This window comes from Hordeum vulgare, chromosome 2H (assembly GCF_904849725.1).
Source record: "Hordeum vulgare subsp. vulgare chromosome 2H, MorexV3_pseudomolecules_assembly, whole genome shotgun sequence".
NCBI classification, from domain to species: Eukaryota; Viridiplantae; Streptophyta; class Magnoliopsida; order Poales; family Poaceae; genus Hordeum; species Hordeum vulgare.
This window is the reverse complement of record NC_058519.1, coordinates 622,331,119-622,403,038: the sequence shown is the minus strand read 5'-3', so window position 1 is coordinate 622,403,038 and position 71,920 is coordinate 622,331,119. Positions and strand designations below refer to the sequence as shown.

At 45.8% G+C, this 71,920-nt stretch overlaps 4 protein-coding genes and 1 pseudogene across 4 annotated transcripts; 2 read left to right on the top strand and 3 right to left on the bottom strand.

Moving 5' to 3' along the window:
- Positions 1-3,371: 3,371 nt before the first annotated feature.
- On the bottom strand, positions 3,372-6,623 carry LOC123431088 (annotated as a pseudogene).
- A 28,095-nt stretch (positions 6,624-34,718) lies between these two features.
- Positions 34,719-39,865, bottom strand: LOC123430909 (organic cation/carnitine transporter 4-like). Its single transcript, XM_045114738.1, has 3 exons — positions 39,358-39,865; positions 35,384-36,236; positions 34,719-35,285 (listed from the first exon to the last, which is right to left on the bottom strand). Exons 1-3 carry the CDS (start codon positions 39,833-39,835, stop codon positions 34,967-34,969), a joined length of 1,650 nt encoding a protein of 549 aa, XP_044970673.1. The 5' UTR covers positions 39,836-39,865; the 3' UTR covers positions 34,719-34,966.
- An 8,960-nt stretch (positions 39,866-48,825) lies between these two features.
- LOC123430908 (cyanidin 3-O-rutinoside 5-O-glucosyltransferase-like) lies at positions 48,826-50,564 on the bottom strand. Its single transcript, XM_045114737.1, has one exon. The coding sequence runs from the start codon at positions 50,525-50,527 to the stop codon at positions 49,043-49,045; it is 1,485 nt and encodes a 494-aa protein (XP_044970672.1). The 5' UTR covers positions 50,528-50,564; the 3' UTR covers positions 48,826-49,042.
- Positions 50,565-52,845: 2,281 nt separating this feature from the next.
- On the top strand, positions 52,846-56,114 carry LOC123427973 (tRNA (guanine(10)-N2)-methyltransferase homolog). Its single transcript, XM_045112120.1, has 6 exons — positions 52,846-53,183; positions 53,273-53,484; positions 53,616-53,933; positions 54,011-54,085; positions 54,260-54,334; positions 55,376-56,114. Exons 1-6 carry the CDS (start codon positions 52,982-52,984, stop codon positions 55,919-55,921), a joined length of 1,428 nt encoding a protein of 475 aa, XP_044968055.1. The 5' UTR covers positions 52,846-52,981; the 3' UTR covers positions 55,922-56,114.
- Positions 56,115-68,532: 12,418 nt separating this feature from the next.
- On the top strand, positions 68,533-69,972 carry LOC123427972. The gene has a single exon (XM_045112119.1). The coding sequence runs from the start codon at positions 69,097-69,099 to the stop codon at positions 69,760-69,762; it is 666 nt and encodes a 221-aa protein (XP_044968054.1). The 5' UTR covers positions 68,533-69,096; the 3' UTR covers positions 69,763-69,972.
- Positions 69,973-71,920: the final 1,948 nt, after the last annotated feature.

The following is a 71,920-nucleotide window of genomic DNA, read 5'->3' as shown; positions in this document are numbered from 1 at the left end:
GGGTGACTATAAAGATGCTCTACAGGTATCTCCGAAGGTGTTCGTTGAGTTAGTATGGATCAAGACTGTGATTTGTCACTCCGTATGACGGAGAGGTATCTCGGGGCCCACTCGGTAATACAACATCACACACAAGCCTTGCAAGCAATGTAACTTAATGTAAGTTGCGGGATCTTGTATTACGGAACGAGTAAAGAGACTTGCCGGTAAACGAGATTGAAATAGGTATGCGGATACTAACGATCGAATCTCGGGCAAGTAACATACCGAAGGACAAAGGGAATGACATACGGGATTATATGAATCCTTGGCACTGAGGTTCAAACGATAAGATCTTCGTAGAATATGTAGGATCCAATATGGGCATCCAGGTCCCGCTATTGGATATTGACCGAGGAGTCTCTCGGGTCATGTCTACATAGTTCTCGAACCCGCAGGGTCTGCACACTTAAGGTTCGACGTTGTTTTATGCGTATTTGAGTTATATGGTTGGTTACCGAATGTTGTTCGGAGTCCCAGATGAGATCACGGACGTCACGAGGGTTTCCGGAATGGTCCGGAAACGAAGATTGATATATAGGATGACCTCATTTGGTTACCGGAAGGTTTTCGTGCATTACCGGAAAAGTTTCGGGCTCATCGGTAGTGTACCGGGAGTGCCGGGAGGGGTGCCGGGGACCATCGGGAGGGGTGTCACGCCCCAAGGGGTCTCATGGGCTATGGGAAGAGATAAACCAGCCCCTAGTGGGCTGGAATAAGTTCCCACTAAGGCCCATAAGGTTTGAGAAGGAAAAAACACAAGGTGGAAAGAGTTTCCAAGTGGGAAGGTGGAATCCTACTCCAAGTAGGATTGGAGTAGGACTCCTCCACCTCCAATTTCGGCCAAACCTTTAGGTTTTGAGGCTGCCTCCGCCCCTCCCTCCCACCTATATATACGGAGGTTTTAGGGCTGATTTGAGACGACTTTTCTCACGGCTGCCCGACCACATACCTCCATAGTTTTTCCTCTAGATCGCGTTTCTGCGGAGCTCGGGCGGAGCCCTGCTGAGACGAGATCATCACCAACCTCCGGAGCGCCGTCACGCTGCCGGAGAACTCTTCTACCTCTCCGTCTCTCTTGCTGGATCAAGAAGGCCGAGATCATCGTCGAGCTGTACGTGTGCTGAACGCGGAGGTGCCGTCCGTTCGGTACTAGATCGTGGGACTGATCGCGGGATTGTTCGCGGGGCGGATCGAGGGACGTGAGGACGTTCCACTACATCAACCGCGTTCTCTAACGCTTCTGCTGTGCGATCTACAAGGGTACGTAGATCACTCATCCCCTCTCGTAGATGGACATCACCATGATAGGTCTTCGTGCGCGTAGGAAAATTTTTGTTTCCCATGCGTCGTTCCCCAACAATACATTGGCAGAGTTTGTTCCGGAGGGCACTTCTGCATCTACTACATCTTCTATATTCTCAGCTCCGTCACCGGAGTCGTTCAAAAATTGATTGCTAAACGCATGCCCACCGTCGTCATCATGATATATGGCCGTTGCATCTTCAAAAATCATCTGGCACATGTATCTTTCCTTCTCCGCCTCACCCATTCCCGCGAGCTGATCGGCGTGCTGATCATGTGGTTCTTGGGGATCCATAGCTCAACACCTGCTAGTAACAAGAATTTAACTTAGCAAAATTATTTACGGAAAAGTTTTACGGAACCGGAAATTTTACGGAAAAGTTTTACGGAATCGTCGGAGTCGTAATCGTCGCAAAGTTTTACGAAATCGTCGGAAAGTTTTACGGAATCGTCGGAATCGTCGGAAACTTTCCCCGCAGTTATGGAATCGTCGGAATCGTAGGAAAGTTTTACGGAATTGTAATCGTCGGAAAGTTTTACGAAATCGTCGGAATCGTCGGTTTAGGGTTTTACGGAATCGTCAGAATCGTCGGAATCGTCGGTTTAGGGTTTTACGGAATCGTCGGAATCGTCGGAGTCACCTCACGTTGCACGAATGTTGACCGACTTCGTCTATAGGATTTGTACGTCGGAAAGTTTTGAATGTTGACTGAAAAAGTGAGTCTACTAGAATCGTCTTCCTCGCTTTAGCGACATAAATGATGAAGACGGCTTCAAATCGAGCCGTTATGATTACAAGCATACAACAATATGGATATACGAAATAGCAGCCAACAAAATATAAATCGAGCCGTTATGATTACAAGCATACAACAATATGGATATACGAAAATATGGACGATATACCGTACGTGAAGAAGACGAAGTAGGGAGGCGGCGAGGAGGCGACGAGGAGGCGACGGCGGCGAGGAGGCGCGCGAGGATCGGCCGGCGAGGAGGCGACGGCGCGGCGAGGAGGCGACGGCGAGGAGGCGGCGAGGATGCGGCGAGGAGGCGGCGAGGATCGGCCGGCGAGGCGGCGCGAGGAGGCGACGGCGAGGAGGCGGCGAGGAGGCGGCGAGGATCGGCCGGCGAGGCGGCGCGAGGAGGCGACGGCGAGTAGGCGGCGCAGAGGCGGCGAGGAGGCGACGGCGAGGAGGCGACAGCGAGGCGGCGACGGCGAGGAGGCGGCGTGGAGGAGGCGAGGAGGCGGCGAGGATCGGCCGGTGAGGCGGCGCGAGGAGGCGACGGCGGCGAGGAGGCGGCGAGGAGGTCGAGTCGGCGAGGAGAGAAGGCGAGGAGAGACGCGCGGGAAGGCGAGAAGTTGGCGACCCCGTAGAGGTATAGACCCTTTAGCACCGGTCTATGTTAACAACCGATGCTAAAGACCCTTTAGCACCGGTTGTTAACACAGACCGGTGCTAAAAGGTCCAAAATTCGGGCGCGAACCGAACCCACCTTTAGGACCGGTTGTTGTTACAGACCGGTCCTAAAGGTTTTTTTCCTTTTTCTTTTTTCCTTTTTTTCTGTTTCCTGTTTTCTTTTTCTTTTTGTTTCCTTTTTCTTTTTCCTGTTTCTTCTTTTATTTTTCTTTTTTCCTTTTTTCTGTTTCCTGTTTTCTTTTTCTTTTTGTTTCCTTTTTCTTTTTCCTGTTTCTTCTTTTATTTTTCTTTTTTCCTTTTTTCTGTTTCCTGTTTTCTTTTTCTTTTTCTTTCCTTTTTATTTTTCCTGTTTCTTCTTTTATTTTTCTTTTTTGTTTCCCTTTTTTGTTTTTCTTTTACATTTATTTACAAATTGTCAAAACGTCATTTTTACACTTAAAAAATAAAAATGATATTTATCAAAATGGTCAAATTTAGTGAAAACTGGTCAAATTTTTAATATTTATCAAAATGGTCAACACAATTACATAAAAGGTTTAATACATTATTACACATCACCAACAACACCCCCTATCTATTTTTCTTCTTGCCTTTCTTCTGATTGCGCCGTAACCATGGACTATCTTCATCATTTAACGGGATGCTTGGATCATCTTTGACTTTCAAGGGAGGAATTTCATCAAATTTATTGTAATCTTCTGACATGTTTGTCTTGTCCTCGACTCCCACGATGTTTCTTTTCCCTGAAAGAACTATGTGGCGCCTTGGCTCATCGTCTGATGTATTCGCTTCCTTATCTTTTCTTTTTCTCGGTCTGCTAGACATGTCCTTCACATAGAAAACCTGAGCCACATCATTGGCTAGGACGAATTGATCATTGCCGTACCCAAGATTCTTCTGATCCACTGTTGTCATTTCGTACTTCAGGTCTACCTTCACGCCTGACAGGTTGAACCATTTGCACCAGAACAAAGGGACCTTAAAGGAAGGTCCGTAGTCAAGTTCCCATATCTGCTCTATGTAACCATAGTATGTGACCCTTTGCCCATTGTCGTCTTTTGCATCAAACCGGACGCCACTGTTTTGGTTGGTGCTCTTTTTATCTTGGTCTGTCGTGTAAAATGTGTTACCATTTATCTCGTACCCTTTAAAGGTCAATACAGTCGAAGATGGTTGCTTGGCCAACAAGTATAGCTCATCTTCAACAATGTTGTCATTAATGAGACGTCTTTGCAACCAACCGCCGAAAGTCTTCGCGTGTTCTTTAGCAATGAAATCTTCAGGTTGCTCCGGTTATTCCGAGCGTAAAATATCCTTGTGTTCCTGGATATATGGAGCCGCCAAGCTGGAATTAACTAGAACTGTGTAGTGTGCTTGAGTGAAAGATTGCTCGTCCATACATGTTGTTGATTTCTTTCCTAGCGTGCCTTTTCCACGCAGTCTCCCCTCATGGCGCGACTGAGGAACACCGATCGGGTTCAGGTCAGGAATAAAGTCAACACAAAACTCAATGACCTCCTCTGTTCCATAGCCCTTGACCATGCTTCCTTCTGGCCTAGCACGGTTTTTAACATAATTCTTCAAGACTCCCGTGAACCTCTCAAAGGGGAACATATTGTGTAAGAATACAGGACCGAGAATGGAAATCTCTTGGACTAGGTGAACTATGAGGTGCGTCATAATATTGAAGAAGGTTGGTGGGAACACCAACTCGAAGCTAACAAGACATTGGACCACGTCCTTCTGTAAACTTGGTAGAGTTGCTGGATCGATTGCCTTCTGAGAAATTGCGTTGAGGAATGCACATAGCTTCACAATGGGTACTCGCACGTTTTCTGGCAGAAGCCCCCTCAATGCAATCGGAAGTAACTGGGTCATGATCACGTGGCAGTCATGAGACTTTAGGTTTTGGAACTTTTTCTCTTCCAGGTTTAGTATTCCTTTTATGTTCGACGAGTAGCCAGACGGGACCTTGATACTGCTCAGGACTTGGAAAAAGATCTCCTTCTCTTCCTTGGTAAGAGCGTAGCTGGCAGGACCTTTGAAATTCTCTCGATTCATCAGGTCGTCTCGTTCGTGCATACGTTGGTGGTGCAGCCGTGCTTTTGGTGTATCTCTCGACTTCTTCCCATGCACGCCCAATAAGTTTAGCAGGTTCACGCAAATATTTTTCGTCACGTGCATCACGTCGATCGCAGAGCGAACCTCTAGGAATTTTCAATAGGGTAGTTCCCAGAATATAGATTTCTTCTTCCACATGGCTACGTGGTTGTCGGCGTCATTCGGAACAGATTGTGCGCCAGGACCCTTACCAAAGATTACTTTTATATCTTTGACCATGTCATATATATCAGTACCTTTAGGGAGGGTTGGCTTCCTCCGTGTATCTGCCTCGCCTTTGAAATGCTTTCCTTTCTTTCTTACGGGATGCCTGTCTGGAAGAAATCGACGATGCCCCGCGTACACATTCTTGCCTATATGTATACTTTCAGTATCGCCTAAACAGTGTGTGCATGCGCTGTATCCCTTGTTTGACTGTCCTGAGATGTTACTAAGAGCGGGCCAATCATTGATGGTTACAAACAGCAACCCTCGTAGGTCAAATTCCTCCTGTTTGTACTCGTCCCACACACGTACACCTTCGTCAGCCCATAACTCTAAAAGTTCATCAACCAGTGGCCTCAGGTACACATCAATGTTGTTGCCGGGTTGCGACGGGCCTGGGATAAGCACTGGCATCATAATGAACTTACGCTTCATGCATAACCAAGGAGGAAGGTTATAGATACATAGAGTCACGGGCCAGGTGCTATGACTGCTACTCTGCTCCCCAAACGGATTCAGGCCATCTGTACTTAGACCAAACCTTAAGTTTCTTGGGTCACGTGCAAAGTCCTCGTACTTATCGTCGATGTTTCTCCACTGCGACCCATCAGCGGGTTGTCTCAGCATATCGTCTTCCCTCCGGTCTTCTTTGTGCCATCGCAGCAACTTGGCATGCTCTTTGTTTCGGAACAAACGTTTCAACCGTGGTATTATAGGAGCATGCCACATCACCTTGGCAGGAACCCTCTTCCTGGGGCGGTCGTCGCCCTCAACATCACCAGGGTCATCTCGCCTGATCTTATACCGAAATGCACCGCATACCGGGCAGGCATTTAAATTCTCGTGCTGACCGCGGTAGAGGATGCAGTCATTGATGCATGCATGTATCTTATGCACTTCCAATCCTAGAGGGCAGACAACCTTCTTTGCTTCGTACGTACTGCAGGGCAGCACGTTATCTCTTGGAAGCATCTTCTTCATTATTTTCAGCAGCTTTTCAAATCCCTTGTCAGATATTCCATTCTCTGCCTTCCATTGCAACAATTCCAGGGTGGTGCCCAGCTTTTTCTGGCCATCTTCGCAATTTGGGTACAACAATTTTTTGTGATCTTCTAACATGCGCTCCAACTTCAACCTCTCGTTTTCACTTCCGCAGTTTATCTGTTCTTCACGAATGACCTGACGAAGATCATCATCAGACTCATCAACAATGTCCTCAAGTTCAGGCTCGTCTTCCCCCATTTCAGTATCACCGTGTTCACCGAACATAGGATAGTTATCATTATCCTCTTCTTCTTCATTGTCTTCCATTACAACCCCTCTTTCTCCGTGCTTGGTCCAACAAAAATAACTTGGCATGAAGCCTTCTTGCAACAGGTGGGTGTGTATGGTTCTTGAGTTAGGGAAATTCCTCTTATTCTGGCATTTTTTACATGGACAAAAAATAAATCCATTCTGCCTGTTTTTCTCACCCACATTGAGAAAACTATGCATGCCATTAAGGAATTCGGGACGACGTCGATCACTGTACATCCATTGCCGGTTCATCTGCATTATATAAATTTATCAAAAACCATTATGCTAAATCATCATGACTAAATTAATTAATTAATACAAAAAGTTCATCACATGTTAAAACCAAAGTAGCGTAGTGACCATACATATATAGTTCTCATAAAAACAACACTGAAACCAACCATAAAAACTCTCTCTAATTAATGCATTTAAAAACAACAACAAATGCGATCAAAATCGCAACAAAGGTAACAATTGACCCGACGGCATAATGATACCAAGCCTCTTTACTAATTGCATATTTTCTAATCTTTCTAATCTTCAGACGCATTGCGTCCATCTCGCTCTTGTGACCATCGACGACACCGGCAAGAACCTTTTCCAAGGTCATCTTCTCTCTTTCAGTTTTTTCCAACCTTTCTTCAGTTTTTTTCAATCTTTCTTTCAGGCCAACATTTTCTTGTTCAACTAAGTGTAACTTCTCAATAATAGGGTCGATTGGCATTTCCGGTTCCACTACCTCCTAGATAAAAATATCTATGTCAACTTGGTCGGCGTAATTAATTGTCATATAATCAGGAAATGAAAATATGTAGTTATAAAAGATAATATACCACATCCGAATCATAGACTGGACGAGGGCCAACGGGGACGGATATCAAAACCATGGCGCTATACATATAAAAAAATCTTACACAATAAGAAAATTATATACAAGTAAATATGTAAATCATACAAATCAAAATTTGTTTTGGTAAATAAAAACAATAGGCTCACCAAGGTTGTGTCGGTGACGGGGCGATCGACGACGGTGAGGAAGGGGACAAGGCGCGCGACACTAAAAAAAACCACAAATCATAATTAAATTTGAGCTCAAATTGCATATGTATACATAACAAATGATGAACTCTCTCTAGCTTAGGCATTTCATCAAACACCTAGCTAGCACAACAAAAATGAAATGAGCAAGAAAACGAGCAAAACTTGCAATACCGGAAGAGGGAATGTTGATGCTAACCGTAGGACCGATGGGTGCCAACAATCTTGACAAATGGTGGAGAAAAATGGGGATGGATTAGAGCTCCCAAGAGGAAGGAGAGAGCAAAAATGGAGTTGAGCTCGAGCTAGAAAAAATGGGGTGGAATATAGGGGTGCTCGGGGAGGAAGGAGAGGAGGGTTTTAGGCCCGGTTTGTGTCAAAAACCGGTGCTAAAGGGTCTGACAGCGGGGCCCCGCAGTTGCTGTAAAAATGAGAAAACCTTTAGCACCGGTTTGTGATACAAACCGGTTCTAAAGGGTCTGTCCACTGGGCCCCCCTCCCTGCAGCAAACGGTCCAAAAACCTTTAGGACCGGTTTGTGTTACAAACCGGTCCTAAAGGCCTTGCGGCCATTTGCTGCAGGGAGGGGGCCCAGCGGACAGACCCTTTAGAACCGGTTTATATCCAATCCGGGTCCAATGTGGTTGGCTCAATGCCCTGTTTTCTACTAGTGTTAGAATAAAAGACATAACAACATACTATCTATAATTTTTTCAAACGTACAAGTTTAAAAAGGGCTGCACTCACTACAACCTATTTCTGCTCGCGCCTTATGTACTAGCCTTGGGTCCTCGGTTCGAAACCTGAGGCGCCGCACTATGTCATATTAACTTTCGGTTTATATCGAGTATTGACTAGCATTTCGCAAAAAGGAGAGTATTGACTTGTGGGACCCAGAATTGGTTGGCATATGTCAACACAAAGTATGAGGACCCTTTTTTTTGCAAAGACGCATCGTGTTGAGCGCCATCTATCGCTGACAGTGGGCCTGTCCTCGCTGGCATGCCCTGTAAGCACTGGATAGGCCTGCATACGGCATACATGATGGTATTTGCTTGGTCATTCAAATTTAATGACCACAGTCATATTTTTACTAATTTGTGCACGAAACTGATCATCCCCGGCATGTTCTAATACTTCTAGTGTATTGTAAACCGATCTGTGATTGAATTCTTAGGAGGACAATAAGTGAGTTTAAATTTCAGACTTGATGTTGATGTTTGTATTTTTTGGAATTTATTTCTGTCCTTCCGGCTATCTATGTTTAGTGCGAGGAGACGTTTTTGTCGATTACGAAGACATCTATGACAACTTCATTAATTTTAAAATAATGTGTCAACTTAGTTTTCGGAGATGCTCATAGATATAGGATGTGCGTGTGTGTTTTTATAGGATAAGTCTATAGTCGTGTACGTGAATGGCTTTGATTGTATTGTGTTTATATAAAAAATACTCCTAGTATATCTACCTTTAACTAAAAATACGAGAAATTTTAAAAAAAAATACGAGAAGCCACGATTCCTTTAAAGCGAACGGTCCCGTAGTGTTTGGGCCAAGACTGCGTGCACGTGTGTTCCCTCATTAAAAAAAAGTAGCATTGGCGAGCTAGAGACTCATCCAATACCTAGTATCTGCGGTGAACTTCTGCAGCCAGAGACGGCGCCGCTGCCGCAGCCAGCGCCACCCGAAGCCACCGCGGCTACCTCATCGATCTCCGGTAAGAAGTGTGGATCACTTTGGTCATCTCATGTGCTCGCACTAGTGGAAAACGGGCCTTTGGCCGGGACGGCCGGGACTAAAGGCCCGGCCACGTCGCCCCAATTCTCAATGCCTCTCTCGAGGCTTTAGTCCCGGCCCGTAAGGAGCCTTTAGTCCTGGTTCATGTCCCAAACCGGGACTAAAGGGCTACGCGGTGGGCAGTGGTGGTGGCAACCGTTCGTATCCCCCTTTAGTCCCGGTTGGTGGCTCAACCCGGGACTAAAGGCCTAACACGTGGCATGCCGTAGTGGTGGCAACCGTTGGTATACCTCTTTAGTCCCGGTTGGTGGCTCAACCCGGGACTAAAGGCCGGCAAACGGTTTGCATCCCATGTCGTTTCGGACGATGAAAAGCACGAACCGAAGCAGAGTCGCCATTTCTCTGTTTCTTCTTCTCTCTCGCTCTCGCTCTGTTCTTCTCCTCTCTTCTTCCCTTCTCTTCTTCCACCATGCCAACTCGCTTTGGAGAGGTGCTCGCACATGGCAAGACCAGGCTCGATGTCGTGTACACGAACGAGAGCAGGGAGATGTCGTATTTTCTTGAACAGTTGAAGGAACGATGGCTTGACGCCGCAATGGATCATGAGAAGTTCTTGGGGCTTGATCTGGAGTACACGGCCGATCAACGCGGTGTTGCCGCCATCCAACTATGCTTCGCACACCATGTCTTGATCTTCCAATGGGCGAGGTAAGTTTTGAGGCTTTCTTTGATCCAAGGTAATGACATTGTAAGTTTATTTGTTTCAATCATAGTTGGTTCCCTTCAAATAGTTGTAGTGAAACAATTTTGATTAGTTGAAGGGGAACACAATCTGATTGGAATAGTGTTCCATAATCTGAAAAATCGTATTAGAATCAACTAGTGTTTAATATGTTCCATTGGAATCATAGTTAGTTCGCTTCAAATAGTTGTAGTGAAACAATTTTGATTAGTTGAAGGGAACACAATCTGATTGGAATAGTGTTCCACAATCTGAAAAATCTAATTGGTTCAATATGTCCATTGAAATCATAGTTGTAGTGATACAATTTTATGCGGTGTTCTTTGATCCAAGGTTATGAAAATTGCATATAGCTAGTGATCTCTCTAGGTTCCATTGGATAGCAATATGATATGTCATAGTCATGAAAATTGCATATAGCTAGTGATCTCTCTAGGTTCCATTGGATAGCTATAGTGATCTCTCTAGGTTCCATTGCATATGTTCTATTTGAATCCTAAAGGTAATTTTCTCTTTAGTTGTAGTGAAACATGTTTCCTTATTGCAGCAGTATGTAACATTTGTTCCATTTTAATTTGTTTCTGTTGTAGTAGTGACAAGCATTGTCCAGAACTCATGGACTTCCTTCGCAGCGGCATCACTTTTGCTACCGTTGACATAATGAACGACAAGCTGAAGATGAGGTACAGCTTCGGTATTGAGATACCAACTGGTTGCCTCATTGATCTCCAAACGGTATTCAGGCTTCGACATGTCAGGACTTCGATGGCTCATATGGCAGTTGCCTTGATCGACGAGGAATATGGTGATATGAAGACCAATTTCCCAAAGTCTCAGCACAAACTTTGGTAGAAGGCCCCACTTGATCGTATCAACATTGAGTATGCAGCAAAAGATGCATACGATTCATACGAGTTGTACCGCAAGATTTGAGTCGTCAACTATGGCCAGCGTCACCTCAAATAAGGTGGACATTCTGATTCGAGTCGTCAACTATGGCCAGCGTCACCTCGAATATATATATCTATGATAACTATGTTGGGGAACGTCGCATGGGAAACAAAAAATTTCCTACGCGCACGAAGACCTATCATGGTGATGTCCATCTACGAGAGGGCATGTGTGATCTACGTACCCTTGTAGACCGTACAGCAGAAGCGTTAGTGAACGCGGTTGATGTAGTGGAACGTCCTCACGTCCCTCGATCCACCCCGCGAACCGTCCCACGATCCGCTCTGATCTAGTGTCGAACAGACGGCACCTCCGCGTTCAGCACACGTACAGCTCGACGATGATCTCGGCCTTCTTGATCCAGCAAGAGAGACGGAGAGGTAGATGAGTTCTCCGGCAGCGTGACGGCGCACCGGAGGTTGGTGGTGATCTAATCTCAGCAGGGCTCCGCCCGAGCTCCGCAGAAACGCGATCTAGAGGAAAAACCGTGGAGGTATGTGGTCGGGCTGCCGTGGCAAAAGTTGTCTCAAATCAGCCCTAAAACCAAAACCTCCGTATATATAGGGGGGGGGGAGGGGGAGCCTTGCCTTGGGGTCCAAGGACTCCCAAGGGGGTCGGCCGAGCCAAGGGGGGCAACCCTCCCCTTCCAAACCAAGTCCAACTAGGTTTGGAAGGAGGAGTCCTTCCCCCTTTTCCTACCTCCTCCTTTTTTTTCTTTTCTCTTTGATTTTCTTCCTATGGCGCATAGGGCCTTCTTGGGCTGTCCCACCAGCCCACTAAGGGCTGGTGCGCCACCCCCAAGGCCTATGGTCTTCCCCGGGGTGGGTTGCCCCCCCCCCCACCGGTGAACACCCAGATCCCATTCGTCATTCCCGGTACATTCCCGGTAACTCCGAAAACCTTCCCGTAATCAAATGAGGTCATCCTATATATCAATCTTCGTTTCTGGACCATTCCGGAAACCCTCGTGACGTCCGTGATCTCATCCGGGACTCCGAACAACATTCGGTAACCAACCATATAACTCAAATACGCATAAAACAACGTCGAACCTTAAGTGTGCAAACCCTGCGGGTTCGAGAACTATGTAGACATGACCCGAGTGACTCCTCGGTCAATATCCAATAGCGGGACCTGGATGCCCATATTGGATCCTACATATTCTCCGAAGATCTTATCGGTTGAACCTCAGTGTCAAGGATTCATATAATCCCGTATGTCATTCCCTTTGTCCTTCGGTATGTTACTTGCCCGAGATTCGATCGTCAGTATCCGCATACCTATTTCAATCTCGTTTACCGGCAAGTCTCTTTACTCGTTCCGTAATACAAGATCCCGCAACTTACACTAAGTCACATTGCTTGCAAGGCTTGTGTGTGATGTTGTATTACCGAGTGGGCCCCGAGATACCTCTCCGTCATACGGAGTGACAAATCCCAGTCTTGATCCATACTAACTCAACGAACACCTTCGGAGATACCTGTAGAGCATCTTTATAGTCACCCAGTTACGTTGCGACGTTTGATACACACAGAGCATTCCTCCGGTGTCAGTGAGTTATATGATCTCATGGTCATAGGAACAAATACTTGACACGCAGAAAACAGTAGCAACAAAATGACACGATCAACATGCTACGTCTATTAGTTTGGGTCTAGTCCATCACATGATTCTCCTAATGATGTGATCCCGTTATCAAGTGACAACACTTGCCTATGGTCAGGAAACCTTGACCATCTTTGATCAACGAGCTAGTCAACTCGAGGCTTACTAGGGACAGTGTTTTGTCAATGTATCCACACATGCACTATGTTTCCAATCAATACAATTATAGCATGGATAATAAACGATTATCATGAACAAAGAAATATAATAATAACTAATTTATTATTGCCTCTAGGGCATATTTCCTACAGTCTCCCACTTGCACTAGAGTCAATAATCTAGTTCACATCACCATGTGATTCCAACGAATCCAACACCCATATAGTTATGGGGTATGATCACGTCTTGCTCGTGAGAGAGGTTTTAGTCAACGGTTCTGAAACTTTCAGATCCGTGTGGTGTTTACAAATCTTTATGTCATCTTATAGATGCTGCTACTATGTGCTATTCGGAAATACTCCAAATATCTACTCTACTATACGAATCCGTTTCACTACTCATAGTTATTCGGATTAGTGTCAAAGCTTGCATCGACGTAACCCTTTACGACGAACTCTTTAACCACCTCCATAATCGAGAAAAATTCCTTAGTCCATCAGTTACTAAGGATAAATTTTGACCGCTGCTAGTGATTCAATCATGGTTCACTCCCTGTACCTCTCAACAGACTTTGAGTCAAGGCACACATCAGGTGCGGTACCCAGCATGGCATACTTGAGATTCTACGGCCAAGGCATAGAAGACGACCTTCGTCTATTCTCTTTATTCGGCTGGGGTCGGGTTTTGAGTCTTACTCAAATTCACACCTTACAACACAACCAAGAACTCCTTCTTTGCTGATCTATTTTGAAGTCCTTCAAAGATTTGTCAAGGCATGCATCTTGTTGAAACTTCTATCAAGCGTTTCGATCTATCTCCATAGATCTTGATGCTCAATGTTCAAGTAGCTCAATCCAGGTATTCCTTTGAAAAACTCTTTTCAAACAACCTTGTATGCTTTACAGAAATTCTACATTACTTCTGATCCACAATATGTCAACCACATATACTTAACAGAAATTCTATAGTGCTCCCACTCACTTCTTTGGAAATACAAGTTTCTCATAAACCTTGTACAAACCCAAAATCTTTGATCATCTCATCAAAGTGTATATTCCAACTCCGAGATGCTTGCACCAGTCCATTGAAGGATCGCTGGACCTTGCATACTTGCTAGTATATTTAGGATCGACAAAACCTCCTCGTTGTATCACATACAATGTTTGCTCAAGGAAACCGTCGAGGAAACAATGTTTTGACATCCTATGTGCAATATTTCATAAATAATGCAGCAACTACTAACATAATTCTAACAGACTTTCAGCATCGCTACGAGTGAGAAAGTCTCATCATAGTCAACTGTTTGATCTTGTCAGAAACATCTTTGCGACAAGTCGAGCTTTTCTTAATAGTGACTTATCACCATCATCGTCTGTCTTCCTTTTAAAGATCCATCTTTACACAATAGTCCTATGACCATCAAGTAGTTCTTCCAAAGTCTACACTTTGTTTTCATACATGGATCCTCTCTCGGATTTCATGGCTTCCAGCCATTTGTCGGAATCCGGGCCCACCATTGCTTTCTCCATAACTCGTAGGTTCACTATTGCTCAACAACATGACCTCCAAGACAGGGTTACCGTACCACTCTGCAGTAGTACGCGACCTTGTCAACCTACGAGGTTTGTAGTAACTTGATCCGATGCTCAATGATCACCATCATCAGCTTCCACTTCAATTGGTGTAGGCGCCACAGGAACAACTTCATGCGCCCTGCTACACACTGGTCGAAGTGATGGTTCAATAACCTCATCAAGTTCTACTACCCTCCCACTCAATTCTTTCGAGAGAAACCTTTCCTCGAGAAAGGATCCGTTTCTAGAAACAAACACTTTGCTTTCGGATCTGAGATAGGAGATGTACCCAACTGTTTTGCATATCCTATGAAGATGCATTTATCCGCTTTGGGTTCGAGCTTATCAGACTGAAACTTTTTCACATAAGTGTCGAAACCCCAAACTTTCAAGAAACGACAGTTTAGATTTCTCTAAACCTCAATCTATACTGTGTCATCTCAACGGATATACGTGGTGCCCTATTTAAAGTGAATGCGGTTCTCTCTAATGCATAACCCATAAACGATAGTGGTAATTCGATAAGAGACATCATAGCATGCACCATACCAAGTAGTGCGTGGCTATGACGTTCAGACACATCATCACACTATGATGTTCCAGGTGGCATGAACTGCGAAACAATTTCCACATTGTCTTAACTGTGTACCAAAACTCGTAACTCAGATATTCATTTCTATGATCATATCGTAGACAATTTATCCTCTTGTTACGACGAACTTCACTCCAAAACAGAATTGAATTTTTCAATATTTCAGACTTGTGATTCATTAAGTAAATACTCTTGTATCTACTCAAATTGTCATTGAAGTAAGAACATAATGACATCCACTGCGTGCCTCAGCACCCATTGGACTACATACCTCAAAATGTATCACTTCCAACAAGTTACTATCTTGTTTCATCTCAATGAAAACAAGGCCTTGCTCATGTGGTATGATTTGCATGTCACTAGTGATTCAAAATTAAGTGAGTATAAAGATCCATCAGCATGGAGCCTCTTCATGCAATTTATACCAACATGACTCAAGCGACAGTGCCACAAGTAAGTGGTACTATCATCATTACCTCGTATCTTTTGGTACCAATATCATGAACATGTGTAACACTACGATCGAGATTCAATAAATCATTGAAGGTGATTATTCAAGAAAATAAAGTAACCATTATTCTCTTTAAATGAATAATCGTATTGCAATAAACACGATCCAATCATGTTCATCCTTAACGCAAGCACCAAATAACAATTATTTAGGTTTAACACCAATCCCGATGGTAGAGGGAGTGTGCGACGTTTGATCATATCAATCTTGGAAACACTTCCAACACGTATCGTCACCTCGCCTTTAGCTAGTCTCCGTTTATGTCGTAGCTTTCATTTCGTGTTACTAATCACTTAGCAACCGAACCGGTATCCAATACCCTCTGGTTACTAGGAGTACTAGTAAAGTACACATCAACATCATGTATATCAAATATACTTCTTTCGACTTTTGCCAGCCTTCTTATCTACCAAGTATCTAGAGTTGCTCCGCCTCAGTGACCGTTCCCCTCATAACAAAAGCACTTAGTCCCGGGCTTTGGGTTTAATCTAGGGTATCTTCATTAGTGCAGCAACTGTTTTGCCGTTTCACGAAGTATCCCTTCTAGCCCTTGCCTTTCTTGAAACTTAGTGGTTTTACTAACCATCAACTATTGATGCTCCTTCTTGATTTCTACTTTCGCAGTGTCAAACATCGCGAATCGCTCAAGGATCATTGTATCTATCCTTGATATGTTATAGTTCATCAGAAAGCTCTCACAACTTGGTGGCAGTGACTTTGGAGAACCATCACTATCTCATCTGGAAGATTAACTCCCACTTGATTCAAGCGATTGTCGTACTCAGACAATCTGAGCACACGCTCAACGATTGAGCTTTTCTCCTTTACTTTGTGGACAAAGAATCTTGTCGGAGGTCTCGTACCTCTTAACAAGGGCACAAGCATGAAATCACAATTTCATCTCTTTAGAACATCACTTATGTTCCGTGATGTTTCAAAATGTCATCGGCGCCTTGCTTCTAAGCCATTAAGTATTTTGCACTGAACTATCGTGTAGTCATCAGAAACGTGTATGTCACATGTTCACAGCATCCACAGACGATGCTCGAGGTGCAGCACACCGAGTGGTGCATTAAGGACATAAGCCTTCTGCGCAGCAACGAGGACAATCCTCGGCTTTACAGACTCAGTCTGCAAAGTTTGCTACCATCAACTTTCAACTAAATTTTCTCTAGGAACATATAAAAACAGTAGAGCTATAGCGCAAGCTACATCGTAATTCGCAAAGACCATTAGACTATGTTCATGACAATTAGTTCAATTAATCATATTACTTAAGAACTCCCACTCAAAAAGTACATCTCTCTAGTCATTTGAGTGGTACATGATCCAAATCCACTATCTCAAGTCCGATCATCACGTGAGTCGAGAATAGTTTCAGTGGTAAGCATCTCTATGCTAATCATATCAACTATACGATTCATGCTCGACCTTTCGGTCTCATGTGTTCCGAGGCCATGTCTGCACATGCTAGGCTCGTCAAGCTTAACCCGAGTGTTCCGCGTGTGCAACTGTTTTGCACCCGTTGTATGTGAACGTTGAGTCTATCACACCTGATCATCACGTGGTGTCTCGAAACGAAGAACTGTCGCAACGGTGCACAGTCGGGGAGAACACAATTTCGTCTTGAAATTTTAGTGAGAGATCACCTCATAATTCTACCGTCGTTCTAAGCAAGATAAGGTGCATAAAGGATTAACATCACATGCAATTCATAAGTGACATGATATGGCCATCATCATGTGCTTCTTGATCTCCCTTACCAAAGCACCGGCACGATCTTCTTGTCACCGGCGTCACACCATGATCTCCAACATCATGATCTCCATCAACGTGTCGCCATCGGGGTTGTCGTGCTACTCAGGCTATTACTACTAAAGCTACGTCCTAGCAATATAGTAAACGCATCTGCAAGCACAAACGTTAGTTTAAATACAACCCTATGGCTCCTGTCGGTTGCCGTACCATCGACGTGCAAGTCGATATTAACTATTACAACATGATCATCTCATACATCCAATATATCACATCACATCGTTGGCCATATCACATCACAAGCATACCCTGCAAAAACAAGTTAGACGTCCTCTAATTGTTGTTGTTGCATGTTTTACGTGGTGACCATGGGTATCTAGTAGGATCGCATCTTACTTACGCAAACACCACAACGGAGATATATGAGTTGCTATTTAACCTCATCCAAGGACCTCCTCGGTCAAATACGATTCAACTAAAGTTGGAGAAACTCACACCCGCCAGTCATCTTTGAGCAACGGGGTTACTCATAGCAATGAAACCAATCTCTCGTAAGCGTACGACTAATGTCGGTCCGAGCTGCTTCGATCTAACAATACCGGGGAATCAAGAAAATACTAAGGAGGGCAGCAAAACGCACATCACCGCCCACAAAAACTTTTGTGTTCTACTCGAGAAAACATCTACGCATGAACCTAGCTCATGATGCCACTGTTGGGGAACGTCGCATGGGAAACAAAAAATTTCTTACGCGCACGAAGACCTATCATGGTGATGTCCATCTACGAGAGGGGATGAGTGATCTACGTACCCTTGTAGACCGTACAGCAGAAGCGTTAGAGAACGGGGTTGATGTAGTGGAACATCCTCACGTCCCTCGATCCGCCCCGCGAACAATCCCGCGATCAGTCCCACGATCTAGTACCGAACGGACGGCACCTCCGCGTTCAGCACACGTACAGCTCGACGATGATCTCGGCCTTCTTGATCCAGCAAGAGAGACGGAGAGGTAGAAGAGTTCTCCGGCAGCGTGACGGCGCTCCGGAGGTTGGTGATGACCTTGTCTCAGCAGGGCTCCGCCCGAGCTCCGCAGAAACGCGATCTAGAGGAAAAACCGTGGAGGTATGTGGTCGGGCTGCCGTGGAAAAGTCGTCTCAAATCAGCCCTAAAACCTCCGTATATATAGGTGGGACGAAGGGGACCTTGCCTTGGGGCTCAAGGAGCCCCAAGGGGGTCGGCCGAGTCCAAGGGGGAAGGCTCCCCCCCCCCCAAACCGAGTTAGACTTGGTTTGGTGGGTGGGAGTCCTTCCTTCCCTTCCCACCGCCTCTTTTTTTTCTTTTCTCTTTGATTTTCTTTCCTAGGCTCATAGGGCCCTTTTGGGCTGCCCCACCAGCCCACTAAGGGCTGGTGCGCCACCCTCATGGCCTATGGGCTTCCCCGGGGTGGGTTCCCCCCCCCCCCCCCCCCCGCCCCCCCGGTGAACTCCCGGAACCCATTCGTCATTCCCGGTAACTCCTAAAACCTTCCGGTAATCAAATGAGGTCATCCTATATATCAATCTTCGTTTCCGGACCATTCCGGAAAACCTCGTGACGTCTGTGATCTCATCCGGGACTCCGAACAATATTCGGTAACCAACCATATAACTCAAATACGCATAAAACAACGTCGAACCTTAAGTGTGCAGACCCTGCGGGTTCGAGAACTATGTAGACATGACCCGAGAGACTCCTCGGTCAATATCCAATAGCGGGACCTGGATGCCCATATTGGATCCTACATATTCTACGAAGATCTTATCGTCTGAACCTCAGTGCCAAGGATTCATATAATCCCGTATGTCATTCCCTTTGTCCTTCGGTATGTTACTTGCTCAAGATTCGATCGTCAATATCCGCATACCTATTTCAATCTCGTTCACCGGCAAGTCTCTTTACTCGTTCCGTAATACAAGATCCCGCAACTTTCACTAAGTCACATTGCTTGCAAGGCTTGTGTGTGATGTTGTATTACCGAGTGGGCCCCGAGATACCTCTCCGTCACACGGATTGACAAATCCCAGTCTTGATCCATACTAACTCAACTAACACCTTCGGAGATACCTTTAGAGCATCTTTATAGTCACCCAGTTACGTTGCGACGTTTGATACACACAAAGCATTCCTCCGGTGTCAGTGAGTTATATGATCTCATGGTCATAGGAATAAATACTTGACACGCAGAAAACAGTAGCAACAAAATGACACGATCAACATGCTACGTCTATTAGTTTGGGTCTAGTCCATCACGTGATTCTCCTAATGACGTGATCCAGTTATCAAGCAACAACACTCTGTTCATAATCAGAAGACACTGACTATCTTTGATCAACTGGCTAGCCAACTAGAGGCTTGCTAGGGACGGTGTTTTGTCTATGTATCCACACATGTAAATGAGTCTTCATTCAATACAATTATAGCATGGATAATAAACGATTATCTTGATACAGGAATTATAATAATAACTATATTTATTATTGCCTCTAGGGCATAATTCCAACAGTCTCCCACTTGCACTAGAGTCAATAATCTAGCCCTCACGTCATCATGTGAATTTCATTGTAATAAATCTAACACCCATACAGTTCTGGTGTTGATCATTCTTTGGCCGTGGAAGAGGTTTAGTCAGCGGGTCTGCTACATTCAGATCCGTGTGCACTTTGCATATATTTACGTCCTCTCCCTCGACGTAGTCGCGGATGAGGTTGAAGCGTCGTTTGATGTGTATGGTCTTCTTGTGAAACCGTGGTTCCTTTGCTAAGGCAATGGAACCCGTGTTGTCACAGAACAAGGTTATTGGATTCAATGCGCTTGGCACCACTCCAAGATCCGTCATGAACTGCTTCATCCAGACACCCTCCTTAGCCGCCTCCGAGGCAGCCATGTACTCCGCTTCACATGTAGAATCTGCTACGACGCTTTGCTTGGAACTGCACCAGCTTACCGCACCCCCATTAAGAATAAATATGTATCCGGTTTGCGACTTAGAGTCATCCGGATCTGTGTCAAAGCTTGCATCGACGTAACCTTTTACGGCGAGCTCTTCGTCACCTCCATACACGAGAAACATCTCCTTAGTCCTTTTCAGGTACTTTAGGATATTCTTGACCGATGTCCAGTGATCCACTCCTGGATTACTCTGGAACCTACCTGCCATACTTATGGCCAGGCTAACATCCGGTCTAGTGCACAGCATTGCATACATGATAGAACCTATGGCTCAAGCATAGGGGACGGAGCGCATATGCTCTCTATCTTCATCAGTTGTTGGGCACTGAGTCTTACTCAATCTCGTACCTTGTAAAACTGGCAAGAACCCTTTCTTGGACTGTTCCATTTTGAACCTCTTCAAAACTTTATCAAGGTATGTGCTTTTAAAAGTCCTATCAGGCGTTTTGATCTATCCCTATAGATCTTAATGCCTAGAATGTAAGCAGCTTCTCCTAGGTCCTTCATAGAGAAACTCTTATTCAAGTAATCCTTTATGCTCTCTAAAAACTCCACGTTGTTTCCAATCAGCAATATGTCATCCATATATAATATTAGAAACGCCACAGAGCTCCCACTCACTTTCTTGTAAATACAAGATTCTCCAACCACTTGTATAAACCCAAATGCCTTGATCACCTCATCAAAGCGTTTGTTCCAACTCCGAGATGCTTGCACCAGTCCATAAATGGATCGCTGGAGCTTCCACACCTTGTTAGCATTCTTAGGATCGACAAAACCTTCGGGTTGTATCATATACAGCTCTTCCTTAAGGAAACCGTTAAGGAACGCCATTTTGACATCCATCTGCCAGATTTCATAATCGAAAAATGCAGCTATTGCTAACATGATTCTGACGGACTTAAGCATCGCTACGGGTGAGAATGTCTCATCGTAGTCAACTCCTTGAACTTGTGAAAAACCCTTTGCCACAAGTTGAGCTTTATAAACGGTCACATTGCCGTCAGCGTCCATCTTCCTCTTAAAGATCCATTTGTTCTGAATAGCCTTGCGGCCCTCAGGTAGTACCTCCAAAGTCCACACTTTGTTCTCATACATGGATCCTATCTCGGACTTCATGGCTTCTAGCCATTTGTTGGAATCTGGGCCCACCATTGCTTCTTCATAATTTGCAGGTTCATTGTTGTCTAACAACATGATTGATAAGACGGGATTACCGTACCACTCTGGAGCAGCACGTGGTCTCGTCGACCTGCGTGGTTCGACAGAAACTTGAACTGGAGTTTCATGATCATCATCATTAACTTCCTCCTCAACCGGCGTTGCAACGACAGAGGTTCCCCCTTGCCCTGCGCCACCATCCAGAGGGATGAGAGGTTCGACAACCTCGTCAAGTTCTATCTTCCTCCCACTCAATTCTCTCAAGAGAAACTCCTTCTCGAGAAAAGCTCCGTTCTTAGCAACAAACACTTTGCCCTCGGACTTGAGATAGAAGGTGTACCCAACTGTCTCTTTTGGGTAAACTATGAAGACGCACTTTTCCGCTTTGGGTTCCAGCTTTTCAGGCTGAAGCTTTTTGACATAAGCATCACATCCCCAAACTTTAAGAAACGACAACTTTGGCCTTTTGCCATACCACAGTTCGTATGGTGTCGTCTCAACGGATTTTGATGGTGCCCTATTTAAAGTGAATGCAGCTATTTCTAATGCATAACCCCAAAACGATAACGGCAAATCAGTAAGAGACAACATAGATCGCACCATCTCTAATAGAGTACGATTACGACGTTCGGACACACCATTACGCTGTGGTGTTCCAGGTGGTGTTAACTGTGAAACAATTCCACATTGTCTTAAGTGAGTACCTAACTCGAAACTCAGATATTCACCCCCACGATCAGACCGTAGGAACTTGATCTTCTTGTTACGATGATTTTCCACTTCACTCTGAAATTGCTTGAACTTTTCAAATGTTTCAGACTTGTGCTTCATCAAGTAGACATAACCATATCTACTCAAATCGTCAGTGAAGGTGAGAAAATAACGATATCCGCCGCGTGCCTCCACGCTCATCGGACCACACACATCGGTATGTATGATTTCCAACAAGTCACTTGCACGCTCCATTGTTCCGGAGAACGGAGTCTTAGTCATCTTGCCCATGAGGCATGGTTCGCATGTGTCAAGTGAATCAAAGTCAAGTGACTCCAAAAGTCCATCAGCATGGAGTTTCTTCATGCGCTTTACACCAATATGACCTAAGCGGCAGTGCCACAAAAATATGGCGCTATCATTGTTAACTCTAACTCTTTTGGTCTCAATGTTATGTATATGTGTATCGCTATCAAGATTCAATATGAACAATCCTATCACATTAGGTGCATGACCATAAAAGATGTTACTCATAGAAATAGAACAACCATTATTCTCTGACTTAAAAGAGTAACCGTCTCGCAATAAACAAGATCCAGATATAATGTTCATGCTCAACGCAGGCACTAAATAACAATGATTTAAGTTCATCACTAATCCTGATGGTAACTGAAGTGAAACTGTGCCGACGGCGATTGCATCAACTTTGGAACCATTTCCTACGCGCATCGTCACTTCATCTTTCGCCAGCCTTCGTCTATTCCGCAGTTCCTGTTTCGAGTTGCAAATGTGAGCAACAGAACCGGTATCGAATACCCAGGCACTACTACGAGAGCCGGTTAAGTACACATCAATAACATGTATATCAAATATACCTGATTTTTCTTTGGCCGCCTTCTTATCTGCCAGATACTTGGGGCAATTGCGCTTCCAGTGACCCATACCCTTGCAATAGTAACACTCCGTTTCAGGCTTAGGTCCAGCTTTGGGTTTCTTCGTCGGATTGGCAACAGGCTTGCCGCTCTTCTTCGAATTACCCTTCTTGCCTTTGTCGTTTCTCTTGAAACTAGTGGTCTTATTCACCATCAACACTTGATGTTCTTTACGGAGTTCAGACTCTGCGACTTTCAGCATCGCAAACAACTCGCCGGGAGACTTGTTCATCCCTTGCATGTTGTAGTTCAACACAAAGCCTTTATAGCTTGGCGGCAGTGATTGAAGGATTCTGTCAGTGATAGCCTCTTGCGGGAGTTCAATCCCCAGCTCAGCTAGACGGTTTGAGTACCCAGACATTTTGAGCACATGTTCACTGACAGACGAGTTTTCCTCCATCTTGCAAGCATAGAATTTATCGGAGGTCTCATACCTCTCGATCCGGGCGTTCTTCTGAAAGATAAACTTCAACTCCTGGAACATCTCAAATGCTCCATGACGCTCAAAGCGACATTGAAGTCCCGGTTCTAAGCCATAGAAGACTGCACATTGAACTATTGAGTAGTCCTCCTTACGTGCTAACCAAGCGTTCTTAACATCCTGATCAGCCGTAGCGGGTGGTTCATCTCCTAGCGCAGCATTAAGGACATAATCCTTCTTCCCAGCTTGTAAGATTAGCTTAAGATTATGAGCCCAGTCTATAAAGTTGCTTCCATCATCTTTCAACTTAGCTTTCTCTAGGAACGTATTAAAATTCAGGATGACTGTAGCGTGAGCCATGATCTACAACACAAATATATTCAAAGTGGACTTTAGACTATGTTCAAGATAATTAGAGTTTAACTTAATCAAATTATTCGCTAAACTCCCACTCAAAAAGTACATCTCTCTAGTCATTTGAGTGGTTCATGATCCACTTATACTAGCTCAAGTCCGATCATCACGTGAGTTGAGTATAGTTTCAGTGGTAAGCATCCCTATGCTAATCATATCATCTATATGATTCATGATCGACCTTTCGGTCTCATGTGTTCCGAGGCCATGTCTGCACATGCTAGGCTCGTCAAGCTTAACCCGAGTGTTCCACGTGCGCAACTGTTTTGCACCCGTTGTATGTGAACGTTGAGTCTATCACACCCGATCATCACGTGGTGTCTCGAAACGACGAACTGTAGCAACGGTGCACAGTCGGGGAGAACACAATTTCGTCTTGAAATTTTAGTGAGAGATCACCTCATAATGCTACCGTTGTTCTAAGCAAAATAAGGTGCATAAAAGGATTAACATCACATGCAATTCATAAGTGACATGATATGGCCATCATCACGTGCTTCTTGATCTCCATCACCAAAGCACCGGCATACAATGGGTCAAAATAAATAATGAGGATCATCTCCATATCATTTTGCATTTCTCGCCTTTTTTCTACATTTTTAGAGAGAGAGAATTAATATATGATCTATTTGAAGCTGCTACAGGTATGCCTGAACCCAAGAATTCAAAATGACAAGTTCCTCTTTACCCAGAAAAAAGAACCTTTTTACTTTTCATAAAAGATTAACTAATCTAAAGAAAAACAAAAAAATTTCTTTCATTTTTTTTATTCTGTCCCTTATCTTTCTTTCATAAAAAGGAATGACGTATTCGTCTTCAAGAAAAACAGAAATTGCGTTTTCATTATGGTCTGACAGAACCATGATCTCCATCAACGTGTTGCCATCGGGGTTGTCGTGCTACCCATGCTATTACTACTAAAGCTACATCCTAGCAAAATAGTAAACGCATCTCTAAGCACAAACATTAGTATAAAGACAACCCTATGGCTCCTGCCGGTTGCCGTACCATCGACGTGCAAGTCGATATTTACTATTACAACATGATCATCTCATAAATCCAATATATCACATCACATCGTTGGCCATATCACATCACAAGCATACCCTGCAAAAACAAGTTAGACGTCCTCTAATTTTGTTGTTGCATGTTTTACGTGGTGACCATGGGTATCTAGTAGGATCGCATCTTACTTACGCAAACACCACAACGGAGATATATGAGTTGCTATTTAACCTCATCCAAGGACCTCCTCGGTCAAATCCGATTCAACTAAAGTTGGAGAAACCGACACTTGCCAGTCATCTTTGAGCAACGGGGTTACTCGTAGCGATGAAACCAGTCTCTCGTAAGCGTACGAGTAATGTCGGTCCAAGCCGCTTCAATCCAACAATACCGCGGAATCAAGAAAAGACTAAGGAGGGCAGCAAAACGCACATCACCGCCCACAAAAACTTTTGTGTTCTACTCGAGAAGACATCTACGCATCAACCTAGCTCATGATGCCACTGTTGGGGAACGTCGCATGGGAAACAAAAAATTTCCTACGCGCACGAAGACCTATCATGGTGATGTCCATCTATGAGAGGGGATGAGTGATCTACGTACCCTTGTAGACCGTACAGCAGAATCGTTAGTGAACGTGGTTGATGTAGTGGAACATCCTCACGTCCCTCGATCCGCCCCGCGAACAATCCCGCGATCAGTCCCACGATCTAGTACCGAACGGACGGCACCTCCGCGTTCAGCACACGTACAGTTCGACGATGATCTCGGCCTTCTTGATCCAGCAAGAGAGACGGAGAGGTAGAAAAGTTCTCCGGCAGCGTGACGGCGCTCTGGAGGTTGGTGATGACCTTGTCTCAGCAGGGCTCCGCCCGAGCTCCGCAGAAACGCGATCTAGAGGAAAAACCGTGGAGGTATGTGGTCGGGCTGCCGTGGAAAATTCGTCTCAAATCAGCCCTAAAACCTCCGTATATATAGGTGGGAGGGAGGGGACCTTGCCTTGGGGCTCAAGGAGCCCCAAGGGGGTCGGCCAAATCCAAGGGGGAAGGCTCCCCCCCCCCAAACCGAGTTGGACTTGGTTTGGTGGGTGGGAGTCCTTCCTTCCCTTCCCACCTCCTCTTTTTTTTCTCTTTGATTTTCTTTCCTAGGCGCATAGGGCCCTTTTGGGCTGCCCCACCAGCCAACTAAGGGCTGGTGCGCCACCCTCATGGCCTATGGGCTTCCTCGGGGTGGGTCCCCCCCCCCCCCCGGTGAACTCCCGGAACCCATTCGTCATTCCCGGTACATTCCCGGTAACTAGGAAAACCTTCCGGTAATCAAATGAGGTCATCCTATATATCAATCTTTGTTTTCGGACCATTCCGGAAACCCTCGTGACGTCCGTGATCTCACCCGGGACTCCGAACAATATTCGGTAACCAACCATATAACTCAAATACGCATAAAACAACGTCGAACCTTAAGTGTGCAGACCCTGCGGGTTCGAGAACTATGTAGACATGACCCGAGAGACTCCTCGGTCAATATCCAATAGCGGGACCTGGATGCCCATATTGGATCCTACATATTCTACGAAGATCTTATCGTTTGAACCTCAGTGCCAAGGATTCATATAATCCCGTATGTCATTCCCTTTGTCCTTCGGTATGTTACTTGCCCGAGATTGGATCGTCACTATCCGCATACCTATTTCAATCTCGTTCACCGGCAAGTCTCTTTACTCGTTCCGTAATACAAGATCCCGCAACTTTCACTAAGTCACAGTGCTTGCAAGGCTTGTGTGTGATGTTGTATTACCGAGTGGGCCCCGAGATACCTCTCCGTCACACGGAGTGACAAATCCCAGTCTTGATCCATACTAACTCAACTAACACCTTCGGAGATACCTGTAGAGCATCTTTATAGTCACCCAGTTATGTTGCGACGTTTGATAAACACAAAGCATTCCTCCGGTGTCAGTGAGTTATATGATCTCATGGTCATAGGAATAAATACTTGACACGCAGAAAACAGTAGCAACAAAATGAAACGATCAACATGCTACGTCTATTAGTTTGGGTCTAGTCCATCACGTGATTCTCCTAATGACGTGATCCAGTTATCAAGCAACAACACTCTGTTCATAATCAGAAGACACTGACTATCTTTGATCAACTGGCTAGCCAACTAGAGGCTTGCTAGGGACGGTGTTTTGTCTATGTATCCACACATGTAAATGAGTCTTCATTCAATACAATTATAGCATGGATAATAAACGATTATCTTGATACAGGAATTATAATAATAACTATATTTATTATTGCCTCTAGGGCATAATTCCAACATAAGCCCCCCGCCCCCTCCTCCCCAACACTCTGTCCAGTAGAAGAAAAGAAGAAAAAGGAGAAGAAAATAAGAAAAAGGAGAAGAAAGGAAGAAAAAGGAGAAGAAAGGAAGAAAAAGGAGAAGGAGAAGAAAAGAAGAAAAAGGAGAAGAAAAGAAGAAAAAGGGAAGAAAGGAAGAAAAAGGAGAAGAAAGGAAGAAAAAGGAGAAGAAAGGAAGAAAAAGGGAAGAAAGAAAGAAAAAGATTTTTTTTTCATTTAATTCCTATTGTTATTGGGTTTGTGCTAGATTATTAGGGTTAGTAATATTTAGAATTAGGAAAAAGTAAAATAAGAAGAGGAGGAGAAGAAAAGAAGAAAAAGGAGAATAAGAAGAGGAGGAGAGGAGAAGAAGAGGAAAAATAGAAGAAGAGGAGAAGTAGAAGAAGAGAAAAAATTAGAAGAGGAGGAGAGGAGAAGTAGAAGAAGAGAAGAGGAGAAGTAGTAGAAGAAGAGGAGAAGTAGAAGTAGAAGAAGAAGTAGAAGAAGAGGAGAAATAGAAGAAGAGGAAAAATTAGTTTAGGGTTACAAAAAGAAGAAATATTTTTTTTGTCATTTAATTTTGCTATTGTATAGTATATATGCTTAAGTGTTAATAGTGTTTCTTAGATTATTGCTTAATTTTGCTATTATATATGCTTAAGTGTTAATAGTTTAATTTTGCTATTGTATATGCTTAAGTGTTAATAGTTTATTTTTAGCAAGAAAATTAATAGAACTAGTTTATTTTTAGTTCATTTTACGATGCCTATCCTGCATCCTCGTCGTCGACTCGGCGGAGGACACGTGCTTGATCAGAGGGGCCCTGTCCGGGACTGGGCTCCGCCCGGCTGGTATTGGGAGGTGTTACCTTCTGGGGGCGTAGGTTGGTGAGGAGCCAGCCCGTTGTTGACCCGATCCTTGTTTGGTGGCGGTCGCGTGGGCCAGTGAGGGTGCCGAGGCTTCCGGACACCGCGGAGGTGGTACGTCACCGTGTCAGCGAGGAGGATGAGCACGTCCGTCACTACATGGTTGCGTTGGAGGGCAGGTTCGAGCATACCTGGCAGGTTCTTCGGGGATCTCACTGGAGCTATGATCCTGTGATGGTTCCTTCTCTTTGGGTGTCCACCGCCCGCGCCGATACCCGTCGGGCGCTACGGTTCTAGATGTATCAGTGATGCTATATGTATGATAGTATTCGAGGAGTATTAGTGATAATATTCGACGATGTACGGACAAAAGAGATGATGTATTTGCTTATAATTGAATGCATGCTAATTTGAATACTACTTTATTTTACGATTTGGTTTTGCTTATTGAATGCTCAAATTGGAAAAGTACTCCTACTTTGAATACTATGCAGAAATCTCGGAGTCCCGGGTGGAGCCACGACCCGGGACTAAAGTTGTTTTGGAACGGAGTTCCTGATAGAATAATTCTTTTTTGGTACAAAGGTTAAGAGAATCCGTTTTTTGCAGAACTATGGATCCACATATCAGGAACCTCGAAGAGGAAGAACTTCTCGAAGATATAATCAAAGACGGCCCCGACATTGAACCAGCTGAATCTCCGTCGTTATATCTAAACCCCTCCGGATATGTAATGGAGGTCGACCGACACGAAGATGAAGCCGATGGGGCAGGAGATAGGTCCAATGACGGAGAAGGTGATAGCTTCACTGATGGAGAAGCCGGTGGAGAAGCCGGTGAAGAAATAATAAAGTCTGGCGAGGTATACATATGAAGTTCGACAATCACTTGTAATATGTGAAAAATATTGGAGATAGCTCTATATTGTATACATATACATTCATTTGACGAATGTTTCTCCCTCTTAGGCCTCCACATCGAGCAAAGCTATGAAACGAGGCCTGACTAGAAAGTTGGATGCACGGACGCATTACACCTTTGAGGTGATATTGCCTACGGGCGAACCCAAGCTTCCTAAGAATGCTGCTGACACATTCAAGAAGCAATGCGGAGTTCTCGTTAGGGATCACGTCCCGATCAGCGTTCGGGAGTGGAACAAGCGCAAAGGGGCAGTCGATAGTGACTATGTCGCCGAAAGGTATAAAGATAATCTTTGGAATGATCTCATGTCACATTTCAACCTGCCAGAATGTGAGAATGAAGACGCCGCAGACAAACTGAGGGCCAAAGTCAAGCAGTGGACTGTAAAGAAGATGGCCGAATTGTTCCATAGCTGGAAGAAGAAGCTATGGAAAAACTATCTGAAGACAAAGAAAGTGCCAGTATTCGAGGGGTATCTAGCCAAGCAGGCGAATCACTGGAAGGCATTTCAAGAGTACAAGGAGTCAGAAGATGCCCAGGCATTATCAGAAAAGAACAAGATAAATGCCGACAAGAAGAAATATCACCACAAGCTGGGGCCAGGGGGCTATGAGACTGCCATCCCAAAGTGGGATAAGAAAGAGCAAGATCTGCTAGATAAAGGCATCGTACCTGAACCACTCCGTGATGAGTGGGAATTGAGAGCAAGAAATTGGTTCCTTGCGCATGGTGGTTCGTACGACGAAGAAACAGGGGACCTCATCTGCAGTGACGGTCTTAGGATACCCAGGGAGAATTGGAAAAGGATAGTGAAAGAAATTAAGGAGGGAAAAAGAAAGTCCACTGCAGATAGAGAGAAAGATTTGCTCACACTGGTCCTCGGCAATGACGAACATGGAGGACGAACGCGAGGCTTCGGTCCTTCTTACCCGTGGTGGCTTGGGTTTGCCAGAGACCAAGACACTTACAGAAGCCGAGAAAGAGCAAAGAAGCGGTAGCAGGATGAGAAGAATGACAAGTTCAACCAGTTGCTTGCCAGGATTAACGAGCAACAGAAGCAGATTGATGAGCTTAGAGGAGTAGCGCGCCAGGAAGATCCTGCACTTGATATTACCGGTGCCCCATCTAAGCGGAAAAGCAGCGTGGCTGAATCTGAGGCCCCGCCCGATGATGCACGAAGAATGATAGAGAGCGGTCCCGGCTACCCCGTGGATGGAATCAAGGAGTCAACATCATGTGAAGTCCATCAGAAATTCAAGAACATATCCATGAAGGTGGCCGTCGGACAAGCTTTACCTTCTGGCCCTGATGCACGCTGGCATGGCCGTGAGATTCCAGCTGGCTTTGCTAAAGTCGGGGTGGATGAAATCATGACGGGGTTTCATGATATGGAGCTCGACATAGCTGGACCCGAAGATGAGAGGACACTCGGAGAAGTACTGGGTGGAGTCATCCTATGGGACAAGAACTACATCAAGCTTCCAGGCTCGGCCCCAAGGACAACACCGCCTCCGAGTCGTCGCAGGTCACCTACACCTCCATTACCTCCAAGCCCTCCACATGACGTCGGCCAGCACAACACGAGTCCATCTCGATCACCGCCGCCGGACTTGGGTCGTCCGTATCCGTCGTCGCCCGCTTCGGATACTAAGCGGGAGCGTGCCACGAAGAACGCTCCGCCGACGATTTCTAAGCGACGGAGCCCCCCAAAACGCAAACGGTCGCCCCTCCCAAAGGTACCTCATGCTAATCTTCCTATCAGACCTTATGATCGTACCCCCGAGGAAAACGCCAGGATAGCAAAGGAACATCATGATGTGCAGATGAAAAAGAAGGAACCCGAGCCCCGCCCGGAATACACCGAGAAGCAAATAGCATATGCAAAATACTTCACGACCCTTCCATCACAGTATGATTTACACCATAAGCCTGATGACTATACACGCACATTGCAGAAGGAAGTGAAAAAGAGCAGATCACGTGCAAGTGCAAGTGGGAGCAAATCAAGTTCAACTACAAGCAAGAAAAAATCAGACGTTCCTCAGCTTGGACAACACGCCAAACAGTCGATCCCACCCCTCAAGGTGTTAACCGAGAATGTTCCCCCTCCGGTGCAGGGGCAAGCTTTTGAAATAGCAAAGGAGTGGGCGGCTGAATGGGGTGTCTCGGTTGAAGATGTTCTGGCTTCCCAAGACGACAGGTTACCCAAGGCTGTGGTAGCCCCTAAGCCATAGTTTGTCATGGGAGAGCCTTTGGTCAGCAAAGATGATCTCCCAACAAATATGCGTTACTTGCATACATGGTACTTAAGTGAATCAAAGAATGAGAGAACGATGATCGTGGTGAGTGTCCCACGGGAGTACTACGGCCGCCCCGGAGAAATCCATATCGACTTTGATGAACTCTTCCAGATGTACAATGGCGACGCCCTCGACAAATCGCTTATGAGTTGCTATTGTCTGTAAGTTTTTCAATTCGTTGTCTACATATAACTTGTTTAGTTATTTCAATTCATTGTCTATATATAACTTGTACTCTATTATGCAGAATGAAGATTCTGGATTGTAAAAGTAAGAACATCCTAAATATTGGGTTTATTGACCCAAATAAAATACATATAGTGACGCTAACTGATAAACCCAAGGAGACGGAGGAAAACCTTCTAAGGTTTCTAACAGATCAAAATTTCTGTGACCACATACTGTTTCCATACAACTTCAGGTGAGGGTCTTTACTCTGTTGTGTCCATTCACTTATAAGTGTAATTGATAAGTTACTGACACACACACATATATATATACATGTGCAGCTTCCATTGGATTCTGTTGGACATTCAAATTGAGAAGGGAAGAGTTGATGCCTTCGACCCATTATCGAGACCCTTGGAACAGTTCCAAAGCCTGCAGGACATGCTCCAAGGGTAATTTCAATCATTCTTGCGCTCTATCGGTCTCTTTTGATGATTTTCTGATATATCAATTAATGAAAAACTTAGCAAATCATTATCCTTATCGGGCAGGGTTTGGAAGCGGTTCAAGTGCGTGACTCCCGGTAACTTTCCTGAGAAGCTGACCTTTAGAGCGACCCAGGTAAGTAGTAGTATGATATACTTCTATTTTCAATACATTTATGATGCTAGATTATTATTTTGATTATATATATTCTATTCTCGTAAAGTGCGACCAGCAGCCACGGGGGACGCATCTATGCGGATACTATGTTTGCCAGACCATTCGCACGTTTACCTCTGAGCACAAGGATCACAGATTCGACGTAAGCAATGAACATTCACACCTCTATTTTTACCCGTCATTCTTTGTTATCATGATTGATATTCATATTCATCTCCTCTTCTTATATAGTACACGGCCATGAGGACGAAGGTCCTACCAGAGCAACGCGCGATTGCTGTTGCAGAGGAGCTTGCGACCTTTCTGAGGACGGAAGCTATAGATGACAAAGGACGATTTAGTGTAGCTAGGGGTCATTACTGATGTTCGTCCATGTAATCGAATAGACGGGCTCTAGTCCCGATAATTCAGATCTCCATATAATTGTATATATATATGCTCGCTTGTAAGATAAGTTAATCTTATATATATATATGCATAATTATTTCTATTTAAATTATATGAAAACTAATTTCCAAACACCAAACGAGGCATCACGTTAATCTCCCGAACACCTAAACCCTAAAACCCTAAAACCCAAAAATAATTTCATTCAAAAAAAACCTAAAAATAAGCAAAATCTGAAACTCTTTAGTCCCGGCCCGTGTAACGAACCAGGACTAAAGGTCCTGCGCCTGGGACGCTACGAGGCGCCCACGTGGAGCACCTTTAGTCCCGGCTTGTAACAGGGCCGGGACTAAAGGTTAAGCCTTTAGTCCCGCCCCTTTAGTCCCGGTTGGTGAACCGGGACTAAAGCCCCTTACGGACCGGGGCTAAAGGCCCAGTCCCCACTAGTGTCGTGTCCTATCTAGGTATCTTGGAGTTGGTATAGATACGTTTCCCGTCAAAGCTGTTCCTCGAGGTTGCGGGCGCTGATTTTGTAAGGATTTCGTCCTTTGTTGGCTGCGGTTCTCGATCATCTCGGTTGTTTGTTTCATCGCCCAACGATATTTTATAGGGTTTCACGTACACACTTCATCTTGGCCCTATCGCATAGTGCGCTAATACTGTCCAGATTATCTTTATGTACCAGTATATCTATCATCTATCAATACACTGATGCACAATATATGATTAATGTTTTTATTTTAGTTCGTTGCTTTCTTTCAGGGTACAACATGGGAAAAGAGAAGAGACACATCAACGTCTTTTTTGTTGGTCATATGAACTTTGCCACGAATAACTCTCTCATAAGAGAGCTGGGTGCTATCAGCAGGAGTGTCATAGCGGAACTTGAGAAAAATCTCCATGGCCCACTTAAGTATCTCCTTGAGGTTGCCAAGAAGGAGCTTAGAGATTAATCTCTCGTGTGGAAATTCGAGACCAGCAACTATATTTTTGGTGTGATCGATAACGCAGAGAAAGCTGACTGCATTGTTGTGATGATGACTGAATCCACAACTAGTGGTTTTGAGGCTAATATAGAAGAACATGGCTTTCTGAATGGTGGTAAGCAGATCATCTGCTGCTGCAAGGTATGTATACATCTGCCTACCATATATAGAGTTTTAAGTACTGCAGCTGTTTAGTCTTTATCAGTTTATATGACACAATAATCTAGTGTTGTTATCCGTGTAGCTGGATGAGCAGATTTACCATGCAATCGAGGGACAACTCTCTTCGCATTTTGTGAAATCTGGGTGCAATGCCATGATTGTGCCGATAAGTTGTGATGAAGAAGGAAACAATATCTCTAAGAGAGGCTCTCATCTGGACTGGTACAATGGCCCTACTCTTTTGGAGGCTTTCAATCAATTAAGTGAACCAATCAGCACTCAAGGTGTGAATGCCCCTCTAGTTTGCATTGCTTATATTATTGCGCGTGTCCTTTTTATGTTATGTTTTCACATATCAACTATTAATAATTTTCTATGTAGGTTATTATTACAGAAACAAGTTAGAGACGTATTGTTTAAGAATGTACCAGATGTTTCCTGTCTATCTCACAAAAGTTGAAGGAGAACTGCATAATGTGAAATTTAGGTCTGAGGTCAAAGTGAATGATGATACTTTCTCTTCATTGGAGGCCCATCTACACCGCAAAGAGGCAGAATTAGATGCTGCTCAAGTTGCTTGCACAAGCCTGTTGAGTAAATGTGACGATGTTACCTTGAGGATCGAGAAGGTATGGGGATTTCGTTTTGTACTTGCATGTCTTACAATGCTCGATAGCTGCAATGGTTTGCATGATTACATCTGATTAATCTTACAATGCTCGATACCGACGAGCTGCTCCGGCAAGCGCCGATGAGCTGCTCCGGCAAGCGGCAATGGCGAGTGACGACGGCGAGCCAACGGGCGGAACTGCAAGCAGGAGGCCAGGGGAGGAAGGGGCGACGAGGCGCTACATGATATTTGCGGTAGGAGGAAGAAGGAACGCCTCGGGAGGCTCGATCGAACGGCTAAGACAAGAAAGATTGGAAGGCTGGGGGCCGACCGACCGAAATTTTGGACCGACGCGCACGCCGAGTACTCACTAATTATATAGTGTTGAATCTACGTGAAGATTGTGTGGATATTCTTTTTCTTTTTTTCTTTTTTTATGTTGATTGAGTCACTTAGATGTACGATACTTAGGACACATCTAAACAAAACCTATTATAATTATATAAACTGTTCGACTAATACATCATGATTCATGAGTGGTTCTTGCATTTTCAAAACTAATGGTGCACATAATTTTGAAGTGCGTAACTATCTAATTTTCATTGGGCGAAGAATCCACGGTCGAAGTCAACTTGGAGAAAAACATTCCTTTGATTTACCAACATGTGAAATAATCTACAGTAATACAGTATGTTCCCAAAGAAAAACCTACAAACCCCTTAGAACAAGAAAATAAACGAAGCGACTTGCGATTCACTCCATCGACAAGCATTTTCTACCCTTTCAAAAAAAAAACATTTTCTACCGGCAACGTCTTTCAGTACAAAGATACACGCGAAAACTGATATAATTCAGAGTTACCCCTGCACCTTACCTACTCTTACTTCAAGGGGGTCTTCTCTCCTTCCTCCAGGCCGGCCATGGTGTCATACAAGGGTTTGTTCATCGTCTCCGGGAGGTAGAACACCAACAGCCCGCCGATGATCCCCGACACGCCAAACACTGCAAACGGCACCCGTTCCCCGAGCACGACCACCATTGGCGCCAGTATGGCACCCATCTGCGATGCCTGCGACGTGCACCCTAGTGCCGCATTCCGCACCACCGTGGGGAACAGCTCCGCCGTGTATATGAACAACAAGTTGTACGTCGCCGCCATCCCAAAGATGCCCACCACACCGCATACCATCCTCACCACCCTACAATGTCACATGCTCAAATGTAGGAGTATTAGTAGGAAATAACATGACGCACACACGTAAGTTTGACCGCTGAATTGAGCTCTCGATTAATTTACCTCATGGCGCCGACGCCGGCGATGAGGCTGCCGGCGATGCAGAAGACGCCGCTGAGAAGCATGGTGCCGATGCCGAGTGGCTTGCGGCCAAAGTGGTCGAGGAGCAGTGCGGTGAGCAGGTAGGCCGGCATCTCGGCGATCGAGTTCACGGCGACGCTGACGTAAAGGTTGGTCTTGAGGTTGACGACGTTGAGGCTGAGCCCGTAGTACACCACCGAGCAGAGAAGGTTGATGAGCACGGACAGCACTAGCCTGGCCCGCGTCGTCCTCGATCGGAACACGTCCAATATCGATCCCGACGACGACGGCGACGGCGGCGACTCCTCGATCTGCTTGCCGCCGGTGACATCATCTCCCTCATCATCAAGCTTTAGCGTGACGCCGTCCGGGATGCGCCGGCCGTTGGTAGCCGCAATGTCGCGCAAGACGCGCATGGCATCGTCAGTGCGCCGTCGCACGAGGTACCAGCGCGGCGACTCGGACACGAACGGCATGACGGCGAGCACGAAGACGAGGGAGGGGAGGGAGGTGACGACGTAGAGGAGGCGCCAGGAGGACTGGAACATCGCGGCGACGCCGGCGAGGGCCGCGATGCCGCCGGAGAAGAAGTAGAAGCTGGACATGCCGGCGGTGCCACGGCGGGAGGGCCCGATGGGCTCCGTGGCGAGGACGAAGGCGCACAGGCCGATGCTGCCGGTGCTGAAGCCCGTGAGGAGGCGGAGGACGACGTAGACCCTGTAGCTGGGGGAGAGCGCGGTGAGCAGGCCGAAGAGTGCGTTGAGGAAGCAGACCACCTGGAGGGAGCCCTTCCGCCCCAGGAACGAGTCTGACAGGTGCCCGAACACGCCGGCGCCTGCAATTGCAGAGAACAACAGCACGATCGATCACATGGTGATTACAGTACAAAAAAAACATGAACCAACAGAAAAATCACCATAAATATAGGACCCCAGACCGTATCCGGGGTCGCCGGCGATGCGACGACTATGACCTGATCTGATCCGACCGGCAGCCTAGAAGAATTGGCACGTAGGCATGCTAATAATTCTACGGCACATGTGCGAGCGCACGTCACCTCGCACCGTACGCCGTCTTCCGGGACCAATCGCTTCGCAGGAGCTCCGGGGTATCATCCATATGGAGTGTTTATTGAGATCCTGATGAAGAAGCATATGCCGGATCCCGGTAACTGTCAACGTCCTATAATTTTCATTCTTCCCTTCTAATAAACCGGCCGGTCGGCCGGATACTACACAAACACAGCCGCATAATCCCGCGTCAACACCAATATATTTACTAGTACAATCGCACACCTTGTAGCCGTCTTAAACGTTCGTACAAACGAAACTCGATCCAATCGAACGCATCCAACTGACCTCGAATGTCCGGTCTGACCGGCACGACGCCTTCATATCCAGTCTAAATATTAGGCGGATATGGTCGTTCGAACACACTTGCCACGTCAGCCTGTCCTGCCACCCCCTCATATATTCGTCCTCATCTATTCATCGGATTAAATGCTAGCCACTTAACTTCACTCCCCTTCACTCTCATCCGTCGTCCAAGTTCGCCTTTTTCCGGCATGGGGTGCAACGGATCTAACTCCGACCAGTATGGATCCGTCGACTGGGGTGTCATCCCTTATGAATTGGTGGAGGCAATGACGGTTTGCATTGCACTCCGTCACTCCCACGAGGACAGCGCTCGGCCGACGGTAAGATCTTTCCGGCGTGACACCATAGCGTCGGCTCAATGGGCGCTCAGGTCCTTTAGGACTGGAACATGACGGTCCCGGCGATCGAAAATCTCTCCTACCCCATCACCGGTCCGGCAGATTCCAAGTTCGACCAAGAACGGGTTGTTTGACATGGGAAGGAGAGGATAAAGGTCTTCGAGGCCCATATCGCGGGGGAAATGGCGGCGGCGGATGCAGCGGCCGCGGAGGAGGAAGCCATCCGCACCCACATTTTGAAGAAAAAGTGACGGAGGAACACGCGCGCCCTCGCTCGAGAGCATAATTGAACGGTCCGTTAAATGGTCGGACTGCCATCAAAGAAGGAGAAGGAGGTCAGCGGCGACGACAATAGCTTCGGAGACGAGCGGATCCCGCTCCATCCCTATTGTATCTTCGGCTGGTACTTCCACGAGAAGGACAACAAGGGCTCCGGAAAGGACAAAGGCAGCCATGGATGATCTTCATCATAGCCAAACATACCAAATGATAGTCCGATGGCATGTTAATAGTGATGAAATAGCAGGACGATGTGTGTAATGCATCAACGTAGTAGTTGAATGAGTTTGTATGGATTTAAGATATGGCATTTGAGTTGTTCGGTTGTGACTTGTGAGAAGGCAAATGTAAAACTTGACTGGTCAGTTTGAGGAGCCGGATTTGTCCGCAAATATTTGAGGAGCCGGATTTGTAAAATTCGGCTATAAAAACATCTACAACCGAATACAACAAATCCAGACTCTCAAACAGTCCGCATACCCAACAATGTCTCGTAGTACAGGAGGTTTAGGGAGTGCGGTTGTAAGATGCTCTAAGAGACATTTAGCAGATTAAGCAACCTTAACGACATGTCAGTGACTAGAACAAGAGATTATCAATTCGAATACTCAGTTAGTCCTCGTACATTCATTATTATTTTTTTGCTGGAGAACATATATCTACTAACAGAGGCTGGGTGAGTGGGGGAGCACCACTTTCCGTGTTGTTGTGTTGCTGCAGAAACTGTAATAATTGAGGGGACGAGGGATACATCCTTGAATGTAAAGATGTACTGTAGTACTAGTCACTGTTGGTTTTTATACGTACCATCCAAAGGATCTACTATAGAGCACAGGCGCGCAGTTCAGCCACATGCACTGGATCAGTCCCGGGAGCCGGTATACTTGGATGGATCCGGCAAGAGATCCCAAGCATATCTGATTCCCAAAACACATAAGACAAAAGGGCTTGGAAAGAATACTCCCTGGTAGAAGAATGCGACACGGATGAGTGAGACTAATCTAAAAGGAGTTTGTCGTACTAACTCTGTTCCTAAGAGTACGTATTGCATTGGCAGTTTAAATTAAACTGTCAAAAAGGGGTTATATTTAAAAACGGAGGCTAAGATCACATCCATTAGGCGATGTGAGATAAATAAATTAGCGCAATTTGCTACGTAGGTGATTCGTGTTTTGCTTCATGGTGGCTGATCGGCAGTGCTGTCAGACCGGCGACATGCATGCATGAGATCGCGCACGTACCATTCAGAAGTAAAAAAACGCACTAGAATACGAAATAAGGCTTAGCCATAACAGAAGTCTAGATGCAGTTTAGCACAAAAAGATGGAGCAGGAGTCAAAACAAGGCTGAAGTAAACTACAACTATCCTTCCTACTCAGCCAGTGACACTGCATGCGTCCAGATGCGCAGCCAGACCTCAGTTTTCCCAAGAAAAAGATTGCACGGCTATTCGGCAGGCAGGCAGGCATGTATACGGCGCTTGGGATGTGGCGGCCGGCGATAAAGACGGATCTGAAGAGGAATTCGATTTGGCTGGTTGGTGTGGTGGCGGTGCCACGGCAAAGTTGCTCCCCTCAAGACGCGATCTGGGCATGCCATCCGCGTGACAGACAGAGCACGAGGCTCTCTACTTGTGTGATGCGTATGCTGGAACCCATCCACCGTACGTGTTGTTTGTGTGTAAGAGGAAATATCAGCTCTACTTGAGAGAGCGCGCGCGATGCCAACCGACAGGATTACTTAGGAACACGAAGGAGATGATGCAGATTTGTTAGGCTGACGGCGAAGCAAACCATATGGTAGGCAGATGTTAGGCCGACCGAAATAGGCAGAATTACGATACCAAACCGATGGTAGAACAGAGGCTGCAGAGAGGCCAAGAAAACAGCAGTACAGCAACGCCACAGAAACAGATAAGCCGGCGATCGGCGGGAGCAGACAGAGGGAGCGGCGGCGTACGTACCGATCATGCAACCGGCGAAGAAGATGGCCTGGACGAGCCCGACCTTGTACCGCTCGCCGCAGACCAGGCCCCACTCGGCCACCGTCGACGACGCGCTCCCCTGCGCCCACTCCCACCCGGCCGCCGCGCCGGCGCACCGGTCGCCGCACCGCCCGTCCCCCGCGGGGCACCGCATGGCCGGCTCCCGGTCCGCGAAGATGATGACCATGGTGTGCAGCGCCTCCAGCGCCCACGCCGCCGACACCAGCACGAAGTGCCGCAGCTGCCACCGCCCCAACTCCCCCGCGTGCTCCGCCAGCGCGTTGTCGATGCTCAGGCGCCGGCTCGCCGCTCCCCCTCCGCCGCCGCCGCCGGAAGCGGCCAGCAGCGCCTCCGTGGACATGGCCGGCCGGCTGTCGCACGCACGTACGTCGCGGACCCGCGTCGTTCCCTTGGCGCGGGGTGTGTGCGCGCACGCGTGTACTGGGGCAAGTGCCATTAACCGGGCGCTATTTGTAGGCGGAAGGAGCCCGTCGAGGCGTCGAGGCATGTGCGCATGCTTGCGCAGGTACTCTCACGAGTCACGGCTGAGGAAGACATTTACGGCGAATATGACGATTCCCGGTCGTTCAGAACAAATAAGGAAGCCATTTACGGCATCATTTTCACCACCTTGCTGGTAACAGTTTGAAAGACTAATGTGCGTTTTATGTCGATGATGTGTGCCCATATTACTCTACATTCTTCAAACGACACGTGACGATCAAATGGCAAATATAAACAGCATGAGGAGCTCTTTTGGACAAGATATTATAGACAACTGAGGTGGGCATCAAAATTCAAGAGGCGAGATGGAATTTTTTAACTACATTTCAAATAAATACTTCCTCCCTCCCTAAATATAAATCTTTTTAGAGGTTTCATTAAGGGATTACATACGGATGTATATAGACAAATTTTAGAGCGTATATTCACTCATTTTTCTTCGTATGTAGTCTTTCAGTGAAATTTCTAAGAAGACTTATATTTAGAAACGAAGGGAGTATGTTATAGTACTTTAATATGTATATCGCGCAGCAGAAGTACCCTAAAAAGTGCAAGAGATTCCAAGTTCGCGTCAAAAAAAATGTTGAAAATTCAAAAGAAAATGTTGAAGGTTGAATGAAGGTCATCATTTGTGCCCTTGTCACTACTCATCACCTGCTGGGAATAACTCTGAGAAACGAATCATAGGGTACAATTTAAACTAAACATGATCATATATACCCCGGGCCGGGTTAGGTTCCAGGCCGGGCATTGACAAAAGGCCGAAGTAAAAAAAAAAATCGCAAGCTTGAGCATGGCCCGACTCAACCCAAAACATATGGACAGTGCATTTTTCATTTGAAATGCTTACTTTGGGCATTTCAATACACTATTGTACCTTTTTTTGGTTCTAAATGTCTGGCATGTAACAAAATCCGTCATACTTGTATGAAATTTGTCGTGTTTGCATGAAACACGGTCGTGTTTATACGATTTCGTTTGATTGATCTGAGTTGTTGTCAAAATATATGCGGATGACATTAGATGCTGTCTTCCTGCATTGATGTTTACGGATTAGTCCTTTCCTATTCATAGACGAATGCGGGAGAAAATTTACGTGTTACTGTCCTAACCGGTCTCGCAAGCAAATCGTCCAGCTTGGCGGCCGCTAGCTGACACTCATGCAGTGTCGTGGTGGAGGCAAATCCGGCAGGGCCGTGGGCAGACCGCCCATGAGAAGCGAGCTAGGTTGATACTCTCATTTTGGCTCCGCCAGTGAAATTAACACATGACATGCGCCGACGACGTGCCTTGTTTCATTTCCCTCGTCCACGAGAGTACCATGTGGCCATGGAGTAGACAACATCCATGTGTAGCGTTTCTCGCATGGTTTGGCATGCACCGTCGGCTGGTCGCGCGTCAGGGCGGATTCACAACCGTACACGTACGACCGCGGCGCCGGGTCGATCGGACTGGACGCTGCGCCGCTTGCTCTCAACTTGGAGAGGTGCCCGTCCATGCACGGCATTGGCTGGCGCACGGCGCCATGGAAGGGATTCCCGATTTGTATCCGCGTGCGTGCGTCGTGTTCTACGTGTCTCGATTGGGTGAGGATAGGGCCATACGGGAGGCTGCGATTGGGCTCCAAGGGCGGCTCGGCCGGCGTCTTGTGCACTGGTGTCTGCTCTGGGGCGCATCCGGATTCGCACGTCGCCGCCGAGGAAGGAAGAGGCAGATTGGCTGCACGCCGCGTGGCTCTACAGCAGTACCCCAATGTGATTGTGGTTGTGGTTGTGGTTGTGGTGTGGGGGTGACTACCGCCGTTCCACCGATCGATCGGTGGGCAAAGGAGCCGGGTGCCGCTCGGCGGGCATGGGCGGTCGCGCTAGCACGTACGCGAGCGAATTGCGGGCCGCATGGCAGAGCGCCAACCATGCATGCATGCATGCATGCCTATCGGCGCAGCTAGCGAGCTGGTCATTTGGTGGATGCACCACGGCTGTTAAGGGCATGCATCTCCAGCGCTGATCGGTACATGAACGCCATCAAATGTTCACAGGCATATTCCAACATGTTTTATCCCCTTTATTAAAAGTTGAAAGTTGGATACCCAACAAGTTTTTACATCAATCGAACCCAAAAGCTCCCGGTCCTGCTACCCCTGCCAAATACCTCATTTTTCATCCTACAATAAAAAACAAAGTTTGGCCATTGTCATTTATGTATTTGTTTTTTGTCTACGTCACCTACGAAAATACTCCCTTTGTCCTAAAATAACTGTATCAACTTTGTACTATTTCTAATACAAACTTGTATTAAACTTAAGACACTTATTTTAAAACGGAGGGAGCATATTGTTATGAAAAATTTATTGAACACGTTATATGTGTATTTGTGTGTGTACAATTTATTTCTTTTGACTTCTTTTGCATTGTGGAAATATGTCCAAAGCGTTTAAATATGCTAGACAGTAGTCTTCAAATACTTCGTCCTCTTTTGGGGCATCTTGAGGGTGGACCCGTAAACTGGCCGCATCTGTTCGAACCGTATTATTCAGACCACAAAAGCCATCCAACGTCGTTTTGTAACAGTCAACGGAGCGTTTGGATGCGTTTTCTCTTGTAAATTGGAGACAAATATAGGGACCTTTGCACGAGTCTGGACACCCAAAACATAGGACTCCGACACCCCCAGCCCACCAAATCCCCCCTTTTGGTCCCATTTATTATCACTCCACCTTCTTCTCCCCCTTACTTTGCATCTGCACCCTTCACCTCCATCGGCACTGTTGTACCTCTCCGGCCGTCACAGAGGCATTGCCGAATGTCCGCAACCATCACTAACACGCCTGCTCGCCTTTACGACGAATTTGTCCACGTTGAAGTTGTTTGTACCCAGGTACGCTATGTCCCCTGTTGACGACCTCCATGGCGGACATCACGCCCGTCAGGTCTTCGGTCAAATGCCATTGAACTTACTTTCAAACGCTATGCCGTTTTTAGGGTACGAATGATGGTGAGCTATTCGATCATGGACGATGAGTTGGTGTGCGATGCGTGGTTGGCGTATCCACGTATTTCATATGCAGGAGAAAAGGGGAGGCCTTCTGGCAGCAAGTGCATGAAACGTTTTATGCATGAAAGCACATTGCGTCATACGACATGTACATCATTCAACCACATAGCGTGAGGTCGTTGTCCTATCGCTAGCACACTTTCCAGATCAGCGTCACCAAGTTTCGCGACGTGGTTCATCAGCTCGAGGCAAGGTGGACACTGCACGCGGTAGAGAACGAGATCGTAAGTTTTGCTTCCTTTTGCTCAACTTCTTCATTGAGTTATTCGCTTAATGTTGGTCTACACACTATATGTAGCCCGCACGCGTTGACATGATTTACCACAGACAGAGGATGGTCATTTACATGCATACACTATTGGATGGAGCTGAAGTGAGAGTATGTGTGGAACTACATGATGTGTTGATGAAAAATTTGTTGGACACCTAGGATCTAGTTAAATTTGAGACATTGTTCTACTAGACTTAATTTGCACCCTATGCATGGATGATTGATGCTATTTTCTATCCGAACTTCGATGAATATCAGATGGTTTGCATGAATTTCATTTGATTTGTTTAAATACAGTTTAAAATGTATGCGGTTATGGTTGATTGATGGCCTTCCGCATTCATGTCTGTGGACTGATTATCTCTGTCCGTGGACAGATGTGGGAGGTAATTTACGGGTTATCATTGAAGATACCCTTAAACTTGTACTCCCTCCGTTCCTAAATATAAGTCTTTTTAAAGGTTTCATTAGGGGACTACATACGAATGTATATAGACATACTTTAGATTATAGATTCACTCATTTTGCTCCGTATGTAGTCCCTTAACGAAATCTCTTAAAAAACTTATATTTAGGAACAGAGGGAGTAACTACCATCTCTTGGCGGCATCCCCTCACCACAAAAATGGTGAAAATGCTCAATGGAGCTCTGCCCCTATAGAGGCCAAATTTCAAATGATCAAAACTCAAATTTGCACGTTAATTTTTTTCTAATTAGTGTGTAAACTTTGAGAACGAAATATGTTAAAAATGAGTGCTACACAAAAAAAAAACGCCCCACCCATTCACCAAGCATATATACCATGTCTATTAATCTTCCCAACTATAAGTATTGCGTAGAGAGAGTACTTCTCTGTCCATCTCTTTTAACAATGTGTTGGGCTAACTAATGATGATTTGGTGGTGGGCTGTGGCAAGGTGTGGCCCATGAGCCGTTGTGTGCGCGAACAGCGTCAGTATAAAACGCTGGCTTCTTCTGAATCATCAGACAACTAAGTTCAGAACTACAGAATCACTTCTTCCCCTGCTTGCTTCCCCGAAAATTCTCCGCTGTTCACCCAAAAAACTACTCCCTCCGTCCCAAAATTCTTGTCTTAGGTTTATCTAGAAATGGATGTATCTAAATACTAAAACATGACTAGATACATTCATATATAAACAAATCTAAGACAAGAATTTTGGGACGGAGGGAGTACCTCCAATGCTTGAGAGACTGTGAAATGTTCTGGTCTTGATTTAGTTGATGGGTTCTGAATTTTTTATAGAGTGGCTGAGCAGAGTTTCCAATTAGTAGTGTACTTCCCACTACCACTGCCAGTATCTCGTTGAATTGATCTCGTCAAGGAACTGGAACTGATTAATCTAACCATGCTAGTGATAATTCGCAGCAACATCTATTGTATTGTCGTGCAAGCCTTAAACGTTAAAACTGCAAACACAAGAACAAAACTGCATCCTCATGCTAAACAGATCTACTACTATACTCCCTCTGTCCCAAAATAAGTGTCTTAAGCTTAGTACAATTTTGTACTAGAGCTAATACAAAGTTAAGACGACAATTATTTTGAGACGGAGGGAGTATAACACAGTGAATCATTATGCAAGGCGTTCATCAACGCTTAGCTTAGCACAGTTTGACATGGACCATAGTAATAATATCAATGGATCATAAGAATATAGAAGAAGAAACACATAGCTAAGCTTAAAATCGAGACGGCAGATTGCTCTTTACAAATCACTATTTGTTAACAAATCTCTTCAGATCCTCGTCATCTTCAGAGAAGTCGATTGATTTGAGTATATCCTCCCGTGCTCTGTCGCTCCTTGCTCGGACTGCGGCCCTCTTAGCAAGAAAGTCGTCACACTGCGTACCCATGCCTGGAATTTGGCGAAGTGCTGACCACTTTTATAGTAGGCACGCACAGCGGCATAATATTCCACCATGTCCTCATGCATCGCCTCTTCCGGCGAAGGAATCAAGTCAGGGTTCCGGAGCTTCAGGGCCATGAAGTCAGACGGGGCATGATGGACATCGATCACACGGCCAAGGATCCGAGCGACGTCCGCCTGCGGCAGGCGCGTCATTTTCTTCCCTGGACCAGATTTCACCCAACCAGCCTGCTGCACCGTGGGACAAGAACCAATCGCCGGCGCTTTCCTTTTGGTGGTGCGCAGCTTCTCATCGTCTGTCGTCGCCTTCCTTTTGGTGGCGCACGGCTTCAGCGCGCACTTGTCCATCCAAGCATGTTGGCATCGCTTCAGCCGGCGGCCACCGCATGCTTGGCCACCCTCTCGCCCGTGGGCATGCGTCTGGTGATGCGGGAACCCTCCTCGCCGGCCATTGGACAGTTGATCTGATGTCCTTCGCCTCGCCTCACTCACCAGCCGCGAGGTTTTGGGGATAATTAACCCTGGCTCTCGAATTAGACGCACTCTTAATATTTAGACGCGCTAAAAACAGGTTTCGCGGATAATTAACCCTGGCTCTCGGAGTTGAACTCGGTTACAACGAAAGGTGGATGCAGCTTTTTAGTGAACAATTATAATAAATTTGAACGTCGGTTGTAGCAAATTTGAACGCGGTTGTAGTAAAACTCGATGGTAATTATGGTGACCACGCAACTTCCACCGATCGCCGTTTGCAGCCCTGCTAGTGCCGCGGTTGCAGCACGGAACAAAAATTTGGACGCACGATTGTAGCAAAACGCGGCCATTAGATCGCGCGGATCGCACGTGCGCCAGCGCGCTGGCGTGAAGGTTTTCCCTTTTTTTGGATAAAGCAAAGCTTAATCATAGACCACAAACTGTGGGATACAAGACTGATTGTGGGGTTGGCTCAACCAAAAGTGGCGCCCCGGACCAAGAGAAAGAGAGTGTTTGGCTAACCTATGTGCGTCCGTGTTGGCAGCACGACCTTCAAAAATGAAGTTACAATAAAAAAAAACTCGATGTAAACTTGATCTCATTGACTATGGCCCGAGGCTGCAATGTCTAATATTGTTTGCTTGGAGTTAGATGAGACCAATAGGTGCTGCACGTGCAAGTCTTCTGCCAGAGTCAGAGCTTCTCTGCAAGCGATCATCTTCAGGATGACGGGATCCTTGACACCGGTTTTGGTTACACAACAGTGCACGTGGTGGGATAGCGCAACAAGGATGACCACTGGCAGCGCGCGCCGACCCGCTTGGCCCGAGGTTGGCTAACTGGGCGGAGGCTGCGGTGGCAGCTGGTCGGCGACCGGCTGTGCGCCGCTTCGGTGACCGGCTAACGGAGGTCGTAGCCGCGGAGCTCGTCGGGTTTTCTTCCTCCCACGACCCCTTCGTGAGTCCCCAATCCCTCCCGCTTCCTCCTTCCTTCGGCAAGTCGGGGCTCCTGCAAGTTGAGGCGGTAGGGGATAACGGCCATGGACCTGGGGTGTGGCTGGCCGGGCGGATCTCGAGGCGGTGGCCAGGTCGTGGCGCCGTTCGACAATCCTTCCTGGCCGGAGCGGTGTCGCAAGGGCGAGTCAAGGCGCAGCCTTGAAGCCCCTGGTGTTGGCTCTTCCCCTCGTCGACCACCCGCTGGTTCCTCGTAAAGCGTGATACGTTGGAGTGATACGTCTCCAACGTATCTATAATTTTTGATTGTTTCATGCTGTTATATTATCAGTTTTGGATGTTTTACAATTATTTTATAGTTATTTTATATTATTTTTTGGTACTAACCTATTGACATAGTGCCTAGTATCAGTTGTTGTTTTCTGCATGTTTTTTACATCGCGGGAAATAATACCAAACGAAGTCCAAACGCAGCGAAAAAATAATGTACACAACTTAGCCCTATAATTGCATTTTTTTTGTAATTGGTTGGTGCAATTGGTTTTACTCTTTGAAAAACAACATAATCTAAATAAAAAACTTGCACACAACTTAGCCCTATGATTGCATATTTTTTGTAGTATGCAAAAACAATCATATACCCCCTCCGTTACTAAAATACTAAATATAAGTTTTTTAAAGATTATGTATATAAACATACTTTTTAGTATATATTCATTCATTTTGTTCTGCATGTAGTCTCTAGTAGAATCTTTAAAAAAAATAGAAATGGAGGAGGAAGTAGAGAATGGCGTTTTGGAGGCCGAGCTCCATGAAGGCCTTTATTTTTGAAAAAATCAAATTCAAATTTTTATGGTTCAAAAAATTCTGAAAAAAATATGCATATATGTAAGGATGTAACCGACATGTGTGTAAAATTTCAGGTCAAAATACTTTAAAACGTGATCTTACAAAAAAGACAAAGTTACGGTTTGAAATGATGAATAGTAACATGTGTTAAACAGCCCCAGATTTGTCTTTTTTGCACAGCCCTCGTATCAACGTATTTTGTTCTGAAAATTTACACACTTGTGTATTATACCTTCATTTATCTATGTATTTTTTTCAGAATTTTTTGACACATTAAAATACAAATTTTCACTGAATTTAAAGTTTGAATTTAAAAGCCTCCAGTGAGCTCGGGAGCCAAAAGCAATATTCGGAGGAAGTAATAGTGTACTTTTCGCACATGTTACATAGCATTTGTATGTATAAAAAGAAAAACAAACTTATAGAAAAACAAACTACAAAATGAGAAACACATAAAACAGAAAACAAAAATGAACACAAAAGAGACAGAGGAGAGGGGTTTCGCGCGAGTTAATGGGCTAATATGTGGCCGGCCGAATAGAAATAGCCCAAACCCATTTTTGAAAACAGTCTAAAAGAAATAAAGGGAAAACACTAATCGCAAAGCAGGAATCAACGGTCAAAAGAATTGACCGACATAAAATAATTTTAAAGCGACTCATATATAGGTATAAGGTTGAATTTTGTATTTCCTCCATTTATAAATATAATTTTTTTATATATTCCATTACAAACTACTTACGACTGTATGTAGATATATATTTTAAAGTATATATTTATTTATTTTGATATGCGTGTAGTTTATAGTGTAAATTTTCAAAAAAAATATATTTAATAACGAAGGGAGTAAGTATTAATGTAGGAAAAAATAACGCCCATACGTATGAGCATTTTGTAAGTCGTCCATACACGTGGATCGTCGCCCATGCGTATTTGCATAAATCTAGGCAATTTTTGACGAATTTTTTATGTCACGTAAGAAGGGGCTGATGTCTGGGCGTTTATACGCCTGTTTCACGCACGCAGACCTCGCGGCTCCAACCCGACGTATGGTGGAATTGGCGTCGCGCCCACACGCCCCGCCAGCCTGTTAGTTGCCACGTCTTTCCAGTGTCACATGACAACTGAATGGAACTACCGTCACGCGTCCACACACTTGTCAGTTGCCATTTTTCATTATTACATGGCAACTGGATGGAACTGCCGTCCTGTGTCCACATGTCTGTCAGTTGTCATGTATTTCTAGTGTTACATGGCAATGCAGTTGTTCAGATATAACGACTCCAGTTGAATAACCATGACAAATGTAGCTGTTCTGACATGACAACTGTAATTAAACAAACAGTTACCACTGTTCAGCAACCATGACAACTGTCACGCGGGGGCACGTGGAACCGCGATGTGGCAGGCCGAACGTGCGGGCCGCGAGGCAGGAGGCCGGACGTGTGGGCGTTAACTGTTTTACCCACGCATGTTCTTCGTACACATCATCCAAAATGTATGACAAGACTTCCTTAAGGCCCACACGTATGGACACTATCAAGTCCTTAATGTATGTGTCAGCCTTGATCTGAAAAACAAAAGTTTTCTAAGAACACCTGATGTATAGGGTGTCCCGTACGTACTTAATCGACTTGGACATGTTTGGTGGTGTACATTCGTGCAAACTTCATCCGGCGTTTGAACCGACCTCCTGGACGAAGCTTCGGAGGATCCGCTCCGCCGGCCCGCCCAAAGCCACCACCTCTTGCGCCACCCCTTTCAGAGCCTCTACTCTTTCCCTGACCTCAATGGCCGTCGGGCCATAACCCATGAGCAGCTCGACGCACCTCGCGAGCTCCTCCCCGGTGAAGACGCCCTCGCTGTTGCGCTCCCCTCTGACGCCGGCAGCCCACTCTTCCTCTATCAAGAACGCGTTCGTCGGCTGGTCGAACAAGCCTGGCACGGCGACGACGGGCACGGCGAGCGCCATGGCCTCCAGCGCCGAGTTCCAGCCGCAGTGCGTGACAAAGCATCCCACGGACGGGTGCGACAGGACCTTTGGTTGGTCGCACCACTCCACCACCATGCCCTGCCCCTGTAGCACGGCGTCGTCCAGGCTCCGGCTCACGTCCTCCTGCCGCCCGTCGTTGCGCAGGACGAGCAGGTACGGCCGCCCGCACCGCCGCAGCCCGTCGGCAATCTCCTCCATCTGCTTCTCGCTGTACGTCCATACGCTCCCGAACGAAACGTACACCACCGACCTTGCCGCCTGCGCGCCGAGCCACTCCATGTACCTCTTCTCGTCGGCGCCGGCGTGGTTGAACAGGTGGATGCGCGCCTCGGCCGAGGAGGAGGACCCTATCACCGGCCCGACGGCGAACACATCGAGGTGCTCCTTCATGGCTGCCAGCGCTGCCGGCTCCAGCTCGTCGAGAGTGTTCACAAGAACCTTCGTCTTTGTGCGGCCATGATCGCCCAAGTGCTCGAACAGCTCTCGGGCCGCTTCGTTGAAGATCTTGGCCAGCATGCTGCCCGTGGTGTCGACGAGGAAGGACGGGAAGTCGCGGATCCGGAGCGGGCGGTGCAGCCCGGGCAGGGACACCTCGTACGCGGGGTCGGCGGCGCGGGACGCGACGAGGTCGCCGTGGCCGTGGAAGTAGTGGTAGTACGCGGCGAGCACGGTGGCCGGCTGGAGCCAGAACACGGCCAGCGGGATGGCGTGCTCACGCGCGACGTCCAGCGCTGCGGGGAGAACCATGCTGCAAACGACACACGTGACGGGCCGGCCACGTGCGGCGAGGGTGGCGACGACGGCGGACAGGCTCTCAAAGGTGGCGTGGCGGCTGCGCGCCCTCGCCTCGCCGTCCCTGGCCATGGAGCCGTCGTCGAGGCCGTCGGAGTATGGAGCGTAAGAGACGACGCCGTCGGTGGCGGTATCCTCATCGTTGTCGACGGCTCGGGACGAAGGGAACATGCGGCGGTGAGCGGACACCGGGAGGGAGACGGTGGCGAGGACGGGCCCGGAGCCGTCGTGGAGCCGCGCGAGGCGGTGCGCGAGGACGCGGCACGGGTTGAGGTGGCTCTGGATGCCGTAGGCCACGATGAGGAAGTGGTGGCCGGTGTGCACGCCGCCGTTGCGGCTGTGTCGCTGGTCTTGTGCGTCCTTGGCCATGGATACAAAGAGGAGAAATGAAGGAAGTATTTGCTTGTAATGTGGAATCTCCGATGCACCCTATCCTATATATATCAGTGGCACTGTACCTCTAGCCATGTGACGGCCTCGAAGCCCCCGAATGGCGAAGACCACCAGCTTGCAACCACATGGGTAGCGACAGGTGACATCGGCACTGACGGTATGCTGTTCCATTTGGCAGTCAGCCGTACAGTTTTTTTTTTCGAAATCAAGGAGTTTTATGCCCCTATTTATTTTTTGAAATGAAGGGATATCTCTACTCCTAATTGCTTACTTGATAGAATGACATCCAGATTTTTATTCAATCGGTTTAATTTCATCTTCCACCGCCCACACCTTTGTCCACCGGTTTTTTTCATCATGTTTTCCCTCGGAGGCAGCCCACGCAAACAAAAGGTCAATAGCTCCTGTGCGACACCTTTAAGGTAAATTAGAAGGAGTGAGACATCTTTCGTCTGAAGGTCAATAGCTTCTAGAATAAGTTGCCCCTACCCAGCTTATTCTATAAGCCCAATCAATTTTTTTTTAAAAGCCTACTAATCAAAAATTAGTAGACTTTTAAAAAAATGTATTTGATTGGGCTTTTAGAACAAGCTGGCTATGGGGCAGCTTATTCTAAAAGCCTTAAAAAGCTATAAAAAACTGGTCCTTATCTTGCTACCTCTTTGCTTCTGCAGTCAGTTAGTTGCTCCTTTGTATGCACACACACGTTTTGGAATTGAGAGACAGTTACGTGAAGGGCTTTGGTTTGAATTCTACTGCTCTGAATTTCATACCTTCATCAATTAAGTAATAAAAATTTGGCAAAGTTTTATCTATCCGTTTAAGTTATTTACACTATATTCAGAAAGTGTCTGCTATGTAAACTAAGCAACTATATATTAAAAGATTCACCATTGCTGTAGCATGACACTTGTTCGATGTGGTATCTATCTTATGATTATCTTATTTTTACGACTATCCTTTCTTTGATTTTTTCTTATTTCATATTTGTTTGCAGGATATAACATGGTGCCCGGTACATATCGATGCAACTTAAGAAAAGACCAGTCGGTCTGTAGCAAGACTTGGTAGCATGTTGTAATTTTTAAGATGCTCTGAAGAAATCATGTAAGATAGCAACAGGGATTTTACATTAATATGTTGGTATAATTATTATGGTAAATGTACAAGAAGGGAAATCTGTTTCCAAAATGTCGAATAGCTAGGCCTTAGACCTTCAGAAAGAGATTCAAGGAAGATATATAACGGACAAGTACATTGGTATGAACATAAATACGATTGTGTCATTGATTTTAATAGAAAATGCAGAAAATTTATTAATTTTCCTGCTAAGCTGTACTATTATGGTACAGAATACAGATCAGTGGGTTACAGATTGGGTTAGTTTTCTTCTCCTGTCTCATGCCATTTTTTATGTACAGAAATTGTAATATGTGTATATGTTCTTTTTCTTTTACACTAACAAGAGTTTCGTGCTTTTAGGTATGGTGTGGTGCTCCAGCCCCGCTCCCCTCCCCCCTCTCATTACCAGGAATTTTAGTTAGGGAACGAATAAGGAAACAGGCTCAGTATAAGTCCAAAATGTGATATACTGAATATAGATACATCCTTCATATAGTGAATATCAATTCTCTCCTGTTACAGGCTTTTGCAATGTTTTTGCTGGTCTAATTTATGTTTGGTTTGCAAATTTAAACGTGAACATTTTCATTTCAATTCTTCTTCTTAATTTTCTGTACTTTTTATTATTTATTCTATTATTAAAATATACATAGATACTTGACAGCACATGGAATATTTTTAATACATGCTGCACATGTTTCGAATAGATGTTGAACATTTGTGAAAAAATTGTTCAGAATTATTTAAATACATGGTGAATATTATTTACATACACAATTAAAAGTTTGAAAGCACACATTGAACATTTTTAAAATACACATCGAACATTTTCAAAATACACTTGTAAATCTTTTAAAATACATGGAGAACTTATTTGAAATACACGATGAACAACTTTTAACAAATAATTCTCATTTTGAAAACACATGATGACCATTTTTTTAACGTCATGAGCATTTTTAATATGGTGAAAATTTGGTTTGGTTGGTACGTACATTTTTTAACTGTCAGAAAACTTTTTCAAACTTGTAAGTTTATTAACAAAAGTGTACGAGTGTTTTTGTAAACTTATGAGTATTTGATCAGTCGGAAACCAGTATCAACGCTACATGGCAGTAAACTACGGTGCACACAGTATAACGGGCCGGGCCATGAATGAGCCCGTATAGGCGAGCGTGCGAGCGAGCTCGCCACGGCCAATACCTAGACGCTCCCAGCTTCGATTCCCTCCACCCGCCGCCGCCGGAGAAGCCACTCCCTCCGCCGTCGTCCACCTGCCGGAGGTACTCAGATAGAAGAGGCGGAGAGATGTGGTACCTTTGCGTGTTCTACCATCGGCTCCTGGACTACCGGCGGCCGGAGGTGCAATCGCTCGCCGAGCTCTTCGGTGGCCCCGGCGCCGGGGACGCCGTCGAGTGGCGTATGCCCGAGAACCACCACGAGGACTCCCCCTTCCACCTCGTCCGCCTCCCCGGCGACGAGCGTCTCGCCGCGCAGATCGCCAACCGCAGTAAGCGAGCTCCCCTCGCCATCCTTTACCGATTTCCAGTACCATGCCTGCATCTCGCGCTTATCCCGGACGCCGCACGCGTGTGGCAGGCCTGCTCGTGAAGGGGATCTATGAACTGTGGGGACATGGCGCCACCTACGACGAACTGGAGAAGGCGATACGGGAGTACCCCGACGAAAGGAAGCTGCCGTACCTGACGCCGGAAAGCTCCTTCAAGATTGTCGTCGACAGCTTCGGCAAGGTGATCAGCTTCGAAGAACAGAATGAGATCATAAAGGGCTTCACTTACATTCCATTCGAGGTTACTGCCACAACTCTTCCACCGCCTTGTAGTTGTACTACTACTACTATTAACTATTAATTCCAGAGGTAGGCATTTGTGGATGCCAATTGTACCTTCTCTTATGATGGGTGTTGTTTCTCTTGTTATAGGGCCGTGTTAATTTGAAGAAGCCCGACATCAAGTTCTTTGTCTTGGAGACAGATGATTATGGGTCTCAAAATGGCCTCCCACCAGTTGTCCAGAAGATGGTGTTCTTTGGCCGGGAGGTTGGAGCAGCAGATAGGCATCTATTGCCGACGTATCAGTTGAAGAGCAGGAAGTACATTGGCCCGACTGCAATGGATTGTGAAATGGCGTTTCTCATGGCCAACCAAGGGCTAGCACGGTCTGGGAAACTTGTGTATGACCCTTTTGTTGGCACTGGGAGTATTTTAGTTGCTGCCGCGCATTTTGGAGCCATGACTATGGTTTGTGCTTATTGCAGAAATAAATACATAGCTGTACTCTTTTGCTAGTCAATGTCTCGCTTATAAAGTTCTTTCAGGGTGCAGATATTGATATAAGGGTCGTGCGGGATGGGCGTGGTCCTGATTGCAACATTTGGAGCAACTTTGAGCAGGTAATTAGGCGGACTTGACCAAATTTCAGTTCAGGGAAGCTTCTTGCATGCCTGCCATGAGACTTGTCTGAATCATCATTATTAGATCTTGAAGTAGTACATCTTATTTAGTTTGTGAGTTGGTGGATACCTATAATAATTCATCTAATGTATTGACCATATTATATTATTCAGTACAAGTTGCCAGAGCCTTTGTGTGTGCTGCGAGCAGATAACAACCTGCCACCTTGGCGTCCAGGATTGAAGGAGGTACACTATCCTACATTTTGTGTTGTTTGTGCTATGTTTCAGTGCGTTTTGGAATTGTTCATTAGTGACTGGTGAGAAATGAAGAAAAGCATCAGCAACTACGTCCCTTTTGCACAAATGCATGCTGCCGAATGTTTGTAGTTGTGCTTGAAGTCTTGCATGGACACACATGACATTATACTCACGTAGTTGAATGCTTATATGACCTTCATATGGATGGTATATCAATCTTAATTTGTAACAAATTCACCAGGAAATGTTTGTTTTTTAGTTCCATGAGAAAATTAATTGATGGTTATTGTTTTATTAATACTCCTTAAAAGCAGAGTTAAAAAAGTCACTCCTAGGCTCTAGGTGATAGCGAAACGCCTAGCGCTTAATCTGTGCATAATTGCGCATAAGCGTCCGCCTTGGTTAGAAAAGCGCAAGGCAGTGGCAAAATGCACAATTGCCTAGCGATTTTTGTAACTATGCTTAAAAGTAGTACTGGCGCATACTGTATAAACTACTGCATTATATATCAACTGAATTACTATGTGAAAAAATCTTTAGATTATTATGAGATAGAACAACTGTATTATGTTAACTTGTGATTGTGATTTCAATTGTGCTTATATGATACTCAGTCACATAGTTGAATGTTTATATGACCTTCATGTGGATGGTATATATCCATCTTAATTTGAAACAAAATCAGCATAAAATGGTTGAGTTTTAGTTCCATGAGAAAATAATTGATGGTTATTATTTGCTTAATACTCCTTAAAAGCAGTACCTGGAGCACACTGTATAAACCACTGGGAGATCTATCAACTGAATTACTATGTGAAAAAAATCTTTAGACTATTATGCGATAGAATAATTGTACTATTTTAACATTATTTTGTGATTGTGGTCTACAACTGAACATGGCATCTTTCTTTAGATGCTATTATTATGAGGTTATCTTCTGTATAAGCTGCATGCTACTTCTTGGGTACTGTCTAATTCTACCATCTTAGTCACAAGAAATGATAAACTAGTGCTGCTTTTGTCGACCAGATTTTTGATGCAATTATTTGCGATCCCCCCTATGGTGTCCGAGCTGGTGGGCGCAAGTCTGGCGGCCGGAAGCTCCTAAAAGGCATCATCCCTCCATACACAGTTCCGGACGAGAAGAGAGAGAACCACATTCCATCAACTGCGCCATATAGTCTCGCCGAATGTGTTCATGACCTGCTCCACCTTGCTGCGAGAATGCTGGTGGTTGGCGGCAGGCTCGTCTTCTTCTATCCAATGCTGCGAGAGGACGATGCTGCTGGTGCGGCGAAATTCCCGGAGCACCCCTGCTTCAAGTTGGTCTCCTCCTGCGAGCAGATCCTAAGCCTGCGGTACAGCCGGGTTCTGCTGACCATGGTGAAGGTGGGGCCCTACACGGAGGAGGTGGAGAGGATGGGCGAGGAACGGCACCAGGAGTTCAGGGAGAATCACCAGAAATGGATGGAGGAGGGCAACCTGCACTCTGCTGTGTTCAGCCCGGCGGAGCATGATAAGAAGTCTGAATCTGATAGAGGTTCCAAGCCCAAGTACAGAGGCAAGTACGTGTAGTGATGAAAACACTCTGGGGTCAATGACAATTTTGTTGATCTTCTGTTGTTTGTATCTCTCAGTGATGGTTCTTGTATGGCTTGTTCTAGCTTTACAAGCTAGCGCCAATTAGTGCAAGTAATTGTATGCTGAACTCTCAACTTGATGTCATGCCAGGCTAACTCATTTTGATTCACTGTAGGTTTTTTACTAATTTTTCCTGGGTATTGTGTGTTTGGCTGCCATTTTTTCCAGTCTTAAGAGTGTCTGTGTTTATTCTGCAATAATGCTAGACTTACAAAGATTTACTTAACCTTCCAAACTAATTCTTCTTCCCCCTGATTTTCAGTGGGGTGGGCCCTTCGTCCCTCAATTACCAATCATAATCCTACACATCAGTTTATATGTAAAATCTTTAAGTAAGCCTTTGTAGATGTTGCGCTACTCTTTATTTTGTGTTCAAAACAAAAAGGTAAAAACCTTCACTACCAAAAGCACGCTATTTTTTAAGTTCATGCACTCTTAACATATCCCCAAAAAATTACTCGGGCAAGCCAAAAAAAATCGACCCCTCCTCCCTGAAACATTGGGGAAAACCATCCCAATCTGCAAAATTCAATTCAAGTGGGGAGACTTGTCCGTTCTTTTGGGGCACGTCTGCACCTCCGACCGATATGAGCTGCCGGCAATGGATTCAAGCGGAGAGCCAGGTGGAGCTTGGGTTTCCTCCTGGGACCAGCGAAGAGCCAGTCGGACGACGTGACTACCTCCTCAACCGATCCAGACTAGCCGGACATAGGGCAATTCCAACGCTAGACCTTCACCCCTTCAAGAAGCACCACCACAGGTCATCAAACACGCGCTACAGGCGCACACGACGGGCGTCCTGCTCGGTGCCTTCGAGCATGAGTCCTTCTACCTGGACGGGTCCTTCTCCTTGCTACGGCGGCGCGGGAGAAGAGCCGGTGAGCGGCGGCGCAAATGGCGGGGCTGCAGCGGCGCGGGAGCAGAGCTGGCAGGCGGTGGCGGGGCTGCGGCCACGCGAGCACGAGAAGGGCGAGCGCGACAGCTTTCGCGTGGAGCGGGGTTGGAGGCGGTCACTGATTTGTGGGTGTCACACACAGTCTGTGTTTTGTATCACATCACTATGTTAATAATGCTTATAAATTTGGACCAACAATTTGTGTGTGTGTGTGTGCATGTGATGCATGAGTTGATTGATATTTGCTTACTTGCTTGTATGTGCTCTAACTCATAAAAATCCTCCTATTCTCAAAACTCATCTCCTTTATAAAAAATCCTTGATCAATGATCATGCCATGAGTATATGATATTAAACTATTTTATATAATATTATTTTGGCCAAAAAGCATTTAACAAATTTAGATCAAAAAAAAACTGAGTTGAGACTTGAAGTACAAGTCCTCAAATTAGGGTAAATGTTTTGCCTCAAAGATTTTATTTGGAATGTATTATCTATAAGACTTCCCAGAACGACGAAATGTTATTTTAGAAGAACTTCTGTATTTTATTTGAATGCCTTTTTTGAGGTCAGAAATCGTCTTTTATAGGGAAAATATATTTTTATGTTTCAAAAATAATTGAGAAAAATTAGGGAAATTCAGTGGACATATATTTTCCATATATATGAGTTTCAACACATTATCATGTTCAAAATATTGGACGAAACCCTCCAAATTTCTTCCTGGATATTTTAAGTATTTGAAATATTTGTATAAGAAATATTATCAAATAAATCCAAGAAAATTCTAACAAGTCTAGTATTTTTCAAGTGATGATCTTGTCAAGTTTCATCCCAATTCAAATTATTTTTGGTTCGCAAAGATCCCCCAAAATACTCTTTGTTCAGATTCAACTTTGAACAACTTTACATTACCAAGTGTCACCACTTGAGCTCAAACTTTGTGGACATGTTCAAATCTTGTAATAATGCATCTACACCAAGTAGTGCATTAAGTAGAACATGGCAACTTAGCAAGATCTAATCAAATCCACTTGTGCCCATTTCTAGGGTTTACAATCATTGCATTGGCCACTTTCTCCTAATGAGCTGAAAATTGGTGCGCAAGTTCATTTGACCCTAACCTTCACTTCTGTCAAATCTCGTGGCTAGGAGAATCATTTAACTAGCCCAATTATTGATCAAACACCTTATGTTATAATTTTGTAACCAATCATTGGAGCACTAGGTGAATTTTCCTTGAACTAAGATTTTTACCACTGTCCCTCCTAAACCTCCACTACCTGCAGTAAAAATTTCAGGCCAGTGCTCAATGATTGAAGGGGGGGGGGGTAAGAACCTCAATTCCCTCTCTGTTTTCACCCTGGCAGCAACTTTCCTCTCCCCCTCCTGTTTACTTCTACCGCTCCTTACCTCCTAAGCCCGTAAAAGGCATCTCTAGAACACCGAACATCGAGTGGACAAGGGTGGACGCATCAAGAGCGCGTGGGGCATGGGCATGCCGACTGTTTGGGTGCTTTGGAGCATGCTACAATGCACCACGACAATGTAGTCGCGTCCTGCCCGAGGCACCGACAACCTCGACCCCCTCCCTCTCCCCTACAAGACCCCCTCGGTGTCTGTGTCACGCTAAGTTGTCGGCCCCTCCTTTCTCTCCCTCCCTTGCCCTAACCACGCATGCCCGAGCGTCGCACGACTCGGCTAACGACCAACCTCACACTCAAGGGCGCTAGGGCCTCGCCCCTCACTCTCTCGCTCTCAACGCCCCCTGGTCGTGGAGCATCCCCACAAATGGCCCCGACACGAGTCATAGCCCTTTCGTGTCTTCCAATGGTGCCCCACGCTGCGGTCGTGAGCTCCGCCCACCACGCAGCGACGCTCGGCTATATAAGCCACCCCCGTGACACTAGTAGAAAATGGGGCTATAGTTTCGGTTGGTAAGGGCGTTCTCCAACCGGGACTATTAACTTGGGGCTAAAGACCCCCCCCCCCTTTAGTCCCGGTTTGCCACGAACCGGTACTAAAGGCCCTCCACGTGGCTGCTGGGGCTCGAGGACCTTTAGTCCCGGCTGGTGTTACCAACACGGACTAAAAGTATTTTTTTCAATTTTTTTTAAATTATTTTTTTTTGAAAAAATAAATAAATATAAATTCATTTTTTATTTTTTTTTATTTTCGAACGTTGAATTATTTGGCAGTTTAATCTCTAATCACCCCTACTCACTTCTCCAGCGCGGATCACTCATTTCAAATCGTTTAACCACCCATCATGTCACTAATCCAACCCAAGCACGCTTAACTTTCTGGTTCTATCTGCACTAGTTTTCAAGTCTCCACTTGTTGTTTCTTGACAATAGTAAGCTATCAATCCTATTAACCCTTATGTCTTGATGTCACATGATTTAATTTTTTGAATTCCAAACAATTATTAAAATAAACAACAATTTTTAATAAACAACAATAATTAATTTAAAAACTTCAAAACTTCAAAAAGGATTTTTTTTCAAAAGAACTCAAATATTTCTTAAAAAGCATAAAAAACTAAATTGTTCAAAATTAAATAGGTAATAATAATAATATTGAATTTCAATGAAAATCAAATAAGTAATAATATTATTTTATTCATTTTCTGCCATTTATTATGGCATAATTAATATCTTTAAATCTATAAATCTAAATTCAACAAATAATATATCAATTATTATCATAAAAATGTGAGGAATCTAAATATGACACCCTTTTCTAAAATAAAATTATAAACAACTAACGTAGCAATAAAGTAATATTAACTAATTATAAAAACAAAATTATTGTCAAACAAAAGAAACTAAAGTTAGTTATATTAAATTGCTTAGAATGGTGCATAATGAATGCACAAAAAGTCTGGAGTTGAAATAAGATTAAAAAAATGAAATGGATTTGTAAGAGATGAGTATTCGTCGAGAACCCTCATACTTCGAAAAAGATAATCCAGTTTTGTACACAAAGTGCATCCTATTTTTGGAGTAACTCTTCAAACTTTTTAGCACATGTCATGTGGGTTAAATGATGATACCATGCCAAGTTTCAGCCTTTTTCGAGTTGATTTGCAGCGTTTTACAATTTCAGGGTCATTTAGCTCAAAAACAATTGTGAGCACTCACCAAACTATTACATGCTTAGAAGTAGATGTTGGACAAGGAAGACAACACAATGAATTGTGTTTGCTTGGTTCCAAACAATGTTATATGATTAGAGATCCCTTAGCATGTGACGATTTCTTCCACCTCATATTAGCCAAAACTCCCGTACCAAGTAGAGATACTATTTGTGCATCCATAAACCTTCAATCCAGTTTTGCCATGAGTATCCACCATACCTACCTATGGATTGAATAAGATCCCTCAAGTAAGTTGTCATCGGTGCAAGCAATAAAAATTTCTCTCTAATATGTATGATCTATTAGTGTGTGGAAAATAAGCTTTGTACGAACCTGTGATGATGAAGACATAAAAGCGACAGATTGCATAATAAAGTTCTTTATCACAGGAGGCAATATATAGTGGCGTTCCTCCGCACTAAGAGGACACGCATACAAACCTTAAAAGCGCATGACAACCTCTGCTTCCCTCTGCGAAGGGCCTATCTTGTACCTTTACTTTTTGCCCTTGTAAGAGTCACGGTGATCTTCACCAATTCCTTATTTCGTCTTTATCTTGGTGAACGTCATATGCTAGGGAAAGATCTATATTCATATATCATCTTGGAGATGAGTACTTATGTTTTATTATTGTTGACTTTACCCTTGAGGTAAATGGTTGGGAGGCAAAGTTATAAGCCCCTATCTTTCTCTGTGTCCGACTGAAACTTTGATACCATGAGTACCACGTGAGTTGTAACAATTGTGGAAAACAAAAGAGATGATTGAGTATGTGGATTTGCCTTACAAGCTCTTATTTGACTCTTTCTGATAATATGATAAATTCCAATAGCTTCAATGACTATGGACTGTTGTTGGCTACTTCTCGGTAAGGTTTTTGTTTCATACTTTGCTTTGTGAAGGAATTGTTACTTTCCCATAAGAATCTCTATGATGTATTGATGTTCTATGTGTGATCATGATGCCCTCATGTCCGTATTATGTTTTGTCGACACCTTCATCCCTAAACATGTGGACATGTTTTGGGTCTTGGTTTTCGCTTGAGGACAAGCGAGGTCTAAGCTTGGGGGAGTTGATACGTCCATTTTGCATCATGCTTTTATGTTGATATTTATCGCTTTATGGACTATTATTATACTTTGTGGAACCATACTTATGCCTTTTCTCTCTTATTTTGCAAGGTTTATTTGAAGAGGGAGAATACCGGTAGCTGGAATTCTGGACTGTAAAAGGAGCAAGTCTGAGTCCTCTATTCTGCGCAACTCCAAATGCCCTGAAAATTAACGTGGATTTTTTTGGGAATATATAAAAAATACTGGGCGAAAGAAGTGTCAGAGGGGAGCAGCCAGGGGCCCACAAGCCTGGTTGCCGCGGCCTACCCCCCTGGTCGCGGCAACAGGGCTTGTGGGCACCCTGGTGGCCCACTGGCCCCCCTCTTTTGCTATATGAAGGGTTTCATCCGAGAAAAAATCAAGGTGGAGCTTTTTCATGGATTCACCGCCGTCACGAAGCAGAACTTGAGCAGAACCAATCTAGGGCTCCGGCAGGACGATCCTGCCGGGGAAACTTCCCTCCCGGAGGTGGAAATCGTCGCCTTCGTCATCACCAACACTCCTCTCGTCGGAGGAGAGTCATCTCCATCAACATCTTCATCAGCACCATCTCCTCTCCAAACCCTAGTTCATCTATTGTAACCAATCTCCGTCTTGCGACTCCGATTGGTACTTGTAAGGTTGCTAGTAGTGTTGATTACTTTTTGTAGTTGATGCTATTTGGATTACTTGGTGGAAGAGTTTATGTTCAGATCCTTGATGCTACTCATTACACCTCTGGTCATGATTATGATTATGCTTTGTGAGTAGTTACTTTTGTTCCTGAGGACATGGGATAAGTCATGCTAATAATACTCATGTGAATTTGGTATTCGTCCGGTATTTTGATATGTTGTATGTTGTTTTTCCTCTAGTGGTGTTATGTGAACGTCGACTACATAACACTTCACCATATTTGGGCCTAGAGGAAGGCATTGGGGAGTAGTAAGTAGATGATGGGTTGCTAGAGTGACACAAGCTTAAACCCCAGTCTATGCGTTGCTTCATAAGGGGCTGATTTGGATCCACTAGTTTAATGCTATGGTTAGACGTTGTCTTAATTCTTCTTTCATAGTTGCGGATGCTTGCGAGAGGGGTTAATCATAAGTGGGATGTTTGTCCAAGTAAGTGCAGTACCCAAGCGCCGGTCCACCCACATATCAAACTATCAAAGTAACGAACGCGAATCATATGAACATGATGAAACTAGCATGACAGAAATTCCCGTGTGTCCTCGGGAGCGTTTTTCCTCTTATAAGACTTTGCTCAGGCTTGTCCCTTGCTACAAAAGGGATTGGGCCACTTTGCTGCACCGTTACTACTACTTGTTACTTGTTACTTTTCGCTCGTTACGTTTCACCTCACTACACCATCACTTGTTACCGCAACTTTCAGTGCTTGCAGTTATTACCTTGCTGAAAACCGTTTATCAGAGCCTTCTTCTCCTCGTTGGGTTCGACACTCTTACTTATCAAAAGGACTCGATTGATCCCCTGTACTTGTGTGTCATCAGTGACGTCTGTGATATCATCTGGGACTCCAAACAACCTTCGTTCACCAACAAATATAACTCAACTATACTAAAACGTCACCAAACCTTAAGTGTGTAGACCCTGCGGATTCAAGAACTATGTAGACATGACCTGAGACACTCTCCGGTCAATAACCAATAGCGGTACCTGGATGTCCATATTGACTCCCACATATTCTATGAAGATCTCTATCGGTTGAACCTCTATGTCAAGGATTCATATAATCTTGTATATTATTCCCTTTGTCCTTCGGTATGTTATTTGCCCGAGATTCGATCGTCAGTATCTCTATACCTAGTTCAATCTCGTTACCGGCAAGTCTCTTTACTCGTTCCGTAATACGAGATACCGTAACTAACTCCTTAGTCACATTGCTTGCAAGGCTTGTTGTGATGTTTGTATTACCGAGTGGGCCCCGAGATACCTCTCCGTCACACGGAGTGACAAATCCCAGTCTTGATCCATCCCAACCCAACAGACACCTTTGGAGATACCTATAGAGCACCTTTATAGTCACACAGTTACGTTGTGACGTTTGATAACCCACAAGGTATTCCTTCGGTGTCCGGGAGTTGCATGATCTCATGGTCACACGAACAGGTACATTGACATGCAGAAAACAGTAGCAATAAATTGACACGATCCTTTATAGTCTGGGTTTTGTCCATCACATCATTCTCCCAATGATGTGATCCCGTTATCAAGTGACAACACTTGCCTATGGCCAGGAAACTCTCACCATCTTTGATCAACGAACTAGTCAACTAGAGGCTCACTAGGGACAGTGTATTGTCTATGTATCCACACATGTATTTGAGTTTCCAATCAATACAATTCTAGCATGGATAATAAATGATTACTATGAACAAGGAAATATAATAATAACTAATTTATTATTGCCTCCAGGGCATATTTCCAACATAAAGGCCCTTAACGAACCGGGACAAAGTCATTTATCCTCCAGCCGCTCGAACCAGGACTAATGGTCACATTCAAAACCAAACCGGAACTAAAGGGTCAAACGAAAGACATGTTTTCTACTAGTGTGATCCTCTCTTCCCTCTCTTAACTCTCTCTCAACCCCAATCAACCACTTATGCCGCAAAATTAACTTCAGAGCCGCCCAAGCTTGAGATCGAGCTCGAGCTCCGCCTCCTCGGGCCACCGCCAATCTCGTGGTTCAGCGCCACTCAAGCACTCATTTCTTCTCCCCTGGACTCCCCTTATAGCGCCGATCCTTGCCCACTCTTCCACGTGCATGTTGAGGCACGGAGAAAGCGGTTCGAGATCCTCCTAAATCTCCTCCGGCGCAAGCTCTCGTCGTCGAAAAAATCGACCCCTCCGACGATCAACTACCGCACCACTCGAACGACGGTTCAATGTTGAGCACACAGGCACCCTCCATTTCTCCTGCCGCCGACCACATCATCGCCGGTGAGGTCGACTCACCTCTGTCATGAGGTTGAAGATGACAGGTGGGGACTGCCTGTCATTCTCCCCCTCCCCCCTCTCTCTCGCTAACGCATGGCCCCCTCCTGTCTGGTTTAAAACCCAGCCGGTGCACGCGCCTAGCTCGCCTGGGCTAGTCTGGCTCCGGGCCGCCTCAACTAGGGTCTATCCTGGCCCTGCCACGTGATGCCCTTTTCTTTTTCTAATTTCAATAGTTTTCCAAAAATTCCTCTCGCCAGAATATTTTTTTCAAATGATATGATTCAAATTTCTAAAATCTTGTAAGAATCTCACCTATTTATTGGTGCAACTTCCACCTTATTTGGATAACCTTTCGTGTATTGTTCACAATTAAATCCCTATTGGGCATTTAAATCCACAGTTTAAAATCCAAATCCATGTTTCTATTAGTCCAACTCCAAAACCAACAAATACAATATTTTTAGTTTTTAACCTAGTATTTAACAAAAATAGTTTGTCATTTTTTTGAGTGTTTTTTATTTTTCTGTTATGGCTATGTCCTTATGTGTGTTCCGTTATTTTGCGGTGTTAGATCACATTGTTGATGAAGGTATTGGACCAGAAGCTTTTGAAGTTCTCGAAGACTTTGCTAAGTGAGACAAGTAGCCCCTTGACCATGTTAATAAAACTATTTTCATGCATACCATTATACTCCCTCTGTTCCTAAATATAAGTCTTTTAAGAGATTTCACTAAGAGACTACATACCGAGCAAAATGAGTGAATCTATACTTTAAAGTATGTCTATATACATCCGTATGTAGTCGCCTAGTAAAAGCTCTAAAAAGACTTATATTTAGGAACGGAGGGAGTAGATTTTTATTCGTTGCATTGCAAAGCATGATGATGTGGTGACAACCTTGCTAGGTTGGTCTCCGATGCATTTTTTTGACACTTGCATTGTTCATAACTCTATTTCCTGCTGAGAGTTATGCGGGTGGGAAGTAGTTAGGTGCTAGTAGTTGGATACGCAAGTGAGACTGAGTTTATGTATCAATATGAAACAAAAATATTTTTCAAAGAAATTTCAAAAATTCCATCGGGTGCCACTAATGCCCGTGGAAGATGTTGAGCTAGGTAACCACTTGACAAAGAAGTGGTGTACTGAGGCAAGTGAGTGTGTTGTTTTCAAAAAGGGATTGGTTTAAGTTGCGATTGTTACTCCAACCTTACATGTACGACCATAATACCCCTTATGGGAGGGAGCTTTGTTGATTACTTTGGTCTATGCTAGCAAAGAGTTCGTATTACTAGTGGCGGGAGTGGTGTGGTCATTCTCGATACTGGGTTGTGCCTAAATGGATGACTATGGTTGTTTTCACAAACACTGGGCACACCGTTGTGTCCCCTCATGGATGGTACGATGTGATGTACATCATTAGGGTCGTGTACCAATGAGTGGACTCTTTGTTTAGTGTTGTCAAGGGAAAGATATATTTTTGGGTGCTTACCTCAGGTATGTATCATACCGCGAGTCGTGGATTGGCATAGAAGTTCCCCGAGTCTTGTGGGTAAAGTGTGCAACCTTTAGAGAGTGTCAAACTATTCGAATAGTCGTGTTCACGGACAAGGACAGTTGGATAACCGCTCTTGGGCTACGTCCATTGTTTTATAGAACTTGGGTGTGGAAAGGAAATCCTTGAACTAAGTCGGATAACTTGATGAGACGATTACATTTGAGTTGTTCAAACTTTGTTCATATTGATATATGTAGCCTCATGATGCGTGACTTACAAAATGATAGGACAAGATATTGCATTCAAAACTAGCTTTTCGTAGAAGTGCCTGCTTAGTGCTATACCATGCATTGTTTACTTTGTTCCAAACATTGGGTTGCTTGCAAGTATATTCAAAATTACTCACTGGCTTGTTCCTAGCAATTTACTTGGTCAGGCATGAAAGACCATGAATATGATGAAGAATACCTCTGTGATGACCATGCGAATTAGGCTGCTTCCCTGTCAGAATGCCTCTAGGGTTAAGGCAGATGGCATGTGTCCACGTTATCGTTGAAGATTTTCGCTGTGAGTGTTTATTTGATGTTTAGCCTTCATGGCCCTGTCATGTGTAAGACTTGACCATAATGGTCGTATTTGTGTAAGATAGTATGTAATGGATGTAAGACTCTTGATTATTTAGTTATATGTGTTCAGTGAGCATTGATCTTGGAATCACTCTACATGCGCATTTGGAGACTTCGACTTATGAGTCGGGGTCCCCATAGTGGGCAAGCGGGCGGACGGGAGCGGTCAACAAAAGCGTTTGTTTGTGTTTGCACATATACATTTGTGTGGCCCAACTTTGCTCTAGGTTTGGGATCGGACCGAACTAAAACGGACGTCTGCGGACAACTTTGTCTGTTTGGGGTTTAGTGCTGGGTCATGTTTCGCCCCCAAGCGGACGTTCGTGGACGATTTGGGGTAGTGCATAGGAGTTTCCTTTTGATCTGACGCATGTCAAGCTGAAAGTGGCCACGCGGCCCAAATCCGTTCCAAATATATATGAACTGGATATGAAAGGGCCGGAGAGCCTAAATGTGTGAGTTGGTTGTAAGGGTCCGATTGGGTAGCAGTTTTGTAACCAAGCCTTATCTGTTGTGTATGCCCATGCGTTTAGGCAAAAGTTATAGTTGTTGCTCTTAGAAGAGAAACTATCACCCGTAAAACAAGTTTCAACAATAAAAAAGAATTACCAAAACATTTGGTTGGATACTTAGTTTTACCCCATCAGGATTCAAGTTTCGGTGGTTGCATTTTTCTGAATTTATTTCAGGATTTTCGGAGAAGTGCTTTTAATGACAAAAGATGTTTTCGTTGACTACGAGGCATCTACGATGACCGTCAATCTTAAAATGATATGTTGACTCAGTCTTTCAAAAAAAGTTATAGGTATGTCTATATATGTTTATATGGATAAGTACATGTTCGTATATATGAGGGCGCTTGCGCTCGTCTCTCCCAAACGACAAGTAATGGTATACTACTTCATAATATACCTGATCATACCTCGGGCCGGGCCTGACAAAGCCCGTGACAAAAAACCGAGGACGAGCCTGATCGTCGGGCTTGAATTTGAGGCCCAAGCCCGACCCATGAAAGAAAAATCCTGTCGAGTCTCGGGCCGGGCCCTTTCCTAAATTTTCAAAATGTGAGGCCGAAGCCCAACCCGATTTGGCTGTCGGGCCTAGATCTCATCCCAGGTCCAGCCCGTAGTTAAAATCCGGCGGGGTCGGGTCAGGCCGGCCGGGTCGGGTATCCCATGGCGAGGCGAGGTATATCCACTAGTCTCTTTTTTGAACGATAACAAGAGATCTGTTATATTTATTGCAAAAAAGAAGATGGTACAAGGATCCAAACTGCTTGATTTATTAAAGAAAACCAGGCGAAAACCTGCACAACGCGTAGCTAGACTAGACCTAAAACACACAAAACATACAACATGCCAGAAGGCCACACTCCACAACACCCGGTTGGGCACTCGAGCGCCTGCGCTGCTACTAGTCCGAGCTGCCACAAGCACATCCAAGAAGCTCACGACATCGAAGAGGAACGCTATGTCTGATAGAGCAGACATATGCCACTGCAACCCCGTGAGATTAGCGGACATAGCTTGCCTGACGCACCTTGCATGTGATGAATGCTTCTGCTGCTCATACGATGATGTCACGCAAGCCGTCATCAACCACCATCACGAGCCCGGAGTCCCTCTGACCGAGTCAAACTCCAAAACGATGCCCCAAGAGGAAATGCGACGCCATGCCAAGACCTAAGCGACTTCATCGTCCGATCCAGGATTCTAAATCTAAGGTTTCCCCCGGAGCAAGATGGGAAGGAGAGTGAATGTTGCAACATCGATGCCTTCAACAAGGGAACGGTGCCCGTAGCGCCGCCATCGACAACTCCGAGCATTGCTGGAGTACGGCTTTCGCCGGCAACACCTCCCGTCAAAACCCAAGACCCGGTCAGGTCATCCACCCTACCACCTTCATGACGCACCAACACAGTGCCACACCTCGCCCCTGCACATCGGCAACACGCAACTGGGGCCCTCATCGGCCACCGCAACCCCGCAGAAGCCAAGCTTGGCTCTGCCAGCGCAGGTCTGGCACATCCCCCGAGCTCCCGCCATGACCGTCGCGCCCCAAGGAAGCCGGACGACCACACAACGGATCGCCCCTAGAGTCACCTTGCAGAACAAGCACGCGCGCCTCCGCCCAGTCGCGTGCCCCTGCATCGTCGCATTGTCTGCGCGCGCCGGGACCCAGATCTGGTCCGGCCCACGCCTCGCCGCCACGGCCCAGGCCACTCCAGTCGCGCGCCGCGCCCTCGTCGGGCCGCCTCGCCGCGCCCACGCCTTGCCCTTGCCGCGGCCACACCGCGCCCACGGCGCGCGCTCGGCCGCCCTCGTCGGCCCGTCAGCGTCGCGCGCTCATCGCGCACGTGACGACCCGTCCGCGCCGCGCGCTCGCCGCGCCCACGCCGTGCGCCGCAACAACGAAAAAAATGAAGTGGCCCCGCCGCCACCGTCAACGGAGCCGGCGCAGGCTTTGCTGGCCGCTCTTCGGGTGACGGCGAGCCGGGGGAAAGGTGGGAGGAGGGCTGGAGGCGCTAGATCTGGGGTTTCCCCTGAGCCGCCAGGGAGGGCGACGCGGGGGACGGGGGAGGGGGTCCGTTGCCGCATATCCACTAGTCTTGATCTGATCCTGCGCCGCAATTACGCTCGACGACTGTACCAGTTGACCCGTTGACTGAACGTTGGTCCTCCACTCGTTGCTTTGCCCGGGTGTTTTGCCATTGCTGCCAGGGAGACAGGGACACACCACACGACGTTGGTGGGAAACAAATACAGAGGGAGCCAATTATCACACGCAGCACCCGTAAAGCAGCCCTTGCAGCTCCCCAATCCGCTCCTGCGTTCGTCCACCTCCCACTCCAAGATCCAGCCCAAGATCCAGGCAGGCTCGGCCGCAGGCCACAGCCAGCCATGTGCTGCAGCGAGTGCGGCTGCTACGACGCCTTCTGCGACACCTGCTGCCCCTGCGTCTCCCACGACGCGCGGGAGACCATCCTCTGCTGCGCGGCCTGCCTCGCCGTGCTCGCCGTCGTCGCCCTCTTCGTCGCCCTCCTCGCCGCCTACGGCTTCATCCGCCACGCCGAGGTGGCCGTCGTCGACGCCTCCCTCACGCGGCTAGCGCTCGCCACCTCCCCGGCCACCGCCTTCGCCTACAACCTCTCGCTCACGCTCACCGTCCGGAACAAGAACTGGGCCATGAGCGTCCGGAACACCCGGCCGCTCGAGGCCGACTACAGCTTCGACGGCCAGCGCTTCGAGCGGGTCAGGCTCGCCGACGAGGGGTCCACGCACCCCGCCGGCAAGACCCAGGTCTACCACCTCGTCTCCGGCGCCGACGGCGCCTACGTCGCGCTCGGCAACGCCGGCGTCGCCGAGTTCAGGGAGGAGAACAAGACCGGGGTGTTTCAGGTGGAGGTGGCGCTGTCGGGCCAGGTCCGCTACCAGGCGCACCTCACCAAGTGCAACTTCCAGGCCAAATGCCCGCTCAAGCTGCAGCTCGCGCCGCCCGGCACGACCGCCATCGTCTTCCAGAAGGTCAAGTGCAAGCTCGCTTCGCCAGATCAGAAGAACTGCTAGTGATTGCTAAGATTCGTGGCTTTCTTTCTCCTTCATTTTTTCTCCTCAGTAGTGGTTTCTGTCAGTAGATTTTAATCGGAGGAACCAACTGCAGGTAGATTGTCCCCATTGCCATTGGTGTGCACTTTTCTTCTGTTTTTTCTTCCTTCCAAGTAGATTAGTGTTTCAGCAAAAAAATCCATGAAAAATACCTTGATTCTTGTGGCTTAACATCTTGGCTATCTTGCTGAACACACACTCATCTCCTAAGGTCTTTTTACCAGTTGGTTGCCAAAGAAAGCATGCCAGAAACCAAGTACTTATGCAGTTACTGTTACAAACACCAACTTAATTTATTTATGGAGTCCTCAAACTTAACATCTAACAACAATTGCAAACATTTCAATCCTATGTTCGACAATGAATGATGGATGTAGCGCATCATCCACAGCAAAGCAAAAATAGATGGAGTGTCATCTATACCTATTTTCACCAGAACACTAGTGCACTTAGGGATTCCAATTTTTTTATTATGGACTCAGTTTATGATTGAGCATGTGAACTACCAAAAGAATCTACGCCTGTTAGAAAAGTCAGTATGATAATATCTCTATTGTAAAAAATTCATGTACCAAGTCCTGTTATGGCTGTTAGTCAAGTTCCAGGCAGCACCAACAGAGGCAGCAACAATACCTCTTTAGGATAGTTATATTATATAGGATCTGTACCTAGAATTAGAATCGGAAGCTCTGTTTTCCCATGAAAACAGGACATGTATTCAGTACCTATCTCATTACTGCCACTAAATATTGCACATATAAATGCACAGACTTATCAGATTATCCATAATTTCACCAGTGTCACCATAACGGACTAGAAACTATGCCTGCAAACCATTACATCAACAGGTTTCTAATGTATGTTTGAGATGCAATAACGCAATACAATCCGCAGTCCACTTTTCAGTTTAGAAACTCTGCTTCATCTAGCTTATGAAAAACAAAATTCAATGTACTGCTCATAAGGCTTAACCGACAACTATATGGATGAAGTCACCGAATCTTCCCCCCAATTGAAAAGATACCGAAATTGACTCAAAGCCAGCAGATTTTGATTAATCTCAAACCGAAACAATATAAGAAGAGCAACGATTTTTTATTTTATTTTTTGAAAATACATAGAGCAACAATTAGGCACACAGTTTGTTATCACAGACCAATTAACTCACTAGGAGCTGTCCAAATGACTCAAGCAGGCCCTCCAATAGCTGCCCAGACGACCAAAAAATTTCTCTGCTCCCCGGCTGTGCACCCCAGCAGGCGTCAAAACTCATCGGTGGACTTCCCAACTAAAAGCAGAAGGGGACAAGTAAATACCGGTTAGATGCCTTCTCCATCTCTCCACAGAGTCGGCCAGCCTTCACAGTATGGAACTTGGTGGCCATGTTTTGTTTTTGTAACGAAAACAGAACGGGTTCACAAACTAACAACCGATGAAGAAGCGAAATCAAGGCACACAACAGCCATAAAACTGCAAAAACACATTTTTTGCGAACATACTGAATAATTATACAAGGCGTTCATTAGTTCTTAGCTTAGCCAGTACATAACATTGAACGTGACTGCCAGTGCCGATAAAACTGCAGACACGCATTTCTCATTTCTCTTATAAAAGCCGCTGGACTCCTGGCCAGGACGAAGCTATCCGCGTCGCCCCTATAGCCCTATGAATAGTGCTCTCGTGCCACCGCCTGTCAATTCCTTACCCCGCCGGGGGTATTTTAGTAATTTCACGTACAGTGTATAAACTCACCCGCTCCCGTGGAGAAACCCGTCCCCCGCTCCCGCACTCTCCTCCCCCCTGGTGTCCACTCTTCTCTTCCCCGCCCCCTCCCACGAAAACCCTAGCCGCCCCACCCACGTCGCCGCCCGCCGCCGCCCCTTAGACCTCTATCCCATCCCCCTCGTCATCACCACCGTCAGGTCCAACCACCGACGTGCCCGGCCTCACGCCCCAGGACCCCGTTCCCTCCCGCCGCCTCCTCTGCCTCCCACGTGCATCCGCGTCCCGCATCATCCCCACCCGTCCGGTCCCGCATCATCCCCACCCGTCTGGTCCCGCGTCTCGGGAGGTCCGACTACGCCGCGGCCATGGCCACGCGGCACTGGTGGCGGCGGGA

What these genes read in the sequence shown, in the direction of transcription:
- LOC123430909 (XM_045114738.1), bottom strand. Translation starts at nt 39,835, where the DNA reads ATGGCACTTGCCCCAGTACACGCGTGCGCGCACACACCCCGCGCCAAG. An exon ending in CTTCGCCGGTTGCATGATCG is followed by an intron (nt 36,237 to 39,357) that starts GTACGTACGCCG and finishes CTGCAATTGCAG; the next exon opens with GCGCCGGCGTGTTCGGGCAC. An exon ending in GCCGGCGTCGGCGCCATGAG is followed by an intron (nt 35,286 to 35,383) that starts GTAAATTAATCG and finishes GTGACATTGTAG; the next exon opens with GGTGGTGAGGATGGTATGCG.
- LOC123430908 (XM_045114737.1), bottom strand. Translation starts at nt 50,527, where the DNA reads ATGGCCAAGGACGCACAAGACCAGCGACACAGCCGCAACGGCGGCGTG.
- LOC123427973 (XM_045112120.1), top strand. Translation starts at nt 52,982, where the DNA reads ATGTGGTACCTTTGCGTGTTCTACCATCGGCTCCTGGACTACCGGCGG. An exon ending in TCACTTACATTCCATTCGAG is followed by an intron (nt 53,485 to 53,615) that starts GTTACTGCCACA and finishes CTCTTGTTATAG; the next exon opens with GGCCGTGTTAATTTGAAGAA. An exon ending in ATTTTGGAGCCATGACTATG is followed by an intron (nt 53,934 to 54,010) that starts GTTTGTGCTTAT and finishes AAGTTCTTTCAG; the next exon opens with GGTGCAGATATTGATATAAG.
- LOC123427972 (XM_045112119.1), top strand. Translation starts at nt 69,097, where the DNA reads ATGTGCTGCAGCGAGTGCGGCTGCTACGACGCCTTCTGCGACACCTGC.